The following is a 70,514-nucleotide window of genomic DNA, read 5'->3' on the forward strand; positions in this document are numbered from 1 at the left end:
GATAAAACGGCGTGGTATTCACCTTTGGGAAGTGATGATCTAGCAGAAGATAGTCTCATAAAAGCGATTATTGGCTAAAGTCAGGCTCTGCCAAATTTTAAGTCTAAATCCTTGGAGCTGGTGGTCGTAGGTGTCCTCTTCCATTATAACTAGCTTATCTTGCTCAAGAAGGGTTACTTAAAAGCTAATGATTGAACCCAAGGTGGAATTTTTTACTTTTTCTATTTTTTGTTTACATTTTTATGGATTTAAATCCATCAATTTTTTCTTGGAATTATCAAGGTTGTACGAGTAGTAAATTTCTTCGAGCTTTTCGTGAGTATAGTTTTGAGCATAAACCAGATATTATGTGTCTCTTGGAGCTGAGAGTTAGTGGTAAAAAAAGCTAATTCTATCATTGATAAACTAGAATTTGATTTTCTCATCGCATTGAGTCTGTTGGCTTTTTAGGTGGCATATGGTTTGGTTAGAAGGTTTATATTTCCATTAGTATTATTCATAATCATCCCCAGTTCATGCTTCTTCGTATTCAGGGTAATAATTTTTATAATTCTTTTTTTTTATCTTTGTTGTGTATGGTAATCCTGACGAAGTTAAGAGGAAATCTCTCTGGATTGATTTAATGGATGTTTTGCCTAAAGATCCTTTGCCATGATTAATTTGGGTGATTTTAATGCCATTCTCTCTCCTAAGAATAAAAAAAAAGCGATCGTTCTACAGGTAAGAGGTGCAATTTATTTGGTAAATTTGTTGAATCGTGTAATTTGCAGGATCTCGGTTTCATAGGACTATCTTTTACCTAGCAAATAGGTTATACGCATGAGCGATTAGATAGAGCCCTAACTAATGATGCTTGGATTTCTACCTTCCCGCATACTCTCGTATATCATCTTCCACGTATTAAATCAGATCATAGACCTATTCTTTTAAAAACTAATCCTGAGGTTAGTATTCCGAGAGGGAGACCATTTTGATTTCTTGCAGGATGGATGAAGTACACGAATTTAAAAGATTTGGTTTCTAATAAATGGAGATTATCGGGTAACACGGCTGATTCTTTATCTGAATTTACCTTACATTCAAATATTGGAATAGGTCCGTATATGGCTTTATAGGTACGCGCAAAAGACAACTTTTGAGATCATTTGCGAGTATTCAAAAGGCCATGGATCAATCAACCTCTAGTAGGTTAGTTAACATAGATATGAAGGTTCGAGATGAATTGGAATGTGTGCTTAATCATGAAGAGCTTCTTTGGAGGCAGAATGCTAGATGTGATTGGCTGCGGTTTGGGGATCGTAATACCAAGTTCTTCTACAGCTACACTGCGCAAAGGAGGAAATTTAATCGCATAATGGTCCTACGCATTAGTAATGGGGAGTGGTGTTCGGACTAGTTTATGCTCAGTGATGAGGCCGCAAGGTTCTTTAAGAGATTGTATGGTGAAATTCCAACTTGTATGTCTGAACTTCCTTTAAATATATTTCCTCGCCTTAAGGAGCAAGATATTGACTTTCTCAAAAAGCCAGTGTTGGATGATGAATTTAAGAGGGTCCTTTTCGACATGGCTCCACTAAAAGCTCCAGGTAGTGATGGTTTCCATGCTCATTTCTTTCAAAGTCAGTAGGATTTAGTTGAAAAGGCGATTTGTGAGTGGATTCAGGGAATCTTTGCTGGTAATAGAATTAAGGAGGATCTTAATAACACTCTTATCATGCTTATTTCAAAGAAGAATCAACCGGAGGATTTCAGTCAATTTCAGCCAATCAGTCTTTGCTTGGTTATGTATAAGTTGGTGATGAAAGTGATCGCTAATAGATTTAAAGTGATGTTCCCGGATTTTATATTTTCTGAACAAGCAAGGTTTATTGCTGGTCGAAATATTTCAGATAATGTCATTATTGCGCAGGAAGTTATCCATTCAATGCGTAGTAGGAAAATTGGTAAAAATTGGATGGCAATTATGTTGGACCTGGAGAAAGCTTATGACAGGATCAGCTTGGATTTCATTGATATGTCCCTTGTTGCTGTTGGGATCCCGAGTTACTTAGAAAGGTAATTATGGATGCTATTTCTTCTTCCATTATGCAGATCCTATGGAATGGAATCTTGTCTCAGTCTTTTAAGCCTGTGAGAGGGATCAGACAGGGGTGTCTTTTATCGCATTATCTTTTTTGTTCTTTGTATGGAATGATTAGGACATCTTATTAGCTCAGAGATCACAGCCGGTAGGTGGCATTCTATTCGACTATCTATGTAACAGCCTAATTTTCAGTGGTGTCGGAACAGTGATTCGAGATCACTAAATCCGACAAATGAGTAGGAAATATTATTAATTTAGTTAGTATAAGTTAAATGTGAAGTTAGGAAAAATTTTGAAATAGTGAAATGTACTAAAATATATATATTAAAATAATTAAAATTGAAAACGACGTATCGAGACCTCGGGAATTTTAAATCGAGCGATAAATATTTTTATAAATATTTATGGAGTGTTAATAAGTTAGTATTAAAGTTTCATCAAGAAATTTTAAAGTACTGATAGCTAATTGAACAAAAGGACTAAATTGTATCAAATGCAAAATTGTGGGAAATGATTAAATAGCTTAAATGATAAAAGAAAGAGGGTTTAAAAGGCAAATAAACCCAAGGTCTATTTGGGCTGGACGGCAAGAGCATGAAATCACCAAGAAAATAAGGGGAATTAAGGGAAAAATTAGAAAATTGTAAAATTTACTTAATAAAGCTAGGACTAAAGTGGAATTATCTAGATTTCTCTTTATTTTTCTGCATTCTCATCAGCAAAAATACCATGGAAGAGTTCCCTTAAGCTGGTTTTTCATATTTTTACTGCAAGTAAGTTCAATTCTTGATTATTTCTTGAAATTTTTGTGTTTTTGTGACTTTTACAACTAGGTCCATTGTTGAATTCATTAGTTCTTGATTCTATGAAAGAAATTGAAAGTTTCTATGAATATGTGCTAGAAGTGTATGATGATTTGACATAGAATTAGAGTTTTAAATTGTTTATATACTGATTTTATTGAAAGAATTGAATAGAAAGTGAATGTTTGGGACCTAAATTGTAAAAGAGTTTGAAGTTAGAGTTTTATGTGGAAATTCTGAATTTCAATAGTTATGAAATAACTTATAATGTCTAGGAAAAGTATTAATTGAGAAAATTATCTTAATTGAGGGGTTAATTAAGTAAGGACTGAATTGTATCAATTGTAAAATTTGGGGCAAAATAGAAATCAACATTTTGCACTAAAACTGTTTTGGACAGCAGAAGTAGTCTAACTTTGAAAAATCACCAAAAATTTTAGAAATCTAATTATAGGATGAATAAAATATGAAATTAAAGCTTATTGAGTCTAGTTTCTTATAGAAGAAATGGTGTAAGCAATGGAATTGTAAATCATGAGATATAATAAGTTTTGTGAGACCATGTCAGAATGATTTCGGGTTCCCCTGTTCTGACTTTGGAAAATCATCAAAAATTGGATAAAAATAATTAAGGGATTAAATTTATATGTTTAAAATCCTTAAAGAGTCTATTTTCAATAGAAATAAGCGGGAACATCATCTGAATCTCGTACGATGAGATAATTAATTCTTAGTGAAGAAGGGTCGGAACTGTCAGACAGCAGAACAGGGGCAACTTTAAAGAATAAACTGTACTTATTGGATAAACCAAAAATTCTGAAAATTTTATGGTAATAATATAAGTAAGTCCAGTTTCAAGGAAAATTATCGGATCTTAATTTTTAGTTCTTTAGCTTAAGATATAAATAATTTAGTGACTATGATGCAAATGGACAGTTTTGAATATACATAAGTAAATAGTGAAATTATTGATAATGTTACTTGTTGCATGTTATATAAATTAAGGATGTGAAATGGAGAGGAGGAGGAGGAAAATGTGTATGAATATTCAGCTAGCATGGCTAATTTGTATGTTTTAGGCTCATGGACTAAATTGAATAAAAGTAAAATTTTATGGATAATTTTGTAAAAAAAATGTTAGAAATGACCAATTTGCATGAAATGGATTATTTTATTATTTAAATTACAAAATTGAATGAAATTATTAATTTAGCTTAAGATCGGGGAAAAACATGTTTTAAGGATTAAATTGAAAAGTGTAGAAATTATGGAAAATTCTGACATTTTATAGAATTCATAGGTTGTTATCAATTTTTGTGAGAATAACGGCTGGAAATAAGGATTAAATTGCAATAATTTTATTTTATTTTAACCTAAGGATGAAATCGTCATTAATTAAAAGTTTAGGGGTAAAATAATAATTTTGTTTGGAGCATTAGTTGAATGTATTATAACATGAAATAAATGAAAATGACGATCAAATTTCTTTATAAAGATCCGGATGACTTGAATACGAGACTTGAACGTGGAAAAGAAAAGATATCGGATTAATGAAATATCTGATAAATGAATTGGTAACTCCGGTAATGCTCCGTAACTCTATTCCGGTGACGGATTTGGGTTAGGGGCGTTACATTTATTGGTATCAGAGCTAAGGTTTAGTCGGTTCTCGGACCTAACGTAGCATATGTGAAGTCTAGAAATACATGCCATTATATAACTTGTGATAAGATAATTTAATATCTTCCAGCTCTGATGAGATTTATTTTACTTAAAGATAGAGATACTTTCCCAACCGAGCTAATTACGATAATGTTGAAAGCGATACTCAAATATATGAGCAAAAGTAGATTATGATGAGTCGGAACTCATAAAGGTATGAATAAATGTTATATTTAAATTTATGTGTATAGTAAGTAAAATTTTTAGGTAAGTATCAATATTGAATTAAATTTGTATGGATATATGTGATTGATGTGGAAATAGAATTTTGGATATATGTTATATTTGAAAATTTTATTGATTGGGAATGTGATGAAATTGATATGAATATGTGATTAATTGAAATGTGTATTGATTGGAAACTGGAAAGTGAATTGAATACCCTATTAACTGTACCGGACTGAGTCGGATATAGTTGGCATGCCATAGGATTTTGAGAAGGGATTTGGAGATGAGATTTGGATATGCTGATGTTTATATCCTTCGGATTTATCCGAAGAGGCACTTTGTGCTATTCTGGTGTGTTTTGGATGGATTATATTATTCTGGTGTGTTTGGAAGGATTATATGATACTGGTGTGTTTGGGAGGATTATATGATACTAGTGTGTTTTGGAGGATTATACTGGTGTGTTTTGGTTGGACATTTTGGTGTGTTTGGATGGAATCCGTGTATCCGCCAAAGTCCGAGTCTTGTTAATAGGGGTAAATATGAATATTAAGTGAAATTGAAATGAGAATTGAATTCCTTATTAACTTGTCGGACTAGTCGGATATAATTGGCATGCCATAGGAATGGAAGTGTACGGGATTTGTCGGCTTTACTGATCAGGCACTTTATGTGTCGTATTTCAGGCACCTCGTGTGTCGTTTCAGGCACTTATGTGTCGTATTCTGATCAGGTACTATGTACCGTTTTAGGCACAATGTGCCTTACTGGTGTGTTTGGTTGGATCCGTGTATCCGTCTGAGTCCGAGTTATGTTAATAGGGTTGAGTAAATGAAATGAGAAAATCGAATGAATTTGATCGATTAAACTATTGAAAGTGTGAAAAAGTGGAATTATGAAAAGAAATGTGAATTGTGAATTGAAATAGAGATATGAGATTGAAAGCTTGAACCAAAGGTTCATGAATTGATTAAAGATAATATAGATGATATATGATGCCATTTGATGAAAGACTATTGCCGAGATATGAAATTAAAGCATAATTAACACATATGACTTATATTGTTACATGTTTGATGTCTATTATTTATTATAGTATTTATAATTTGAATTATGGTAATACCACTGAATACAAACATACTCAACGTACGATTGTATTACTATAATTCAAATTATTTATTATTAAATGTTAAATTTAAATTATGTATATGGTAAGAGAAGTATGAGTTAGTGATATTGAGTTATTTGAAATGTGTTTATGATGAGAAGGAACTTAGAAATGTAAGAATAGAAGTTCATGATATGTATGTGACAATGTACGAAATGAGATAATCAAAAGTTGAGAAATGATGAAACGTGAATGAAATGAAAGTTTATATTGTGATAAACTTATCTATGTTTGTGTGGCATTCATATGATATTATGTGTCTGACTTGTTTGGTTAAGTAAATGCTATGAGTAAATTTACTCAAAATTCATGGAATGTATGTTTAAGTACACTAGTTTGAAATGGATAATTGAAAAGTTCGTGTAACATAATCATGTATGTTAATTTGCTTGAAGTGAATTATGTAATTGTGATGATATGATGATGATAAACGCTAAGTTATATGTGTGTATTTATGAGAACTCAGTTAGAGGCTTTACGACCTCACCTTCTTACCAATGTAGTATTTTATAATGAAAATTTACAAAAAAAAATGTTGAATAAGTTCACAAATGTGAAACTAATGAGTACAGTAATGGAATAATTAATAATGCAGACGGAGTTGAAAATAGTTTGACAAGTGAATACAGTTTTGAAAAAAAAAGAGAAGATATCAGATTATTCTAAAGATCATTCAGATTACGTAATGTCACGGTTAAAGAAAAAGTTAACCTCGGCTAGTCGACTTATTCAGATACGATGTCTGAAGTATGTGTTTGCTGAAATTTTTCCCGAATTGGTTTTCGTTAGTGAATGGAATGATGCGGGGTTCATGATGACAGAATTAGTAAAAAAATGATAATTGAGTAGTAAAGATGTCTGTGTGTGATAGTTACAGTTGAAACGAATATGATCATCTTTTCTGGGTATTCTATATATTCTTTTATCCTCAGAGATATGTGTGTGGTTGTTCAGTCTCTGGTGGAGTTCTGATGTTTTGAGAATGCTAGTTAATTATGATGTTAGACGAAAGCCCTATTGGTCTGGTCGGTTTATGATCGTCATTTCTTCATCTTCTTGGAATTCTATTTTAATATGTTGGAAATGAAGTTAATGGTAAAAATTTATGTGAGACTATTCTTATGTTTCTACTGATTATGATTTTGTTTTATACATGCGAGAAATATATTATCTCTATTATGATGGAAGTCCAGAGTCGGTAAGCATTGTTTTTCTTCTGGCTTTCTTTGAGAAATTATTAAGATCTTTATTATCTTCTTGTGAGTTAGATGTACTAGTGATTGCACGAGCGTTACATAATATCTTTGAGTTCATGTTCAGATGTCTATTTGTTAGCAAGTAAGTTGAACATTAAGAACATTTAGGATTATTGAAGTCAATGATAATACTAGTGTGTTATGAGATAGAATGACTATAGATTTCGAATTGGGGTTGTCATTAACATCGGAAAGGAAAATGTTATTTAGTTTATGGTTGTTCATTTGACAAAGAAAGATCTGTATGATCATTTCAGTAGGTACAGAGTTTTCATTTGACAGATCAGCTGAGTATATGAATCCCTGAGAGGGTAATTTAGAATTTTGACAGTATGTTCCAACATTGTGTTCTAGAGTTCAAAGGTGAATGGAAAAAGATATTCGAGGTTAAATCAAATTGTGATTCTCAGAAGTTAGTAAAAGTGTTTTATGAGTGTTGAAAGCAACTTCTTCTGGTAAGATTTTCGGGGACGAAAATCCCTAAAGGGGGAGAGTTGTAACAGCCTAATTTTCAGTGGTGTCGGAACAGTGATTCGAGATCACTAAATCCGACAAATAAGTAGGAAATATTATTAATTTAGTGAGTATAAGTTAAATGTGAAGTTAGGAAAAATTTTGAAATAGTGAAATGTACTAAAATATATATATTAAAATAATTAAAATTGAAAACGAGGTATCGAGACCTCGAGAATTTTAAATCGAGCCATAAATATTTTTATAAATATTTATGGAGTGTTAATAAGTTAGTATTAAAGTTTCGTCAAGAAATTTTAAAGTACTGATAGCTAATTGAACAAAAATGACTAAATTGTATCAAATACAAAATTGTGGGAAATGATTAAATAGCTTAAATGATAAAAGAAAGAGGGTTTAAAAGGCAAATAGACCCAAGGTCTATTTGGGCTGGACGGCAAGAGCATGAAATCACCAAGAAAATAAGGGGAATTAAGGGCAAAATTGGAAAATTGTAAAATTTACTTAATAAAGCTAGGACTAAAGTGGAATTATCTAGATTTCTCTTTATTTTTCTGCATTCTCATCAGCAAAAATACCATGGAAGAGTTACCTTAAGCTGGTTTTTCATATTTTTACTGCAAGTAAGTTCAATTCTTGATTATTTCTTGAAATTTTTGTGTTTTTGTGACTTTTACAACTAGGTCCATTGTTGAATTCATTAGTTCTTGATTCTATGAAAGAAATTGAAAGTTTCTATGAATATGTGTTGGAAGTATATGATGATTTGACATAGAATTAGAGCTTTAAATTGTTTATATGCTGATTTTATTGAAAGAATTGAATAGAAAGTGAATGTTTGGGACCTAAATTGTAAAAGAGTTTGAAGTTAGAGTTTTATGTGGAAATTCTGAATTTCAATAGTTATGAAATAACTTATAATGTCTAGGAAAAGTATTAATTGAGAAAATTATCTTAATTGAGGGGTTAATTGAGCAAGGACTGAATTGTATCAATTGTGAAATTTGGGGCAAAATAGAAATCAACATTTTGCACTAAAACTGTTTTGGACAGCAGCAGTAGTCTAACTTTGAAAAATCACCAAAAATTTTAGAAATCTAATTATAGGATGAATAAAATATGAAATTAAAGCTTATTGAGTCTAGTTTCTTATAGAGGAAATGGTGTAAGCAATGGAATTGTAAATCATGAGATATAATAAGTTTTGTGAGACCATGTTAGAATGATTTCGGGTTCCCCTGTTCTGACTTTGGAAAATCATCAAAAATTGGAGAAAAATAACTAAGGGATTAAATTTATATGTTTAAAATCCTTAAAGAGTCTATTTTCAATAGAAATAAGCGGGAACATCATCCGAATCTCGTACGATGAGATAATTAATTCTTAGTGAAGAAGGGTCGGAACTGTCAGACAGCAGAACAGGGGCAACTTTAAAGAATAAACTGTACTTATTGGCTAAACCAAAACTTATAAAAATTTTATGGTAATAAGATAAGTAAGTCTAGTTTCAAGGAAAATTAGCGGATCTTAATTTTGAGTTCTGTAGCTTAAGATATAAATAATTTAGTGACTATGACGCAAATGGACAGTTTTGAATATACATAAGTAAATAGTGAAATTATTGATAATGTTACTTGTTGCATGTTATATAAATTAAGGATGTGGAATGGAGAGGAGGAGGAGGAAAATATGTATGAATATTCAGCTAGCATGGCTAATTTGTATGTTTTAGGCTCATGGACTAAATTGAATAAAAGTAAAATTTTATGGGTAATTTTGTAAAAAAAATGTTAGAAATGACTAATTTGCATGAAATGGATTATTTTATTATTTAAATCACAAAATTGAATGAAATTATTAATTTAGCTCAAGATCGGGGAAAAACATGTTTTAAGGATTAAATTGAAAAGTGTAGAAATTATGGAAAATTCTGACATTTTATAGAATTCATAGGTTGTTATCAATTTTTGTGAGAATAACGGCTGGAAATAAGGATTAAATTGCAATAATTTTATTTTATTTTAACCTAAGGATGAAATCGTCATTAATTAAAAGTTTAGGGGTAAAATGATAATTTTGTTTAGAGCATTAGTTGAATGTATTATAACATGAAATAAATGAAAACGATGATCAAATTTCTTTATAAAGATCCGGATGACTTGAATACGAGACTTGAACGTGGAAAAGAAAAGATATCGGATTAATGAAATATCTGATAAATGAATCGGTAACTCCAGTAATGCTCCGTAACTCCGGTAATGCTCCGTAACTCTATTCTGGTGACGGATTCTGGTTAGAGGCGTTACAATCTAGATCGAGATCGACCTTATCTCACATTTTTTTTGCTGATGACCTTGTCATTTTTGGTAAAGCAGAGATGGATCAAGCTCTTTTGCTAAAGGAAATCCTTAATTGTTTTTGTGATTTTTCTGGACATAAGATCAACGCAAGGAAGAGCAATATGTATTTCTTTAAAGGTGTTGATACTATCTTAGGCAATCAGATTAGTCAGTTCTTTGGCTTTCAAAAAGTGCTTAATCTAGGAAGTTACTTGGGGGTTCCTCTTCTCCATGATCGGGTTACTAAGAGTACTCTGAATTTTGTCGTTGAAAAAGTGAAGAGTAAACTTCAAAATTGGGAAGCTCGTAAACTTTCCTTTGCAAGAAGTTACGCTCGCTCAATCAGTTCTTCTAACTATTCCTAACTATTTCATGCAGTCCTTGTTAGTTCTGAAAGGGGTGTGTGATGAGATAGAAAGGATTGCAAGGCAGTTTATTTTGGGAGGTGCAGTTGGTCATCCAAAAACAACCTTGGTAGGATGGGAGTCCATTTGTTAGCCTAGATCTTGCGGTGGATTTGGTTTTAGGCATCTTCAAGATTAAAATAATTCTTTTCTTATGAAAATTGGGTTTAATCTTGTCTCTTGTAAGGATGCTTCATGGGTTCGTGTTCTTCGTTCGAAATATAGATGGAAGAGTCAGCTTCTTGATTCTATTCATAGAAGTAATTGCTCTCACCTTTGGTAATCCCTCTCTAAGGTATGGCCCTTTTTTTGTGAGAATCTCATGTGGTCGTTGGTGATGGTTCTACAATTCGTGGCTGGAAAGATACTTGGATCCCTGATGTTGGGCCTCTCTTCTCTTATGTTTCTGCTCATGATAGACTTAATTTGGAGAGTACTCTAAAGGACTGGGTTTTATAGGATGGCTCTTAGAATATTGATATGCTTCGTAATTGGTTGCCTGATGTTATGATAAAGCATATTGTAAGTATTCCTCCTCCTTATACTGCTAGGGGTAAGGATAGAATCATTTGGGCTCGCTCTAGGTCAGGATCTTTTTTCGTTCGAAGTGCTTATTGGGCCTTAAAAGAAAATTCTTGGAGTCCTAAAGATGATATTTGGAAGCACATTTGGAAATATCAAGGTCCTTAGAGAGTTTGTCTTTTCCTTTGGCTTGTGGTCAAATAGAGGTTTCTTAATAATTCGGAACGTGTCAGGAGAGGATTTGGGTAAAATAGTCCGTGTCCTTTATGTGGTCATGATACTGAAGACATTTTGCACGTGCTTCGCGACTATTCGATAGCCAAGGAAGCTTGGATGCTTGTAGTCCCTCCAGAGAAGCAATCCAGGTTCTTTTCTGATCCCTTTCAAATTTGGTTTTCCATTAATCTTTATTGTCATTTTAAGATGCAGGATAAATGAATTACTTGGTCGTGCTTATTTGGGGTAATCGCTTGGAGAATTTGGAAGAACAGGAATCTATTCATCTTCCAAAACATTAATTGGACTGCTTATGATGTTATCAAATTCTCTCTCAGTTGGGCTCAACATTTTAAGCCTTTTCTAATTGGAACTAAGGCAATTTTACCCTCTTTGGAGATTGACCATCACTCTGCAGATAATTGGGTGCATTTATTTTCTGATGGAGCAGTGGCTAGAGCCTTCGGCAATGCCTCAGCAGGTGGCGTGGTTTGTAATAGGGTTGGCAATTGGATTTTGGGCTTCACGCATTACTTGGGCAGATGCTCACCTCTGGATGCAGAACTTTGGGGTATTCTTGATAGAATTCTCATTTTGTTAAATAAGGGATACAAGAGAGTTAAGATTTAGACGAATAATCTTGAAGTGGTCAGGGCCTTATCCATGGAAGAAATAATGGACTCCGGTATTACCTTGCTCAGAAGAATTAAAAGACTTTTACACTCTGAGGGTTAGTGGGAAATTAAGTATGTTCCTAGAGAGTGTAATTTAATTGCAGATCAACTGGCAAAGATTGGTCTTTCTTGGCAGACTTCCCTCCAGATATTTGAAGGACCTCCTAATATGATGGTGATGACTATCCACCAAGATAAAGCTTTTAGAGTCTCTTAAGAGTTTTTAAGTTGTAAGTTTATTTATGTTTTTTCACCAAAAAAAATAAAATATTGTCATACTTTCGGAAAAAAATACTGTCATCTATTATAAGCACAACAATATTAATTATGTATATATATATATGTGTGGAAAACACAAATTCAACGTTCTAAATATTACTATTAATGATAAGTAGGAAGTCGGTTCATGTGTTGCCTCTCTGCAAAAAACACTTTTATTCTAAGCTAGAAGATTACATCAGTTGAATTGACACGTTTAATATATATATATATAAAGGAGTGATTGTGTTCATCTAATATTCTTATAAAATAAAAACATTAATGTGAGTATATTTTTATTATTTTAAATTAATGAAATATTTATTGAGATTTAAATTTAAAACATTAAAATTTTAATATCTCAAATTCATTATTTTAATTAAAATTTTATTTATTTTTAATATTATTTTGTTATAAATATATTTGTTACATGATTTTTTCCATCTAGATAATGAACATACAATTAAGGGTGAATAAAACTTTTTGACTTAAAAAATCAAAAAAATAATTTAATTTTGAATTATTCAATTTTTTCGAGTAAACTCAAATAAGTTTTAGCTTTTCGAAATATTTTACAATTCAAATAACTTGAATAACCCAAATTATTGTAAATGCCCCATTTGGTCTTTGTAAATTTTAGAAATGAGCAAATTGATCATTTTCAACAAAAAATTACAAAAGAATTCAAAAATAATTTTCCAAATTTCAAAATAGTTATAAAAAATCCAAATTTTCATATATTTTAACAATATTATATAAATTTAAAAAATTAAGAATTATAAAAAATCAAAAGAATATATAAAAATGTTCAATTTTTAAAAAAAAATCTAAAATAATAATTTTGAGGACCTAAATAAATTATCACATCCAGCTTATCATATTAAAGCATCTTATTTTCTCTTATTTTAAATGTATATAGGGTTACAAATTTATAAACTCTAACATGAAATTAATTATATTTTAATAAGATTTTAGTTTGACAGATTCAATATTTTTTATTTTAATATGTTTAATTTTTTTTAATTTAACTTGATTGAACTTGAATTTCATTTCACTTAATTAAAATTAAAAAAAAATCAAGTTAAATTAAGATGAAAAATAGTACCATCAAAGTTGATAAACTCAAAATATTTTCACTCCCTGTTAGTAAATTTGAAACATATGTTAAATAATATTTTTATATTTTCCAACAAGCATAAAATTTCTGATTAATACAGTAAAGCCTGTTATTAATATCCAAAAATAAAGTTATAATTATCATCTCCTTCATTCATTTGTAACGTGAAAAAAAGAAAACAATATTTTATATTTACTAAAAAACGAAGACAGAAAACAAAGCCAAGTGGTTTTCGGTAGTTGACACCAAATTCGATAAAATGCCATGATGAATTACTAGATAAAAACATATAAAGCTTAATTTGGCTTATGTAGATGGATTAACGTCTACCGGTCAACATAAACAGTTATTATTGCCACGAGCAATCCTTCATGACTTTGCATTTAAGACCTATAATCTTTCAAAATTAACTAAATAGATTATGTGGTAGTATTATTAACGTGAGCGCATTCTTCATTTTTCTTCATCGCAAGTTTTCCAAGGGGTGATCTCATGTCACGAAGCTGCTTCTCCTTGGAAAGAACTGCTGCTAATCTGTAGATTAATGAAGCAGAAATAAGGCAATATATAGATGACTGTATTTGTGTGTTAAGGCAATAATATAATTACATGTAAGAAACAGTCAAAATGTTAAGTTGTATAGTACCTGATGAGAGCCTCTCCATTGGTTATCTTGCCAGCTGGTTCGAATTGACCATTCTCCAAATTCACTCTGGAAACAGGCTTTTTTAGCAATTCTTCTCCGACTTTCACAAGGTTCTCAAGGTTTTCCTTGGTAGCAATATCCACAGATGATATTTGCTGAGAGAGTGTATCATCCTGCATAATTTTGAGCTTTGGGTCATATATATATATAGATGATTTATGCTAGCTGTTCACCAAGTAAGATTTGAACAACAAATCTAAACCTGAATTCGGAGATAACTGTTTTCAGATTGAAGGGCTTGAAAAACGGTGGCAATATGAAAGTCGACCATGTCACTGCTTGCTTGCATGAAAATATCCACCAAAGGAGTAGAGTGCTCACTGGTCAACCATCCCAAAACTCCCCATTTAGCTGTCATATTAGCATGGTACTTCCCTTCTGATTTGGGTGAACCAGTCCCCAAAGATACAACCAGGAACCGAGCGTAGTCAGTGGGCTTTATTGGAAAAAATTCGGGATTCCCTCGAAGTATTTCTTTAGTCACTTCGTTCATAGCCACTAAAGTCTGAAAGAGCAACAAAATTCAGATTGTCACCAGTAATTCGAATAACGTAAATCTCATCATGTTAAAGTGAAATAAATATACCGGGTTATTAGCAGCAACCCCTCCATCGATAAGGTTGAATTCTTTTGTTTTGCCAGTGGAATCTTGGGTTTGAAAATGATGGGCAGGAAGGTAAGTAGGAGCTGCTGAAGTTGCAATGCAAATATCCGACAGTAAAGCATCGGTGCAAGGATGGCTTTTTACCTACACGATGGAAATTTAATAATAAATTCCAGACAACACTAAAAAATGTATTATACAAAAATGAAACTTTTTCTTGCATTTGTTTCTATTCCATTACAAGTAGTAAATATTATAGTGAACCTCATAGGTGGAGAATATTCTTGGCTGGAGTTGCTTGATGTCAAAAGTTGGGATCACAACGTTAGTCAGGGTCTGGTGCAATTTAGTTTCTCCCAGCTTTTCCCTCACAATATCATGAAGATATTTACCGTCATATTTTGGTCCCATTAGTGATTTGACCACATTTGCAGCTGGTGCAAAAGGAGAACTGTGAAGTAACAAGACAAATCATCTTAATAATTACTTCAGAAATTATTTTTATTAATTATATTCATCTTGAAGAGATTTACAAAATAATGATTTACCTATCTTGGGGAAAGATTTTAGGGCAGTGTTCAAGGTAGAACTCATTGATATCTTTGGCAGCAAAAAGAGGGCGATTCTCTTTTTGGGATCTGGGGTAGTTAGCATGGCAGTGACGAGGCCACCAGTGCTCGTCCCAGAAATAATATCAAAATAATCAGCCAATCTCGCTTGCTCACCGTCCAGCTTCTGTATATAGCCAAAAACCCAAAATTCATAAGAAAAAAGCAACATATATGGATGATAAAAGCTCCAATCTAACCTTAACCAGGGAAGGATTAATGAGAGATTATATATATGCATGAATCCCATTCCCAGCTATAGTAAGCAAGAAATAAAAAAAGCAAGTGATAGGTTAGCTACCTGAAGCTGAGACTCTAAAAAAGCAAGTAGAGTTCCAGGAATAAGCCCTCTGATACCCCCTCCATCAATGCTAAGAAGAGTAATCAAATTCCCATATGTGGGAGGTTGAAGAGGTGATCTCGGGCTATCTGTGAAGAAGTTGAATTTTGTAATAATATGTTTAGGAATTCCTTCCATGGAGGAAGATAAGAAACTTGTTATTAAGGTTTGTGAGAATGAGAAAGGATATGAACAACTGGTACAGCTATAAGTCATCATACTGTGGGGCATGCAAAGGGTTATTTATCGAGGCGTGGTTTGAAACTTTTAACAACGTTACAATAATCCTAATTCAATCACTTATCTTACCTTCCATTCGTAACATATAACAAATTAAAAGTAGACTAGTAGGTTACACAATTTCTAAACCCTTCAAATATCACAATCACAAATTGCAAGTTTTTCTCTTATTTCATTACTTGTGTGGAATATGAAATCTTAGGGTTAAATTTTTAAAAGAAAATACGGATAAGAAGTCATCGAGGATGACTTTTAACTTTCAGACGTCAATCTGCCTATCAAACCATCACAAATTTGCTGATAATATGAGACCAATCAAAATTAAACTAAGAGCAGCAGCTAAGTTGTGAAAGTAAAACCGTGCAAGTTTCTAATAATATATTTAATTATGGATGTAATATTTATCTTAAAATTATTGAAAATTTTTAATCTATTTAAAAAGAAAATAAATTTTAATATTATAAAGAATTTTGATTTGGTGGGCAATTTGATACATAAATTTTGATTTGTTTTAACCATATATATGAAATTTTAATTGTGAGTCGAAAAAATATATATAACTTTAATTATGATTCCATTACGCATCTAAAAAAATAAATACATTAATTTTTTTTATATCGGATAAATATAATTATTTGTATATGTAATATATAAACATAAAATGATGTTATATCAGTGATTGTATTAATAGTTTAAGAAATGCATAAAATCAAAATATATAAAATTGTATATTAAACTAAAGATTTATCTCCCTTAAAAAATTAGAACAGAAATAAATAAAACGTATGTCAATTCCTCAAACTTTTTTGTGGAGTTAAAATTTTCCAATACCAAATAATAATCCATATTTCTTATAATTGTAGCTTCATTAATATCTATTTTTTGTTACTGTATCCTTAGATGCTACAGTATCAGTTTTAAAATCCCATGTTTCTTTGGAATTGGATCTTCGAAAACCAAATTATAAAATTTGGGAAATATTTATAATATTTCTATAAACATTTAAAAAAAATTTAAAATTTAAATTTTTTTATAATTAAAGCAAAAAATAAGTAAATAGTAGCTGAATTGATAAAAATTGTAAAAGTTAAGAAGTTAAAGTTGTAATCATACCTAATTTTTAGTAGAGTTAACCAAAAAAATTAACAAAAAGGCTGATAACGTGTAATTTGAAAAATAAAAGGGCCATTTTTTGAAGAAATAAAAATAAAAGAACTAAATCAAGCGCGAATACATGAGCATAGACCTTGGCCGCTCAAAAATTAAAAAAAAAAGTACTATTCTACCCATATACATAATAAAATTATAAATTAATATTTAGTATAAAATTACACTTTGACTCACAAATAAAAAAAAATTCATATTAAATTCCTCCAAAAATATAAAATCATAAATTAACATATAACAAAATTATAATTTAACAGTTAAAAAAATTATAATTTAATTTTAAACCCCTAAAAAGTTTTTTGAATGTGGTAAGTATAATAACTATCCTTAAAGCTTTAACCTTTTGATATAAATACGTTTGCCAACTTTTAGTCGGGTTGACTTTAATTTATCATGGGGAGGTTACTTATAGTTTATAGGGGTTTGATTTGTTTGATTTATTTAATTATTTTTAATTTTTAGGAGAATGAGAAGGAAGTTATTCAGAAATTGAATTCTTCTAACTTGATTTCAGACATGAATTATTTGTGGCAAATTGAATACAATGTTAGGAAATTAATGACAATATGTACAAATTTGTAAGGAATACAGTATGATAAATTAAAAAAAAGAAAGAAATAATCCATTACAAATTGACTACTGTAATTAATACACCATCAGCCACGCACACTAATTTTTTTTCTAAGAAAAGAAGGCATAACATGCTACATATATATGAATTTCTGAAATAAAATAATAAAATAAATCAAGCCTAATCAGGGGTAGTTAACAGCTAATTAAATTAAATTTCTGAAATTCCCAAGAAATTAAGAAGATGGATCAGTTGTTCTATGCCCTGCAAGCTGGTGGTTTCCAAGTGGTGATGTCATGTCACGAAGCCGTTTTTCCTTAGATAGCACTTGAGCTAATCTGCAAGCCAAAAATAATCCGAATTAGCACCATATATGGATATATAGTAGACTAATAACATAAGGTGGAACTCAAAGAATATGATACATGTTGGATTAACTATATATATATTTATATACCTCATGAGCGCCTCCTCATTTGTACCCTGATTAGAAGGCTCAAATTTACCATTCTCCAAGTTCACCCTGGAAACTGGTTTTTTCAGCAGATTTTCCCCAATTTTTACAAGATTCTCCAAGTTTTCTTTTGTAGCGATATCCACAGATGCCACTGTCCCACTCAATGTATCATCCTGCAAATTGTTTTTGGCTTGAATTAGATCACATATGTATATGCTAGGTTTCTTTTATGTTATATATGACTTAGCAGCTACATTTCCTAATAAAAGAATGAATCTTGATTTCTCTGTCTCTTCAATATATAGATCATATACCTGAATACGGAGATAACTATTTTCAGATTTAAGTGCTTTGAAAACAGTAGCATTGTGAAAGTCCACCATATCACTGCTCGCTTGCATGAAGACATCAATCAGCGGAGTGGAGTGTTCGCAGGTCAACCATCCCAAGAGACCCCATTTTGCGGCCATGTGAGAAGGGTACTTCTCTTCACATTTCTGGGAACCGGTACCCAAGGATAAAACTTGGAAGCGAGCATAGTCGTTTGGCTTTATAGGGAAGAAATCAGGGCTCCCGCGTGTGATCTCTTTGCTCACTTCATTGATGGCTATTAAGGTCTGCAGGAATTAACCCAAATGAACAACATATATATGAAGATTAAGGTTTCTGTGAATTACTTGCGACATCAATTCCATCATTTTAGATAGATATAAATACATACGGGATTATTAGCAGCAACTCCACCATCAATAAGATGGAATTCTTGAACTTTGCCAGTGGAATCCTTGGTCTCAAACTGGTGGGCTGGAAGATAAGTTGGCGCGGCAGACGTTCCTATGCATATATCGGAGAGGAAAGCATTTTTGCAAGGGTTGTTCTTTACCTACAAAATTACATTTATGTTAGGGCAAAAAGACCAAGGCAAAGGAGGAGATTATAATTTAAATATGTAATAATAGGGTATTTGTTGCAGAGTAATAAAACCTCATAGGAGGAGAAGATTTTTGGCTGGAGTTGTTTGATGTCAAACGTGGGGATGACAACATTTGTCAGTGTTTGCTGCAATCGGGTTTCTCCCAACGTCTCTCTGACAATCTTGTGCAGATATTGACCATCATACTTGGGACCAGTTAGTGATTTCACCAAATTTGTAGCTGGGGCAAATGGGGTGCTGTTATATATAACAAAAAGGAGATATCATGTCAGACTCGTCGTATTCATAATATATCATTTATATGATATTTGTTAGTAAGATTTTTGCTTCGGTTTTATTCTCATCTACAAGTCTACAACTGATCATCAGTTAATTACCAATCTTGGGGGAAGATTTTTGGGCAGTGTTCAAGATAGAAATCGTTGATATCTTTGGCAGCGAAAAGGGGGCGATTTCCGTTATTGGGATCTGGGGTTGTCAGCATGGCAGTGACGAGGCCACCCGTACTAGTCCCAGTTATGACATCAAAATAGTCTGCCAGTCTTGCTTCTTCACCATCCAGCTTCTGTAAATAGCAAAATTAAAATGCATATATATTAACATACAAAATGGTAAAAATGTGTCCAATAATGAATGAAAACAAATTTGTAGCAACCTGAAGCTGAGACTCTAAAAAGGCAAGAATAGTTCCGGGGATAAGCCCCCTAATTCCACCTCCATCAACGCTGAGAACAGTGATTAAGTTCCCGTAGCTGGGAGCTTGAAGGGGAGATTTTGGGCTTGCAACTGCAAAATTGTCGTGTGGGATACTTCCCATTATGATGACTGAGATCGAATGTATTCGGGGTTTGAGCAAGAGAACTAGTAGAATCAGATGTCTAAAAGCTTTACTGGTTAATTAGTATGTTTGATGCTCTCTGGAGGAAGGCATGTCATGGGTATTTATACAGTTGAAGGCAGCACTACTTCTCTCTCTCTCTCTCTCTCTCTCTCTCTCTCTCTCATGCATGCTAAATTGAATCATTCAACGATGCCATTAGTCTTCCTGCAAAGCGAAAACGGCTTGCAGTTTCCTGGATAGATCGGCCAAGCTTGGTCGACCGAAATACAATATATGTGTTGCGGAAAGGGTCGATTCGAGAACTCCGATATGACTACAAGTAAATTGACCGGAACGAAAAATAAAGTGAACACAAGGATTTACGTGGTTCGGCTTTAATGCCTACGTCCACGGGCAGAGGCGAAAAGAAATTTCACTATAACAAGATGAAGATTACAAGTGTTTTACACTCAAGACACAACCCGAGAACCTCACAACTCTCAACCCCTATAGAAAACCCGAAAGCTAAAATCCTAGCTTTCAAAGAACAAGCTTTGCTCTCTCTTGGTTTGGGATGATCAATATGGCTAATGAACCTCTCTATTTATAAGAGAGTTCAAGGACATAATTGTCCAAAACTTTGGCAAAGATTTGTGGTTGAAAATGGACACCAACAACCATCCACTAATCCACTACCACCAACAACCCACTACCAACAACAACAATCCACTACCAATTTTAAGCCATTTCTTAACAAATCTCCACCTTGGCTTGAAATTTACCAAGCTGAACATCATAGTGAATTCCTCGAACTGGATCACCTCTTCCAAACGCCTCTCTGGCGCTAATCAATCCCGAATACCTATCAAGTCCAAGCAATGCTTGAACTTATATGCAGGGATCACCTTAGTTAACATATCTGCAGGATTCTTTTCGGTAGCAACCTTGCTGATAACAATGTCACCTTGCGTAACATGTTCCCGAACAAAATGATATCTGACATCAATGTGTTTGGTCCGTTCATGAAACATCTGATTTTTAGTCAGATGTATGGCACTCTGGCTATCGCAAAATACAACAGTGAAATCCTGTTGTAAACCCAAACTGCTTACTAGACCTTTCATCCACAATGCTTCTTTCACTGCTTCTGCTAACGCCATATATTCCGCCTCAGTCGTAGATAAGGCTACGGTAGACTGTAACACAGCTTTCCAACTAATGGCTCCTCCAGAATAAGTGAAAACATAACCCGTCAGAGATCTTCTTTTGTCCAGATCTCCAGCATAATCAGAGTCCACATAGCCCGTGACACTGCTAGTGCAGTCACTCTGATCATATACCAAGCATAAATCTGCAGAACCTCTCAAGTACCTGAGAATCCATTTCACGGCCTGCCAGTGTTCCTTGCCAGGACAACTCATGTATCTGCTGACCACACTAACTGCATGTGAAATGTCTGGACGAGTGCAAACCATTGCATACATCACGCTTCCAACTGCACTCGAGTATGGAATGTGAGACATTTGCTGCTTTTCTTCATCAGATTGTGGTGACAACTCTGCAGAGAGTTTGAAATGTGGTGCCAACGGAGTACTCACAGTTTTCGCTTTATCCATGCCGAAGCGTTGAAGAACCTTTTCAATGTAGTTCTTCTGCGACACACGAAGCTTGCCCGCCTTGCGATCTCTGTGAATATCCATGCCCAAAATTTTCTTGGCAGCACCCAGATCCTTCATCTCGAACTCACCACTCAACTGCGACTTTAACTTGTTGATTTCCGACATGTTTTTGGAAGCAATTAACATGTCATCAACATACAGCAACAAATAAATGTGCGAACCATCTGAGAGCTTCCGATGATAGACACAAGCATCATAGTCACATCTTGTGTAACCATGCTGAATCATGAAGCTATCAAACCGCTTGTACCACTGCCTTGGGGATTGTTTCAATCCATATAAAGACTTCTTTAATAGACAGACATGGTCTTCTTTACCAGGAACTGTAAAACCCTCTGGTTGACGCATGTAGATTGTTTCCTCGAGCTCACCATGCAAGAACGCCGTTTTTACGTCAAGCTGCTCAAGTTCTAGATCAGACTTGGCCACCATGGCAAGTAATACACGAATGGAAGAATGCTTTACGACTGGGGAGAAAACTTCATTGTAGTCAATCCCCTCTTTCTGAGTGAAGCCTTTAGCAACCAATCGTGCCTTGAATCTAGTTGCTTCAACCCCTAGGATGCCTTCCTTTTTCTTGAAGACCCATTTGCAACCAACTATCTTCTGGTTACTTGGCGGCTTAACCAACTCCCAAGTATGGTTCTTGTGAAGAGATTCTATCTCCTCACTCATAGCAATTGCCCACTGTGCCGACTCATCACACGTGACAGCCTCATTATAACTGGAAGGTTCTATACCAATGGACTCCGCCACACTGAGCGCGAAAGACACCAGATTAGCGTAACGCGGATTTGGTTTGATTTGTCTCTTCGTTCTTTCAGTGGCAATGCTATATGGTTTTTCTTGAGGTGACTCATCTTCATCGGAATCTTGCACCTCAACTTGATCATCCTGGACTGAAGTACCTTCCGTAGGAATTGGAGCGTCCACCTGACACTCCACCTGCTTCTCAACACCGTGATCTCCCATTCTATCTGACTCCTCCTTTTCCCGGGAATTTGTGGTGGATCGAAGCATGGATGACTCATCAAAAGTCACATCTCTGCTGATGATGAACTTGGACGAAACCGGATCAGGACACCACAACCTGTATCCTTTCACCCCTTGGCCGTATCCAAGAAATATGCATTTCTTCGCCCTCGGTTTGAGTTTTCCCTCATTTACATGAGCATACGCAGGGCAGCCAAACACTCTTAAACCAGAGTAATCAGCAGGAGAACCAGACCATACTTCCTCAGGAGTCTTCAGCTCAATAGCTGTTGACGGAGATCTGTTAACCAAATAACAAGCAGTATTAACAGCTTCAGCCCAAAATTCTTCACCGAGCCCAGCATTTGATCGCATGCAACGAGCTCGCTCCAAGAGAGTTCTATTCATGCGTTCTGCAACTCCATTTTGTTGTGGTGTTCGACGAACAGTGCGGTGTCTCACTATTCCTTCATTTTTGCAGAACTCATTGAATTCACCTGAGCAAAACTCCAAGCCATTATCCGTCCGGAATCGCTTGATCTTCTTTCCTGTTTGATTTTCGATCAAAGCTTTAAATTGCTTGAAGTTGATGAGAACCTCATACTTGCTCTTCAGAAAATACACCCAAACCTTTCTCGAGTAATCATCGATAAAGGTAAGCAGATATCTGTAACCACCTTTAGAAATTGTCGGAGAAGGCCCCCAAAGGTCAGAATGGAAGTAATCCACTGTGCCTTTTGTCTTGTGAATCCCAGTGCTGAACTTTACCCGAGTCTGCTTACCGAAGACGCAGTGCTCACAGAAATTCAACTTTCCTGTACACTGCCCAGACAATAATCCTCGTTTGCTTAGCACCGATAAGCCTCTCTCGCTCATATGCCCGAGCCGCATATGCCATAACTTCATGGTGTCAGAATCTATATCATCTGATGATGACACTCCCGCAACACCTGTAACCGAGGAACCATCGAGGAAGTAAAGGCCCCGCTCCAAATTACCACGTATCACAGTCAAAGCACCCGAGAATACCTTGAGAACTCCACCTTCAGCAGAGTACCGAAAGCCTTTCTTGTCCAACGTACTCAAAGAGATCAAATTTTTCTTCATTTCTGGAATGTGCCGAACATCAGTTAGAGTTCTAACAATACCGTCAAACATCTTTATACGAACTGTGCCAATCCCCATGACTTGACATGCGTGGTCATTTCCCATTAGTACTGAACCAGAATGCTTCTCGTATGTTGAGAATGCATCTTTCGAAGTACTTATATGAAATGTAGCTCCCGTATCAAGAATCCATCTCCCACCAGCGTAAGAGTCGGATACTGCAAGAACGATCTCGGCATCACTTGAAGAATCTGCATCAGCTACATTCGCACGATCATTTTGTTGCTCCTGTGATTCTGATTTCTCCTTCCTTTTCGGACAATCTACCTTCATGTGCCCGTACTTCTTACAGTAGTAGCACTGTATTCTCTTCTTGGACTGCGATCTAGGATGGCTTTTACTTGAACTTCCACCCTTTGCCTTGGATCTTCCTCGAGCAACCAAGCCTTCGCCTTCATTGTTTTCGACCACCTTACCAGTGATTTTCTTCCTCAACTCACTGGAACTTAAGGCATTTTTCACCTCCTCTAGAGTCAGGTCATCACGACCGTACATCATTGTATCAACAAAATTCTCATACGAGGGAGGCAAAGAACACAAAACAATTATTGCTTGGTCCTCATCATCGATTTTGTTATCGATATTATTCAAATCCATGATAATGGAATTGAATTTATCCAGGTGCTGGGAAACAGGTGTACCTTCCTCCATCTTCAGGGCATAGAGTCTTTGCTTGAGGTAGAGCCGGTTCGTCAATGACTTCGTCATGTACTTGCTCTCTAACCGGAGCCACAAACCGGACGCGGTTTTCTCATCCGCTACTTCTCGTAGCACTTCATCTCCTAGACATAGCAGAATAGCACTATGTGCTCTTTCTAGCATGTCATCCTTTTGCTCTTCCGAAAGCGTGCTTGGTAATTTATCTTTACCAGACAATGCTTTTAGCAATCCTTGTTGAACCAGCACTGCCCGCATCTTGATGCGCCATAAACTGAAACTATTTTTCCCGGTAAATTTCTCGACATCATACTTAGTCGATGAAACACTTGTAGCCATAATTTGGAACCTTTGAATGAATGATAATATTTTCTTCCTGATGTGAAAGATCAGACAAAGCTGCAGTCACAGGGCAATTCAGAAAATATTATCACTCCTTCAACTACGCTCTGGTACCAATTTGTTGCTGAAAGGGTCGATTCGAGAACTCCGATATGACTACAAGTAAATTGACCGGAACAAAAAATAAAGTGAACACAAGGATTTACGTGGTTCGGCTTTAATGCCTACGTCCACGGGCAGAGGCGAAAAGAAATTTCACTATAACAAGATGAAGATTACAAGTGTTTTACACTCAAGACACAACCCGAGAACCTCACAACTCTCAACCCCTATAGAAAACCCGAAAGCTAAAATCCTAGCTTTCAAAGAACAAGCTTTGCTCTCTCTTGGTTTGGGATGATCAATATGGCTAATGAACCTCTCTATTTATAAGAGAGTTCAAGGACATAATTGTCCAAAACTTTGGCAAAGATTTGTGGTTGAAAATGGACACCAACAACCATCCACTAATCCACTACCACCAACAACCCACTACCAACAACAACAATCCACTACCAATTTTAAGCCATTTCTTAACAATATGTTATTTCCTAATAGAAAATAATCCCAACTTCAAGGAAACCCATAGGGTTTGAAATAGTGAGCAAATGTACTTTTCTAAACTTGTTTTGTTTTTTTGCCTAAGTCGTCGTATTACTTTTCCATTTGAAACTTCAACACGTGAGAGTGGACCTACTTATGCAACAGTAATTCTTCCCTTCAAGCAGCACCTGTACGGCTGTCGCCATCCACGAGAATTAGTAAACAATTATTGAGGAATTATTCAAGCCAGAAACTTTTAGGAAGGAGATTAAAGTCCTCAATGTTGGCTACACCTTTCAAAGGCAACTTTCGTACGTCAGTAGCCAATGATTAGTACTGTCGCTGGTGTGATAATACTGAAGAGTATATACGTTGTTGCTGTAACCGTAGCAACCTTGTGTTGCATGCGCTGAAAATTTGCAACAATACTGATACGAAGATTTCAACTTATTTTTATCAATGTTCTTGTTTTGTACTTTTAAAAGCCATGAATACTTTCAAATTAACTCGTAGATCTCCACAATTACAGCGTCAAACGCTTGTGGAAAATGGGAAACTTCGAAGCAATTAATTTCACTAAAAAATTGTGATTCATACGGGGCTAAAGCTTTCTTTGTCATCTAAATCATTTTTACTTCTTTTAAATTAGAAGAGTAGTAGGAGAAAGGTCTGCAAGTTTGGAGGGGTAGGGTAGACCCAAATTAGGAGGCAAGTTTGAAGGGTGGAAGGACATGACGGTAGTAGCAACTTCCTCAACCCTGTTTTTCGTAAAACTAACATTGTTTTACATTTTTATCACTTCTTTATAATTAATATTTTATCAATATATTCCAACTTTTCATAATTTTTTTATAGATGTTTGATAATATAAATTAAAAGAAGATTTTTTGATAAATAAAATGTTGGAAATAATAAATAAATAAGAGCTATCTATCACTTAATCGAGAACATTTATAATTAATTTAATTTTATTTATTTTTATGCTATATTATCGTACAAAAATTTTATGTTTAAAATTTGAATTTAGATAAAGCGTAGAATGAAAAAATCTAATTATATTTAGTAATTAAATTTAAGTAATATATCAAATAATTTCAAAATTTAAACTGGATATTTAAATATTCAACATTTACACTCAATTTTTTAGTTTATCAAGCAATACCTTAGTTAGAATTTTTTTAAAAAAAAATATTCTTTTTTACAAAGTAAGTTATATTATTAAATGGGGTATTATTGTCATTTTATATTCATATAAATTAATAAAAAAAATACACATAATGAGATTTGCCGATTGAGTTTTAGCTTGATTGGCAACAGTATTGTTACTAATGTAGAAAAACATGAGTTCAATTTTGTTGAAACACATTATTCTCTTATTTAAATATTATGGAAGGCATCCACCAACACCCGCATTAGCTCAAGCCAAATAGACCAGGAACCAAGTCTTAACGTTAACTTTAACGTCCGATAAATGGATATTACCATTGGTTTAGCGAAAAAAGGCTAAAAATTTTCCTCTCTTGACTTTGTTGCTCTCATTATTATTTTAACATTTAACATTTTCTTTTTGTAAAACATTTTCCACCCAACATATGCAGCGTGCTGCACTTCATTAACCACTTTATTAGATAAAAATGGTGGCTATATTACGTATGCAGATACTGTCATCTTTATCGGTTCTATTTCAAGCACAGCAATATTAATTATGTCATTACATATGTAGAAATGACAAATTCAACGTTGTAATATTACTAATAATGATAGAAGTAGGAGTTGGTTCACGTTTGCCTCTGCAAAAACACTTTCATTTAGGCAAGAAGATCAAACGAGTTGAAAATGACACATTTAATTAATAAGTAAATCACGGATTAATATTTTGATATGATTATAAATATATAATGACACACTTCATTTTCGACTTATGTAATGACTTGATAAAGGCGGGTCTTGGTATGGGATTAACCGTCTACCGTCAACTTAGATCATCATCATTAACTACTAGCAATTCTACGTGACTTTGCATTGAAGACCACCTACGTTTAAAACTAACTAAATTAGGTCATTGTGTTATTAATCTGAGCGCATCCTTTATTCTCCTTCATCGCAAAGTTTCCAAGAGGTGATCTCATGTCTCGAAGCCGCTTCTCCATGGAAAGAACTTCTGCTAATCTGTGGATTAATAATCTGTAGATTATTATTATGTGTGAAGGAAGAAAAACAAAACCTACATGAAACAGGCAACGAAAAAGTTGTGTATACCTGATGAGAGCGTCCTCATTTGTTACCGTGCCAGCTGGTTCGAATTGACCATTCTCCAAATTCACTCTGGAAACAGGTTTTTTTAGCAATTCTTGTCCGACTTTCACAAGATTCTCAAGGTTTTCCTTGGTAGCAATATCCAAAGTTGACATTTGCTGAGAGAGTGTATCATCCTGCATGATTTTGACCCTTGAGTCATACATACATACATATTTTTAAGAGACAATTTTCTGTTAATATCACCAAGTATGATTTGAACAAAAATCTAAACCTGAATTCGGAGATAACTATCTTCAGAATGAAGGGCTTGAAAAAATCCGGCAATGTGAAAGTCCACCATGTCATTGCTTGCTTGCATGAAAATATCCACCAATGGAGTAGAGTGCTCACTGGTCAACCATCCCAAAACTCCCCATTTGGCTGCTCGATTAGCATGGTACTTCTCTTCTGATTTGGGTGAACCAGTCCCCAAAGATACAACCAGGAACCGAGTGTAGTCAGTGGGCTTTATTGGAAAAAAATGGGGATTCCCTCGAAGGATTTCTTTGCTCACTTCGTTTATAGCAACTAAAGTCTGAAAGAGCAACAAAATTCAGATTTTCACAAGAATAATTCGAATAACGCAAATCCCATCATGTTAAAGTAAATTAGCTATTGATGTGTGCAGTACCGGGTTATTAGCAGCAACCCCTCCATCGATAAGATTGAATTCTTTTCTAATTTTACCAGTGGAATCTTGGGTTTCAAAATGATGGGCAGGAAGGTAAGTTGGCGCTGCTGATGTTGCGATGCAAATATCCGACAGTAAAACATCTGTGCAAGGATCGGTCTTTACCTGCATGATGGCAATTTAATAATAATTCCAAACAACACTAGAAAATGTAGTAGAAAAAATGAAAATTATTTCCTTGTTTTCTTCCATTATAAGTAGTAAATAATGAACCTCGTAGGTGGAGAATATTTTTGGCTGGAGCTGCTTAATGTCAAAAGTTGGGATCACAACGTTCGTCAGGGTTTGGTGCAACCTAGTTTCTCCCAGCATTTCCCTCACAAGGTCATGAAGATATTTACCGTCATATTTTGGTCCCATTAGTGATTTGACCACATTTGCAGCTGGTGCAAAAGGAGAACTGTGAAGTAACAAGACAAATCATCTTAATAATTACTTCAGAAATTATTTTTATTAATTATATTCATCTTGAAGAGATTTACAAAATAATGATTTACCTATCTTGGGGAAAGATTTTAGGGCAGTGTTCAAGGTAGAACTCATTGATATCTTTGGCAGCAAAAAGAGGGCGATTCTCTTGTTTGGGATCTGGGGTAGTTAGCATGGCAGTGACGAGGCCACCAGTGCTCGTCCCAGCAATAATATCAAAATAATCAGCCAATCTCGCTTGCTCACCATCCAGCTTCTGTATATAGCCAAAAACCCAAAATTCATAAGAAGAAAGCAACATATATGGATGATAAAAGCTCCAATCTAACCTTAACCAGGGAAGGATTAATGAGAGATTATATATATGCATGAATCCCATTCCCAGCTATAGTAAGCAAGAATAAAAAATGCAAGTGATAGGTTAGCTACCTGAAGCTGAGACTCTAAAAATGCAAGTATAGTTCCAGGAATAAGCCCTCTGATACCCCCTCCATCAATGCTAAGAATAGTAATCAAATTCCCATATGTGGGAGGTTGACAAGGTGATCTCGGGCTATCCGTGAAGAAGTTGAATTTTGGAATAATATGTTTAGGAATTCCTTCCATGGAGGAAGGTGAGAGACTTGTAATTAAGGGTTGTGAGATTGAGAAAGGATATGAACAAGTGGTATAGCTAAGTTAACATACTGCGAGACATGCAAGTAATTGGGGGGGGGGGGGGAAGGTATTTATTGAGGCCGAGTTTGGAACTTGCAACTACGTTATGTTAATCCGAATTCAATTTCTGATCTTACCTTCCATTCGTACTAGATTTTCTCTGTGAGTATGGTAATGGTTAGAGATTCAAACCCTAATCCAATCAAATATCCCAATCACAAGTGTAAGTAATTTCTCTCTTATTTTATTCAAGCAAACTTGTCGAAAGATAGAAAAATTAGATTTAATTAAAAAAAAAGGATTTGGAAATCATCGAGGTTGACTATAACTTTCAGACGTCAATATGCCTATCAACCATTACAAATTTGCTGATAATATCTGGCAAATCAAAATTAAGAGGCAGCAAAATTGTAAAGCTGCACAAGCTTTTAATTACATATTTAATTATGCTAGTAATATTTCTTATAATTGTTTCTTAAAAAATTATTTTTAATAACTTCTTTAATTTGGAAGTGAGTGTGACATAATACTTGGCCTCTACTCAAAGCCCCAGTTCACCAATCGATAGTAAATAATTCTAATTCTAGATGAAATTAACTAGCAAAACTACTTACATATATTGTACATTTGCTTGTTTTCAAACGTTAAAAATCAAACCGATGGATCGTTTTTCATTGGTTTTCCTGCTATTGCAGTGAAAATTTTCTTCTTTTTATCAAAATTATCAAAGCATTTACGATGGAGACATAACATAATTTAATGGTTTGGTTATTCTTGTTCTAGTACCTTTTGTAGTAAGAATTTTTACATATTTTTAAGAAACTCTTAAATTTTATCGCGATGTTATTGAAATTTGATATCTATAATTGAGTTATGTATCGAACCTTAATTTGATTAATCATATCAATTCTAATTTAATAAAAAATATTATATTTTTTAAGTATTTATATTCAATTTTAGTCTTAAGATAATAATTAAATAGGTTTGAACTTGAATTAAGATCACCAAGTCTAAACTTGAATTAAGAGATAACTATATTCAGAATGAAGGGCAATGTACAAATCGACCATGTCATTGCTTGCTTGCATGAAAATATCCACCAATGGAGTAGAGTGCTCACTGGTCAACCATCCTAAAACTCCCCATTTAGCTGCTAGATTGGCATGATTTGTTAACACTTTTTGGCAGGAATTTTTAAGAGATCGAAAACTAGTCTCAAATTATCCATTAATTATCATCGTAAGACTGACGAGTAGACTAAAGTGGTAAAACATGTATTTGGAAGATTATTTGGAATGCACATGAAGATAGAGACACTACAAGAAGTAATTTTTTTAGTGACAATAAAAAATTTCGTTTTTTTGTGGTTGTATACCACATCCTAGGACTAAACCAAACATATAACAGTATATATGAAGCCTTGTATGGTCAAGATCCACCCTTGCATTGTCTCTATTTGGGTGGAGCTTCTATGGTAGTAATTGTGGATATCGGCTTATACTTAAGGGAAGCAACTATGAAGAAGTTAAAATTTTATCTTCAAAGAGCCCGAGATCCAATGGAATCTATGGCTGACAAGAAAAATGAAAGAGAGTTTGATGTGGGGGATATGGTGCATTTGAAATTGCAACCTTGTAAGCAACAATCTGTGAACAGTAGTTAGGAGCTTGCAACCAAATTCATCGAGACCTATCCTGTGGTGGCTAAGGTAGAAAAGGTTGAATAAAAGTACAGTTTTGAGCGAGGTCAAAGGTACACTCTACCTCCCTTGTTTTGCAGTTGAAGAAACAAATGAGGAATATTAGTGGGTACTGATGGCGCTATGGTGAAAGAGGTAGGTGGAGTATTGAAAAGAAGAATAGGTAAAAGTGGCAATAGGGCTTTGATTGAGGTGTTGCACTCCTTGATTTGCAGTAGAGATTTCCTACATTTTTATCCTTGAGGACAAGGATCATGTACAGCAGGGGTATTGTTGTAAGCAAACATAAAATGAAAATATATTTGTATTAAAGAAGGAGTTGTATGAATATGTTATTCCACCTTATTTTTATTACTTTTATTACTTTTCACTTCCAATAAGATAATAACAAATCAGATTTTTTTTCCTAAAAAAATTCAAATATAACTAAAAATGCTAAAAGTAGAAAAAATTAGAGGATCTTTTTTAATTGATTGTTTTATCACATTGTAATATTTTACATCGTTGAATGCGTCCATGCGAAAACAATTAGATGATGACAAATTTATCAAAGATTGGAATTCATTATTTCTATTCAAGAGTGTATGAATAGTTCCGTGATTTTGGCTAAACGATTGTTGAATCCTTGCGTTGGAATAAATGGAATAAAACAGATTTTTATTGGTACGATCTGACCTATTATTAGAAATCAATTCTGAACCTGATGGATTATTTCTTTTTCTGATATAAAAAATATGAGATTTCACTAAGTCGATTATTAGGAAATCTCGAATCAGACCATTTGTCCTTACTTCAACAAAGGAAGCACAGACCTCTTCGGCGAAAGAACTTTTGTTGTCTTGGTCCCAACTCAACACTAAACAAGTCCGAACTAGTTGAATACTTGTGTTAGAAATTCTCCGAGTCGGTTTGCCATTTCCATAAAGGATATAATTGACAGCTCGAAGTTGCATATTATTTTTTTCCTGAAATGGATCCTGGGGGAAGAGCGTTGCTAAATTTAGACCGTCCGGTATTTCATATGGGGTTACAGGTCGAACCAAAACAAAATACCTTTTCTTGGTAGGTGATTTATCATTCTCTTATTAAAAAGGGATAAAGATGACGTGAAATTATAATTTCATACAATATTTTCTCATTTATATCAATAGTAATTAAATAATAATGATACAACACAGTTTTGAACCTTATGATAATAATCCAAACATTGTCGTTCTATCAGACATAACAAAATATTGAAATTGGTTAACTCATCCGTTATAAAAAACTCTTTCTTTAATCTTTCTCTCCTCTCTTATTGACCTAATTATTTATTTACGGTACCTTAAACCTAACTATTTTATATTTTAGTAATTTATACATTATAGTTGACAAAGTCTATTTATACAAATAAATTAACAAACTTTTGATTGGTCTAAAACTTTTTTATTATCGAAATCCAATATATATCACCATCTCATTTTCTAGTTTTCACACTCAAAACCAAATTTACTGTTTGGTCTTTCTTCAAAACCTCCCTTCACACCCTTAATTAATAATAAACAATTCCAATTCTAGACGTTATTAAACTTGCAAAACTGTATTACATATACAGTACGTTTCCTTGTTCTCATACGTTAAATAAATCAATTCGATGGCAATAGAAATTTTCTTTCTTTTTTTCTTCAAGCCTTTATGATAGAGCTGTAATGGGGTTTTTTTGGCCATATAATGTAATGGTTTAATTACTTGGTTTTGCATACCAATCTTGTTATTTTGGCACCAATAAAGAAAGAACTTACCAACAGGTATATTTATAAATTGTATTATTTGCTCAATTTAGTCAGTTGGATTCAATTAATTTGAGCTTAAATTAGATTTTGGTTTCCTTACTTGAATTCAATTCAATTTATTTGAGCTTGACATATATTTTTAATAGTTTTAAGGTTTTTAAATTTGAATTAATGATTTGGATTAAAAAAATAATTAAACATGTTTAAAAATAAAACATAAAAAAAATTTGGTTGAATTAATTTTTTAATTTGTTTATATTAGTTTGTGGATTAACTACCCCAACCTCTTGTTTCAAATCATCTCAATTGATTTTCATTCTAATTTATCCGATTGATCAATCTAGTCCCGAACCCTATGATCTTAAACAGATCAATTTCGAATGTTATTTAAATAATAAAAGTAAATCCGATCATTATAAAAAAAATTTAATTATTTTAACGCTTTAAATAGTAAAAGGGTGAAATTTGATTCATAAAACAAAGCGACTAATATTAGGCTGAGTGGGCAATCAATCTTGGCCCAAACAACAAAGAGAAGGCTGTCCCATTCAAATTCAATTCTTTAGACTAGAGCAGCCAAATGGGCTGGCTCGAATCCAGCTTACTTTGAATTTGAAATTTTTTTTGTTTAAAATTTTTCGGATTTAAATTTTCAAATCTGGGATCAAATCAAGTTGGATGAGCTTTGAAGAATTTAAATAATTTTAAAATTTTATAAGTTATAAATATTTTAATTTTTCATTTCATACAACGCAATTCAAATTTATCTTATAAATGGCGTAAATTGTATACATTCGTTAACTTTATTTTATATAAAATAATTAAAGTATTTATTATATGTAAAATTTATTATTTTATGATATTACATGAATTAATGAAACTATTTTTTATTGTTAATTATTATATTATATTATATTGACAATTGAATAACTTTTAATTTTTCTTATTAAATTTATAAACCTAATACTCATATTCTAGAATATTTCTTCCAAAACCCAAATATATTATACTAAGTTCAAAACCCAAATAATATACTCATTATTACCCAAACTCAAAATAAACTAATTATAACCAGAATCTCAAGTACAAAATAAAATGAAATTAAACTTAATACCTAAATACAATTCTGATTTTAAATCTAATTTTAAAAAATAATATTTTATTAAGGTATTAATTTTTTAATAATACTCTATGAATTGCTAGTTATAATTATAAACATGTATTTTAATATGACAAATTACACATAACTATTGATGTTATATCTTTTATTATAATCAATAATGTAATAATGATTATTATATTAATACTTATAAACTATATTATTTCGTTATATAATATTATATCACATACTATAATAATTGAGTAGTGCATATATATTCATTCTTATCATATATTATTGTTTATTGTTATATTGGTTGAAATATGTTTTAAGTCCCTATACTTTTTGTACATTTGATAGTTAGCCATCCTATTATATTACATAATGTTATATCATATCATATAATATATAATACATTAATAGTTTATACATATGCATCAATGATTAAACATTATAATATCATATAGTATTATACATTTTATTATGATTTATAATATAATAATAGTTATACATAATAGTAGTACATTATATATTATTATATTATTATATTGGTTGAAATATGCTTTTAAGTCCCTATACTTTTCGTACATTTGAAAGTTAGCTCTCTTATTATATTACATAATGCTATATCATACCATGTGGTATATAATATATTAATAGTTTATATATGCATCAATGATTAAACATATAATATCATGTAATACTATATATTTTATTATAATTTATAATATAATAATAGTTATATATAATAGTAGTACATTATATATAAATTATTATACATTATTGTTTATTATTATTCTAATTGAAATATGCTCCAAGTCCTTATACTTTTCGTACATCTAAAAGTTAACCCTTCTACTATATTATATATTGCTATATCATATAGCATATAACATATTAATAATTTTGTATATGCATCAATGATTGAACATTAAAATATTATGTAATTTTCTATCTTTTATTATAATCTATAATATAATAATATTAATATATAATAGTAGTATACATTATTTATTACATATTATTGTTTATTATTATAGTGGTTGAAATTTGCTTTAAGTTTCTATGCTTTCATGCATTTGGAAGTTAGCCTTCCTACTATATTATATAATGCTATATCATATCACATATTAATATTTTATATATATGTATATATATGTATAAATGATTAACATTATAATATCATGTAATACCATATTTTTTATTATAATCTATATTATATTAATAGTTATATATAATAGTAGTCCATTATATATTACTTATTGTTGTATATTATTGTTTATTGTTACAATAGTTAAAATATGTTTTAAGTCTTTATATTTTTCATACATTTGAAAGTTAACCCTATTACTATATTATATAATATTATATCATATCATAAAATATATTAATGGTTTATATATATATATATGTATCGATAATTAAACATTACAATATCATGTAATATTATATCTTTTACTATAATCTATATTATAATAATAGTTATATACATGTTAATATTTTTAGTGATAGTTATATATTATATTATATTATTAATTACATGCATTATATTATTATTTTATGTATTAGTAATATACAAATTTACTATATCGGTTTACGGTGAAGTTAGGTGATTGGTTTCGGTAATAATGATATAGTATATTATCATATTATCATTAAAATTTAATTTTATAGATGGTAATAATTATTAATTATTTATATTTATTACACATATATAACTATAATATTAATTTTTTTATATTAAATTAATACTTTTAAAAAATTATTTCACTTTATAAATTAACATAAAAATTTGTTATTAATTACTTTTCTTATTAATAAATTTTTAATATAAATATGCAATGCTTAATTTATTTTTAAAAAATAAAAAATTATCATTTATTTTTATTTTAAGTAATATTATAAAATTATATTAATTATTAATATTTATTATGATAATTTATAAAGTAGATTTTTTTCGAATTTTGAATTAAATTTATCTTAAACTCGGACTAAATTTACTTTAAACTCGAATCATTAAAATGTTAGACCGACATGAATGAACCGTTGACGTCGAACACATTTTATAAAGTAATATCTTGCTTTTCAAGTCGGCCCAAGGGAGGGCCTGGAATTGGCTCTATTTCAACAGGTATCAAAGAATTACAATATATAGTTGTGTATATAGAAGAAAGAAGCAAATTTTGCAACTTTTATATTCAAAGAAAACAGCTTTGGCCAAAAAAGATACACAAATATCCAAAGAAAACAGCAATATTTTGAAAGACAAAGTCGGGATTTTCAAGGCTGGCGAGTCCACCTGATTTATATTCAATTGACTAAATGGTAACTAAATGTGCAGTTTAACAATTTGATGCATTTCTTAATTTTGTGGCAGTTGTTCCACGTGGTGCTTTCATGTCACGAAGCCGCTTCTCCTTGGATAGCACTTTAGCCATTCTGAAGGTAAAGATAATGCATAAGATTAGCATCAAAATCAGATAATATATATGATGCAGAATTCGAAAATTATAGCAGTAAATACCTTACGAGAGCCTCTTCATTTGTTCCCTGGTTACAGGGCTCAAATTTACCAGTCTCCAAGTTCACCCTTGAAACTGGTTTTTTCAATAAATCTTCCCCAACTTTCACAATATTCTCCAAGTTTTCTTTAGTAGAAATATCCACAGATGCAAGTGGACCCTCTAGTGTATCGTCCTGCTTTTGTTCTTAAATCATGAGTTAAATCTAGTTTTTCCGAGTCAAAACATGTAAAGGGATTTTATATTATGTATATAACTATATATACCTGGATTAGTTTTTCCGAGTCAAAACATGTAAACGGATTATATATTATGTATATAACTATATATACCTGGATACGGAGATAACTATTTTCAGATTGAAAGGCTTGGAAAACAGCGGCAAGGTGATATTCAGCCATGTCGCTGCTTGCTTGGGTGAAAACATCGACCAATGGAGAAGAGTTTTCACTACTCAACCATCCCAAAATTCCCCATTTGGCAGCGTTCTCTGAATCAAACTTCCCTTCCGATTTGGCTGAACCAGTGCCCAAAGATATAACCACGAACTTAGAATAGTCTGTTGGTTTTATTGGAAAGTATTTAGGGGCTCTGCGAACGATTTGTTTGGTCATTTCGCTTACAGCAACTAAAGCCTGCAAGGATTAGTAAACATGCATGTTATTGATTTCATTTAGTTATAGGATTACTTGAAATCCAAATCTCATTTCATAAAAGAGACGAATAAAAATATACTATCCAAATAGTAGTGAGTACCGGATCGTTTGCAGCGACAGCACCATCAATGAGATGGAATTCTTTCGCTACACCATTAGAATCTTCGGTCTTAAAATAGTGAGCTGGTAGGTAAGTTGGAGCTGCGGAGGTTCCAATGCATATATCCGAGAGCAAAGCATCTTTCCAAGGGTTAATCTTCAGCTAATTATGAAGGACCAGAGATTAGAGAAACAACTCAGTAATGAACCTTAGCATTTCTTACTCTCCCTTCATTTCAGACTACAAATAAGCTAAATGTACCTCATAGGTGGAGAAGATTTTTGGCTGGAGTTGCTTGATGTCAAAAGTTGGGATCACAACGTTGGTCAGTGTCTGGCTCAATCTTGCATCTCCCAACTTTTCTCTTACGAGCTTATGCAGATATTTACCATCATATTTCGGCCCTGCCATAGTTTTCATCAAACTTGCAGCAGCTGCAAATGGCGACCTGACATTACCAACGAAAACAATCACGTAAATACATTAAATGAGAAAATACTAATTTAATTGCAATTTTGCTTCTATATAGCCTCTAAATGATTATTACGTGTCTTGGGGGAAAATTTTAGGACAGTGTTCAAGATAAAAGTCCTTTATATCTTTTGCAGCAAAAAGAGGACGATTCTTCTCGTTCGGGGCTGTGATCATGGCAGTCACAAGGCCGCCGGTACTAGTCCCAGCAATGATATCAAAATAGTCAGCAAGTCTCGCCTCCTCACCATCCAGTTTCTGTAAATAACCAAACGTAAAACAAATAACTATTACAATCAACCAGTCCTTTTTTTTTTTTTGATAAAACAATATCAACAAGTCCTATAAATAGATAAAAAGGGTCAAAAATGCATTTATCTACATAGCTAGCCAGCTACACTGTCTCTAGTAAAAAGAAATGGCAAATCAACAGCAGTTTCTCACTATGAAATGCATGCGTACCTACATGCAGTAATGTTCATATAAATTTGCCACTTTAGAAGTTCAAATAGGAACATGGCTCATCTTATCAAAAACCAAATATGGAAGAATTAAAGCATATATTTTGTACCTGAAGTTGAGCCTCAAGAAAAGCAAGTATGGTTCCTGGTATGATTCCTCTAATCCCACCTCCATCAATGCTAAGGATGGTGATTATTTCACCGTAGGTGGGAAGTTGATGTTTCATTTAGTCAAGGGAGAAAGAGGAGCTTGTATTGTTTCTTTGATGGCCTTAACTAAAATATATATATATATATATAGAGAGAGAGAGAGAGAGCAATGAGGTGATAATATGATATATGTTCTGTTTGTTTTCTATACTCTTTGAGGAATGCAAGAGCTGCTATTTATAGCCTTGAGATCGTTGCTCAAGTTTGACATATTCCATTTTCATTGGCATTTTTATGATTTTCTATTTCAGTTTATGTCAGATATAGGTAGATGTTTCCAGAGGGGACTGTTACGGTGGCTTAGTGGCCTTGTACCCAAAAAATTTTGCGAAATTTTAATTTTTTAAAATTTTCATTATACCTTTTAATTTTTTTAATATTTTAATTAAATTCTCTTAAAATTTTTAAAAAATATTTTTAATCTCACAAATTTTAATTAAACCTTAAATTGTAAAAAAATATTATTAAACTTTTAATTTTTTTAGTATTATATCAGTCTCTCAATATTTGATCTCTAGATCCGTCACTAATAAATTTTCTGATAAAATTGATCCTTATTTCTCTTCAAGTACTTATATAAGATTAATTGAGTTAATGATTATGTACCCTTTTAAAATTAAGGTTTAACTCCTTTTTTAATAACTTTGTCCAAAGAAAACAAATTAAGTTTATAAAAAATGTTTGCGGAAACAGATTGGATACATATCATTGAATTAGAAGGATATGCCAAACAATATATTTTCAAGAATAATTAGGAACTAGTAGATTCCTCATGAATAAAATTGACTTTAGAAATTTGGATAAACAAAGGTAAAATAATCCCAAAAAAATGTAAATTAACTAAAAAGAAAAGAAGAAGAAGATGTCGTCAAAGTTTACTATAATTTTGGATATCAGACTTGCAGATCTGAAATCATCATGTAATAATGTTAGGAATGTGGCTAACCTAAACTGCAAAATTCTTCTAATTATATAATGACTAGTAGGGTTCATTTTTGACATTTTCAAGATATTAGGCATAACAATAAAATGAGGTTTAAGTTCTTTAAAAGTTGAAGAAATTTTCTTTGAAATCCCTTAAAAGTTGATAAAAAAAATTTTAGGTCCTTAAAAATTAAAAAAATAAAAGCAACATTTTACACCTCTTTCAACCTTGAAACCTAAGCGACCGCATCTACATATTTTCTTTAGTACAACCAACTTTGCCACCCTCTCTTATAGTATTTTATTATTACAATATTAGTAAAACTAATTTTTATGTTTTATTTTTACTTTCTATAATTATGTATTACACTATTTACTAAATTATTTTTTTATAACAATCTTTTGTATTAAATCTATGCTTAAGTGAAATAAGTAAGATATAATTTCAATTACATAAAAAAATTATGAATGAAAATAATATTAATAAATATAATTACATGTAAATTATATTAAAAATATTATTCAATCTCAAAAATTAATATATTATAATTATTTAATTAAAAAATTAAAAGAAAGACAAATATGTGTATAACAGTTATCTTAGCGGACAACTAGATTAATATAGACGGCTCAAAGTTGATTGTAATCCAAAGTATAAAAGAATATATTTCATAAATGTTGTTATTTGAGTTTGAATTTATTGTTCTAATGTAGAAAAAAGTTTGGCCAACTTGATTTTAATTTGAAGCCAAAATTTGATAAATTATTTTCCGCTAGAAAACGATGGCGGATAATGGATATATTATTGAAAGTTTATTTCTCTTATGCAGACTTTTGTCTAAAGGGTACTATAGACAATAAATTAATCAAATAAGTTTAGAAAAAAAAAAGTTTGGCAAAAAAGAAAAGATATACATATATACATTTTGGAACCTAAACTTGATTTATTGTATCAAATTAGTAATTAACTTTTTGTTTTTGTTAAATTAGGTACTCAAACTCGGGTTCAAGATTTAATTTGGTACTTAAATTTTTTTTATCCTATTAATTACTCGAACTTGACATTTTGGTTCAAATTGGAACATGAACTTGACTCCTTAATTTAAATTGGTTTACACAAGTCATTTATCGTAAATATTAATTCGGATAAAAAAAATAAGTTTAGATAACAATTTGAATCAATAAGCCAAATATAGGTATCTAATTGGACAAAGAGAATAATGTATTAATTAAACTTTGAAGCCAAGTTGAAGTATTTAATTCAACAAACATAATTAAATACCAAAATATATATTTATAAAAAAAGAATATGAAGATAAAACAAAATATTGGTCAATTAGATATGTTTCAGAAATCAAACAAGCTTCAATATTGGTCAATTCGGCACGTATACTTTTTTCTTTTTGGGTCAATTTTTACTTATATTTTTGTGTTAATATATAGAACTTCCAAGAAAGTGAGTCTTCGTTTTGAATTTTTTTTATAAAAGGATATATTTAGCAAACCTTTGTTTACTATTAAGTCATCTTCAAATTTCAATAGGAACAAATTTTATTGTTTTTTTTTTTTTGTGAAATAATAGAAGAAAGAAAATCATGTGTTGATAGTTATGGTTAGGCAGGGTGGCTGTGATTGAGTTCGGTCGAGCCAAACATTAAAAACAAATAAGCCCATTAAGCACAAACTATATATTTATACATTTAAGTTCATTGGACCATCAAATATTTCCAGACCAGATATCATGTCTTAGGCCCTTTAAGTTATGTAGACCGGACTGGACCGAAATAGTTTGTTCTACATATGAAAAATATGTCAAGCCTTCACACCCCACCAAGGTTTCATTTGTCTTGCTACCAAAGAAAAGTCTTCTGAAAACTCTGATCGATAATGTCAGGATTGGACCGTTTGCAAAGGATGTTCGCCGGTGCTGGCGGCGCTTTGGGTCATCCGCCTCCGGATTCCCCGACCCTTGATTCTTCGGAGCAGGTCTATATCTCCTCTCTCGCCCTCCTCAAAATGCTCAAGCATGGTATTTTTCCCTCACCCTCTCATTTGCTTATATGAAATTCTTTATCTTTTATTATTTTTATTTTTATTTACTTCACTACTAGGGTTTCGCCTTTGTTTAAAAAATCACACTGCTTTGATTTTGCGGTTTAGGGTTTTCTTTATTAAATCATAAATGCTATTTTTCTGATTCATCTACTTATCTATGAGAACCGTAAGCTATTTCGCTCTATTTTAGGGCTTAAGAGTTTAACTTTTGCAGTGGAATGCTGTAATTGTGTTTCTTTGTTTGGTTGATTTGAACATTTTATAGGAAGAGCTGGAGTTCCCATGGAAGTTATGGGTTTGATGTTGGGAGAGTTTGTTGATGAGTACACTGTGCGTGTCGTGGATGTCTTCGCAATGCCACAGAGTGGTACCGGTGTTAGTGTCGAAGCTGTGGATCATGTTTTCCAAACGAATATGCTTGACATGCTCAAACAAACTGGAAGGTTTTATCTACTCTAGTATCTAGTTTTATTCATATCAACTTATAACTGTTTTTGGCCAGTATTAACTTTGCAAGGTTGCTTTGTACTCCTTTATCACTTGTTTCTCTTGTTTGACTGCTGATCTTTATGCTTGTTGTTGCAGGCCAGAGATGGTTGTGGGTTGGTACCATTCACATCCAGGATTCGGCTGCTGGCTTTCTGGTGTCGACATAAACACACAGCAGGTCGCAATTAGCCTTTTTTGCATAGTGCTCCACCATACACATGTTTGTTGACTAGCTATGGTGTAGAAGATTTTCTTGTCTGTCGTAGGCTTTAATGACTCCAGTTAGTGTTAATTCTTAGTATACAACTCTGTTCTTAATGTATCATTTCGGACACTGCATTATATTTACTGCAATTCATGGCTTTGTAACCCCCGTCTCTGTCACCCCCTTCCCAGAAATATATGTAAAATGTGTCAAAGATATTTGAGTATATAAGAGTTGATAAATATTGTAATGGCTCGAATTATCAATGTAGGTTATTAAATATTATACTAGTGCATATTCAAGGCCAAATAAGCTTTGGTACTTGCTTTCTTCCTATCCTATGTCATTTGGCTTATTTTTTCCGTTTCAATCTTTTCAAGTGAAGACCATTTCAATGGTTATATTGTTTTTTGTTACTGTTGTGTCAGTGAAAGGTGGCCTATCTGTTTCTAACATCTGCCACCGCTTGCAGAGTTTTGAAGCTTTGAATCAAAGGGCTGTAGCAGTGGTGGTCGACCCAATTCAGAGTGTTAAGGGGAAGGTGGTGATTGATGCATTCCGTTTGATCAATCCACAAACCATGATGCTTGGCCAAGAACCACGTCAGACAACTTCCAATCTAGGGCATCTTAATAAGCCATCTATCCAAGTCAGTGCTGAAAGAATACTGTGTGAGTTTTTCCTAATGGCTGCTTTGTTATGGGAGCTGATCTCATCTTATTGTGTTTCACTGCCAGGCCTTGATCCATGGACTAAATAGACACTACTACTCTATAGCCATTAACTACAGAAAGAATGAACTTGAGGAAAAGATGCTATTGAATCTTCATAAAAAGAAGTGGACAGATGGACTGACACTTCGGTGTTTTGATACCCATTCGAAAACCAATGAACAGACTGTTCAGGTGAGTGAAGGTTTTTGCAGACGTTATCACCTTAGTATATGATGTTGAACCGTTGGTTGCATAATTGTAAGATAATATATGAATTTATGTTGTCCCTCATTGATATGAGGTACTTAAAGGTCATTGACTTGGAAGGGAAGGAAAAACCCTTAATAAGTGTGTTGAAATTCCCTTGCAAGTGGCAATGAGTTCTCCAAATTAAAGAAGTTCCATTTAGAATGTTTGGTCAAAAGGTCAAATATGATCTCCAAATAATGAATTTCTTGTTATAACGAAAATAGTCTTCCATAATGATGATGGCTTGTTTTGACTCGTGCAGGAAATGCTGAATTTAGCTATAAAATACAACAAGGCAGTGCAGGAGGAAGATGAATTACCCCCTGAGAAGCTAGCAATAGCAAATGTTGGGAGACAAGATGCCAAGAAGCACTTAGAGGAACACGTCTCAAACTTGATGTCCTCAAACATAGTTCAGACTTTGGGAACTATGCTTGACACTGTCGTGTTCTAGACTCTTTGCATCTGTATTTCCTTCTTTAATTTAATGAATTGCATCTATATTGATATCATATATTGTTGGTCAAGTGCACTGTTCAGGCATTGTTGTGAAGATTCAAAGCGACTATCATGTTGATTCATTAAATTTTTTTTGCTTTCTTCTCTCTCACCCTCCCTCACTCAGTGTATGTGTTGAGATTTCATTAGCATTTTAGCATATGGTTAATGTGTTTATGCCTATATTCAGTGTTTTGTGTTGAGACACATCATTTGGAAGGCCCATATGTAAAAAGGTATCTCATAAAAGAACCTTAAAAAAAATGTCGATAAAAAGAAACTGAAGGGCAATCTTAACAAGTGCCTATTTCCCGAATAGCGATCGAATTATGGTCGTGAGCTCATCATCACGACGGGGTTGCGCAGCAATGGCCACTATCAATGGTCCAGGATCCTTAATGCCAACTAAATAAAATTCTACAAAAATCTTCAGAAAAGTGCATCAATTAATACCAAAAGAAAAAACAGGGTAAAAAGGTCCACATGATGGGCATAGTAGGTAGATGTCAATCAAATTTTTTAACTTGGTTTTTCAACAAAGCACATGGCTTTCACATTTTAAAGAAAGAAGCCAAACGTTGGATCAAGCTCTTGGCCTTGGCACAATCAGGACGAAAAATATGGAACACATGATCCTCGCCTTCTGTCTCCATAAACTCTGCCTTTCCCTTCCACCCAGATTTCACCAATCTATCATAATACAACCTCCCTCTTTCCTTTAGTATATCCTTCTCTGCAACAATAACAAGGATTCTATCACATGCCAAGTTTGCAAGATCAGAGGATCCATCTACAAACGGATTGATTAGCGGATCATCGCACCCTTTATCAGAGGGACAAACATACAACCACCACTTATCCACTAATTCTTTCCTGAACTGATCAGTAACCTCCGATCCAATCGGGTTGGTTCCCCAAAAGTAAGGATGGATCATACCAATACCAACGATCTTCAGCTTGTAACTCAAATTCGATTCCTTAATTCGTAAAGCCAAATGATGTGCAATATTGGCACCAGAACTATCACCAGTCAAAAACACCTCGTCTAACTCAACATAATCCTTGATCCAAGCCTCATGGTTGCCATTTTCCTCCTTATGGGAAGCCACCCACTGGAGTGCAGCCCATGAATCTTCATATGCAGTCGGAAGAGGATGCTCCGGGACTAACCTGTAGTCAACTGAAAGAGCTATGATGTTAGCCTCAGCAACGAGCTTGTTGAGGCTGGTATGGTACTCCAGAGAAGCAGGCGATGCTGCACAAAAGGCTCCGCCATGAAAATAAACTACAAGGGGCAGCTTTTGAGGTTCAGTAACCAAGTTGGGGCGGTAAATCCTAGCTGAGACGCCCGTTTTGGGTAGGATGAGGATGTCCTTTGATAAAACGTTGGTTTCAGGGTCAAGTCCAGGGGGAACTACTTCGACGCCGGCGAGTCTCTCGAGGGTTCCATCTTTGTATACTTTAAGGAAAGGAAACAAATCAAGAGCAACTTCTGAAGTGATAGAACTCATGTCTTTTGTATGTCGGACAGGGAGAGATTGAGAGAGGGGGATACAGTAAAGAGAAAAACTAAGTAAGCAGCGTGTGAGATCTTACGCAGACCAAAATTGCTTAAATAGAGGAAATGTTTTAAATAGAACAGAGGCGGGCGGGCCGCCATGACTTTTTAACAATGACGTAAAAAATTTGCTTAATACACAAATTAACCCCTAAATTATACCTTTTTTATTATCTTAGTATCTAAACTTTTGTTTTTGTCACAAATAGTACCTAAACTATTTTTTTCTCAAGTTAGTATATCCGTTAGTAAGTCTATTTTCAAAAAAATGCTTAACACGCAAATTGGTACGTAAATTATGTTTTCTTTTTTTATTTTGGTACTTAAACATATTTTTTTTGTCACGAGTGATACTTAAACTATTCTTCTATTACCTATTTTACACCAAAATGTTATATATATTAAAAGAGTTCCAGTCAATAATATTCTACCACATCAAAAAAACTTAAAAAATATATTTTAAATTCTTTTATTCCCATTTTTTTTTCTTTTGCATAATTTCTTTCTTTCTTTTTCTATTTTTTTCTAATTTTTCTTTTTTTCCTTCCTTTTTATTGTCTAGTAATCACAGCAGTGCTTGAAACTCGCCCTCCTAAGGTCAATACATTGGTGATTAAATTTGTTTTCAAACTTCACCGCCTGCTTGCTCGACCTGATGCTGATAGGATAAAAAAAATTTATTTCATCAATTAAAATCGATGTTTTCATATCCAGATCGAATCAGCTGGTTGGAATAGGAATCAATCAAAGTAGCAGTTTGAAGATAGGTATTGAATCGATACAGACTGATTGAACCAATTTTCTCTATTTTTAAATATTTTTTTATAAAATTTTTAATAATTGATTTGATCAAATTGAACGAATTGATCAAACGGAGAACTAGTAGTTTATATTTTTTTAAATAAACTTAATTGTTTAGTTGACTATTGAACGGACAAAAGTACCAATTTAAGAGAAAAAAAAGTAGTTCATGTATAGCTTATGATCAAAAAAATGTTTGGGTATCAAAATTAAAAAGAAAAAACATAGTTAAGTTACCAATTTATTTGTTAAGCTTTTAAATAGACTTAACGGCTTAAACGAAGGTACTAACTTAAAAAATATAATTTAAGTACCACTTTTAGCAAAATAAAAATTTAATTATTAAAATAGAAAAAAAAATTAAATAGCAACATATGGGTTAAACCTAAAAAATTTTGACTTACTGCCCCGTTCAAAGTGGGACTGCAGATGTTATACGCCATTTCATTTTTTACCATTAATAAAAGGATTAATTATTTAATTCCACCCTAAGTCTCAAACAATACCCTACATTTTAAATTCAAATTCAATCCTTAAAAGTATTAATCCATCAATTTATCTATTAATTTGGGTGCGAGCTTAGTCATTAGCTTGAAGGCTAAGTGCCAATTAAAACCGAACATGTAGCATATTTAACTTTTAAAACATGTAGATTAAATTAGAAATATTATTGTGTGAGTAATTTAGATTTGACTAGAAATATTGGAGGATTAAATTAATTTTGTGTTTAGATCTGGTCCATACATAATATCAATATTATACATAATTATATAAATTTGATTTGGTTTGAAATGGATCTCAAATTTTGATTCAGTTAGACCTATATTTATAAATAGTTAACCCAATCATACTTCAGGTGCACATATATTATTTTTTATTTTAAAAAACGTAATTATTTTTTTATTATATAGTAATTATATAAATATTTTATTATCACGGTATACATTTTCTTTTATTAAATTCTTTAACATAAACAACTTAACAACATTTTTTAAATATTTAAATTATAATAAATATATTTATTTTTCATAGACTTATCGTCATAACCAATGAACAGGCCGTTGAGGTGCTTCAAGGCCATTGGCTTGGAAGGGAGCAATGAATTCTCCTGTTAAAACAAGTGGCATTTAAAATGTTTGCTCTACAAGTTCAAATGTGAAACTCCATATAACAAAGTTCTTGATACAATGTAAATTGTCTTCCATAAGGCAAATTAATGATGGCTGATAGTGCAGGGAATGCTGATTTCAGGTGCACATATATTATTTTTTATTTTAAAAAACGTAATTATTTTTTTTTTCTAGAGGAGGAAGATGAATTACTCCCTGAGAAGCTGGCAATTGCACCTAGAGGAACCATCAACTTGCATAATAAAAACTTTTCTGACTTCTTCTCTCCTTCCTCTGTGCTTGTTTAAGTTTGCTGGAACTTGCATTTTGGCTTTTTTTAGTGCATTTTAGCTTGTTTTATTTGTTTATCTAGAAAAATTCTTTCCTTAGAAAACAAGGAAAGACAAAAGTGTAACCATGGCCATGGCCCATATAGGAGGAAACGACACGTTCAGAAAAGTGCATCAGTTAAGACAAATTGTATAATGGAAAGGAAATACAAACAGATGCAGGGCATGTTGACAATAGGTTATATCTCAATCTCACCCTTCTTTTTTTAGTTTACTTACTAACCAAGCACCTCGCTTTCACATTTCCATTGAAAAGGAAGCTTCCCTTGGTTGAAGAAAGAAGCCAAACGTTTGATCAAGCGGTTGGCGTTGTCGCAATCAGGATTAAAGATATGGAACACATGATCCTCACCTTCCGTCTCCATAATCTCTGCCTTACCTTTCCACCCTGATTTCACCAATTTATCATAATACAACCACCCTCTACCCTTTAGTATATCCTTCTCTGCAACAATTATAAGGATTCTATCACATGCCAAGCCTGCAAGATCAGCACTCTCACCATCCACAAACGGATTGATAAGCGGATCATCGCACCCTTTGTCGGTGGGACAAACGTATAACCACCACTTATCCACTAATTCTTTCCTGGACCGATCATTAAGCTCCGGTCCTATCGGGCTCGCTCCCCAAAAGTAAGGATGGATCATACCGATACCAAGAATCTTCAGCTTTTGACCCAAATTCGATTCCTTGATTCGTAAAGCCAAGTGATGTGCAATATTGCCCCCAGCACTATCACCAGCCAAAAACACCTGTTCGAACTCAACATAGTCCTTGATCCAAGCTTCTTGGTTGCCATCTTCATCCTTGTGAGAAGCAATCCACTGAAGTGCAGCCCATGAATCTTCATATGCAGTAGGAAGAGGATGCTCCGGGACCAACCTATAGTCAACTGAAAGAGCAATGATGTTAGCCTCAGCAACGAGCTTGTTGAGGCTGGTATGGTAGGGCGGAAAAGCTGGAGATGCTACACAGAAGGCTCCACCATGAAAATAAACTACAAGGGGAAGCTTTCGATCTTCACTAATCAAGTTGGGGACGTAAATCCTAGCTGAGACGCCGGTTTCGGGGATGATGACGATGTCTTTTGATAAGACGTTGGTTTCAGGGTCAAGACCCGGGGGAACTACTTCGACTCCGGCGATTCTCTCGAGCGTTCCATTTTTGTATACTTTAAGATAGGGAAACAAATCAAGAGAAACCTCCGAGGCGTTAGATTCCATGTCTTTTGTGTCTCGGAGAGATTGAGAAGGGGGGTAAACTGTGAAGAGAAAAACTAAGCAAACTGTGTAATTTTACGCAGACAAAGGAAGAAAATGGCTTTAAAATGAAGACATGCTCTGAACAAAAACAGAGCGACAGAGAGCTATTGACTTTTTGACAAAGACAAAAAATACGTGGCTTATTATTCTGTTCAAAGACAGATTACGGATGTTGCCCACCATTTAATTTTATAACATTTTTAAAAAACCACCAGCAACCAGCCAACCACTAGCAAGTCTAATTAAAAAGGGTGGCATTGTCTTCAAGACTTGTATAAAAATATATAATTTTTTTGGTAAATATAATTAGAAAACATAATTTTGAATATATCAATATTTATTTTTTCATTTCATATATAATATTTAAAGATTATATCTACAGTTAATATAATAACGTAGGTTGTGAGCTAAACTACACATTACGTTATTATATTTTGACTTAAAAGAATCAATTAATTATCGCACTAAATTCACCAATTTAGATTTTATCGTTAAGCTAAAAAAAGCCATTAAACCTTTAACTCTTTGATTACGTTATCCATAAAAAGCAATAGATGGATAAATTTGATAACGACGTGATAGTTTTTAGTTTAATTTTATATTTTTTCATAAAAATAGAATAAAAAATTATATAAAAATTATTAATATAAATTTATAAATATTATTTTTTTAAAATCATGATACTTATAAATATTATAAAAGTTTATCAGAATTCTAATAAATTATATATTTTTTATAAAATTCATAAATAGTATAATAAATTCTAATAAATTATAAAAATAGAAATTATAAGAAAAAATTCATTCAAACTCTTAAAATCATAACGAATACATAACATCAAACCAATCATTAAATAATGAAAATAATCGTCAGATCGTTAGGGTCATTTTTATATTGGATAAAATATTCTTGATCTTCAACAAATAAAATGATAATTGTAGAACCCTCTCCTCTTTGTTGATAAATTACTATTTTTTTTAATTTTATCTCAAAATTTTTAAGTATGGTACAGTAGTAGTCTAGATATTAAAAAGTTAAACTTTGTTTCCTAAGTATTAAATGATATAAAACATTTTTGGTATAAAACATTTTTGGTATGGTTAGAGACTATCAAACCAAAAGTTCATTATCTAACAGTTGTCCCAAAAGTTCATTATCTAACAGTTGTCAAAATTAGAATATGTCAGCGTGAAATGTTCTGACCAAAGTTTCCAAAACTAGATCAATGGTCAAATTGGTTAAGTCACTAATTCAACTTGTTCGTCCAATTTAACTAAATAAATTATTAAAAATAAAAAAATTAGTTCAACCACTTCGTACAATTGGCCAAAATCAGTTCCTAGATCAATCAATCTAATGACTTTCTTTGAATCGATACCCTTGTCGATTCTTGGTCCAATTGGTTCGGTCTAATTAAAACTACATAGATTCTAATGATTATTCTCATTATCCAACGGTTAGTCTAATGTCATGTGCTGTTTTTATCTTTGAGGTTTAATTTCCAAAATAAGGAACCAACAAATGAATTTTTATATATTTTTTTTATATTTTATTAAAATTTATATTTTTAATAATTTATTAGAACTTATTATGATTTTTTATAAGTTTTATAATTATTGATAATTTTATAATTTTATAATTTATATTTTATTTGAATTTTTATATTTTTATGATATTTATTATTTTTATAATATTTACAAATTTTATAAGTTCATAGAAAGTTTTAAATATTTTTAACATGTTTTATTTTTTTATAATTAATTAGAATTTTTATAATATTTATAAGTTTTTATGAATTTTTATTAGTTTTATAATTTTTTATAATATTATAAGTTTATATAATTTTGTAATATTTTATTTTTTTATGATTCTAATGATTTTTATGGGAAAAATATAATATTAAATTAAAAGTAATCACGTGCTGTTATTTGATTAATCCATTAATTAATTTTAACATGATTAAAGATAAAAATAATTAAAAAATTAATTGCTTTTTTAAATGGCATGCTCAATTGAGGTAGAATTAATGCAAAAACTCAATTTATGTGAATTTAGCATAAAACTCGATTTTTTTTTCGTATTCTTTTAAGACCTATAGAAATTTTGATTAAAACTGAATTAACCGACTGAATTGAACTAATTCTGTTAATCGATCGGTTAATCGATCTAATTTAGTCGAAAGTCGGTTAATAATTTTTAAAAAATTTGATTATCGGTTAATTCGCTTAATTCGGTTCAAAATTGAGTAATTAAGTGAATTAAAAAGATATATTACCAATTCAGTTAATTTAGTTAATTTCAGTTAATTTTAATTTGGTTAATTCAGTTAAATGAACATTAACAATTTATTTTTTGATATGTTTTATACTTGTTTTAACAAAAAATCAAAAACATAAAAATTTTAACTAATTCAATTAACAGACGGAATTAACCAAAATAATTCGATTAATTTATTTTGAAAAAAAATTCAACTCAACTAAAGATTTAAAAAGTTTAATTAATTCAATTAATACTAATTAAATTTGATTAACCAATCGATTAAGGGATTGATAGCCCTTCAAATAAACCTTAATTTCTTTTATATTGGCGTTCTAGATTCCACTGTCTACTTCTCACATCTCGGGGGGGTTTTATTACTTTCGCAAATGAATCATGTGCCACTAATATTTCGTGGCGAGCTAATGTATTCACCGTTAGTTCTTGCAATTTGTTAACGAGCCAACCCAAAATCTGTGGCACGTAATTCATAATGGTCTGACCACTAATTGGGCTTATTAAAATAATCATGAAATTTTAATAATTTCATTATAATTACAATTTTTTATAAAATACAAGTTTAAATCCATATATTCATTTCTTATCACACAAATAAATTTATAGATAAAATTTTAATTTTTTTTACATAAATTAACTCACTTCAATTAATTACTTTATTGCTTGAGTTGAATTATAAATTTTAGCTTAAATGAAATGATGTTATTATTTCAAGCTTTTATAAAAAATAATACAAAAAAATAATTAAATATAAAAATGATATGAAAAACAGATTAATTACAAAAACGGGTTAAAAGCTACCGAATTTATCTGATTAATTGGTAGTACCATCTTCACTTTTTGCAAATTATCAGTAACCAAGGTTGTGGAAATAAAAAAAAAAAGTGATGTAAAGTGATGCTATCGAGTAGCCAGGCGATACCAATTTAAAATTTTTTAAAAATTGACCATTGTGAAAAAAAAGATATTTTTTAATGAGTGTTTACAGTTGGCAACATCAATATCCTATATATAATCCTCCCCCCAATCAAAGAACAAATTTTGAGTGTTTATGGTTTCAAACAAATAAAACGATAGAGGAAAAAAATGGATGTTAGAAATTAGAATTGAATATCAACGATATTTGTTTCTCATTTGAGAAATCAAGGTTTTTATTTTTAGTTTACCTTAAAAAACAAATTGATAAGGTTAGTTTGTAGTTATTTTTATATTTTTTATTTATTTTAGTATTATGTATGATTATGTGAGTATATATTGATAATTAATAGTATGAGATATAAGCTATATTGTTTGATAAAAACTCTTTTTTGTTGATTTAAAATGGTATGAATTGTTTTAATAAGAACTAATATTTTTTTTAATTTAATTTACAGATTTAGTATCGAAAATGAATAACCAATTTTTCGTATACTTTCATTTTGATGGGATAATTTTACAAATAACAATTGGTTGTATGTTTGAATTGTGCCATCAAATAAGAATGATGTTCAACAAAAGTGTAAAACTCGATGAAATGAAACAAAAGATTAGTGCGAAAGTTGCTTGACGTTGTAGGAAGAGAATGTCCAAACTATTTTACAAATTTCTAATTTCGACAAATTCGTGCAAATATAAGGAGATGGAACTTGTAGAGGATGATGACATGGAGATTATGATCACACTGGATTGCTCGCCTGAGAACATTAAACTTGTTGAGTTGTTCATGGAGTTGGTGGATGTTGAGCCCGTTCAAAATGTCACTCCATTAAATCAACAATATGAAGTTGAAGACCCATATACAAAGGTTCCGAAAGCCTCTGTTGATAGGTGGTCTTCTGTACACAGGTTTGGCTTTGATATGAATGTTGGGTGGGTAGAATTGTGTGATTATGGAATGACATCAACATGGGGCGGCAATCCACAAAATGCTCTAATTGTGTATAACAACCTTAATCTAGGTCTCATTTACAAATACATTCATTGGTGATTGGTATCGATGCAGATGATGAGGAAGGCCTTGATAATGATAGTGGTTTTAATGACCAAGGTGAAGATTTTAGTGACCTTGATATTGATGAGGTCCCGGACGATATAGATAAGGAAGGCACATACGATGATGATATTGTATATGCCCCTTTGCTCGAGAACCCAGCTCAAAGCATTGTTATACGAAATGATCCTTCAATCTACATGTTGAGCGTAGATCTTACTGCTGCACATGCATTTGAGCTCCTTAAATATCCAGATATAATACCTTCTCATAGATTGGTGTCAGATTCTAAATCATAAGAGTTGACTATAGGTTAATAATTCGCAAACAAGGAGAATGTGTATTTATCATCAATAAGTATAGCATGAAAGTGTCAGTGGACTACAAAGTCATTGTTTTAAACCGACATTATATATTGGGGAGTGTTGGAGGTCTACAAAAGGTTGCAAATGGAGAGTACGAGCTGCATTGATGCAGAAGTTGCAACCTTAAGAGATTCAAAAAGTGTTTTTTTGAAAATTTATACAGGTGCTGCCAATATGTCAGGTGACATCACTATTTTTTTTTAAATCCATGATTGGCTGATGATTTGCAAAAAGTGAGGATAATGCCGCCAACTAATTAGGCGACATCAATGTATTTTGTAGCTTTCAACCTATTTTTATAATTAATTTGTTTCCCATACCATTTTTGTACTTAATTATTTTTATAAAAAACTATTTTTTTAGAGATACTGAATGATGTTATTATTTCACCTTTTATAACTTCTATTTGTTGTTATATCATTAATTTTGTAGGTATAGGAGGATTTACCCGCTCCTTTAAACTCTTTAAAATAGATTAATTTTTAAAGTCAATAACAATTATTATGGTGTATTTACAACTTATGTTGATTTAATAATGATAATATGAACCTCATGTGTTGGTTTGATGAGTACTAACTTAAGAGTAACATGAGTTTGAGTCACACTAATCACGTTATTATTAGAGTTTTATTTTACTTTTGTAATTAAAAAAGAAAAAAGAAAAGTAAAAATAATGGACACCAATTCTCACTTTCGTACTATTTAAAAAATTGTAAATGTGATATAATTACAAACAAACCACGTGTGCATATATATAGAGAGAGAGAGAGAGAATAATAAGAATATGAAAATGCCTTATTTCGTCACAGTTATTGTTTTGTAGAAAAGATGAAGGTGAAAATGAAGTTGTTGAGAGCCTTTTGCTTTCATTTTATTGTTAATTTGTATATCCAAAACATGATAACTTATGTAATTAACCTGAAAACCAATTCTCATCCATTTATTTTTTTTAACTTATAATTTAATCCATGATAAATGGAGTGATGGTAGAAAGTGACAACTTCTTTATAAATTACCACTTAATTAACCTTTCAAGTCTTAGAAGCCTAATTTAATTAACCCATTTTGAGTAAACTTGGATTGGAACGCACGTCGCCTTTGACTAATCAAAATATGTAGCCTTGTAAGATATTGGCGAAAAAGAAGAAATCAACTAAAACTTGGATTTGACTTTCCCTTGCTTAGAAGATTGGCGTCGATCTCCTGATAAAAAATTATTAGAACTAATTTAAGTAACCGACGCCCCCACTCACGAGATACCGAATCTGTGTTTATCTTTTTCTAATTTAAATAAATGGCAACGGCACCGTGAAATATAAACTAGGGAAAAGTTTTACTAGTGTTAGAATTGGAGATATGTTTCCGACACGTCAATTCTCAAGCCACAACTTTGCAGTATGCATCTATTTGGATCGACGTGGACTTAAACGTAAAGCAACAAAATAATCCAAAAATTGGTGAGAGAAAATCAACGACAGAATTAGAAACAATTTTTCTTTTTGAAAAAGGGAGAGTCGTTCTCCTACGCTCGGCCGCATCACATTTCTGTGCGTCTCAACTGACCAAGACTTGATTTTTGAAAAACAAAAAATAAACATGTATCCAATTAGTAACTGACACGAGGGAATCGATGTGTATTATTGTCATCTTAAAATGTAGAGAAGCAACTCATTAGTGGAAGCTGACGATTACAGGAATTGGGTGATAAGAACGATCGCAGGAAATCCGATATATTTTCGTTCATGCTTCATAGCTCCCTTTGGTTGTCCATCCCCTATAAAATGCTGAAAATAAGAATAAATAATAATAAAAATCAGACTTGCATTATTGATTTATTCCTTTTTTCGTCCATGGATTGAATCATTTTCTCTGCAATCTCTCTCTCTCTCTCTCTCTCTCTCTTTTGAAGCGTACGGACTAAAAATAAAGCTCAATTGTTGTTCGGAAATTCGATAGAGCAAGGGAGAATGTGGGGATTTGGGGGGAGATATTATTGGGGGAGAAAGGAAAGGGTGGAAAGAAGGAGAGCGGGAGGAGGAGGGATAATTTTAGTATTTGCTTGGATGTCGAGTCAAGAGAAGCCCTTGAAGAACTATGTTCAGCTTTACGCTTCTTTGGGTTGGGATTCATTGGTTTGTCATTCAGAGTTCCTAAACATGTATGGGTCTTCAGCTAAATTCGGCTTTGGATTCCCTTTTTTATTTAACTATTAGTAGTTGCTCGATGCTTTTGACTTGCTGTACCACTTGATTTCCAGTGCTGTGAAATTGTTCTTTCTTGGTGGCGTGGAATTAGAATCATTGACCCTTGCTTTTAAATGCTTCATCTTGAATTTCTTTGATTGTTTTATATTTCTGATTATAAAGGAATATGTTATGCAAATGTTAAATGAAGTTAAGTCTTTGATTGATAATTTTGGACTGAAATTCGATGTGCACCTGCTCAAGGCTGACTGAATTTGGAGTTGGATTTTGATGTTTGTAATCTGTGTAGGTTCTTCCCCGAGAAGGCTGCAACTCTAGCACATGATCTTCTTAAGGAACTTGTTGAGGTAATTCAATTCATTCAATCAGTGTCTTACAAAGGGAAAGCTTCATTTCATATGGTTTCCTCTGAAGTCTGGACACAATCTGTCTAAAGTGTTTCAAGATGGAAAGATTAGTTTCCTGCCAATGCTTTCAATCTTCACTTTTTCAGTAACCCTGTATTCTGAAATTTTATGCTTTAGTGCATTGAGTGGGTTTTCTCTTTTGGGTTGCATGCAGGAGCTAAAGATTAGGCCATGCCCTGTGGTCTTTTCATCTTTTTCTGGTGGCCCTAAGGCCTGCATGTACAAGGTTCTTCAGGTCATACTTTGAAAACTCCATTTGTTTTTAACCTTATATGTGAAAATACTTGTTTCCATTTGTTTCTGTGGTGATATAGCTTTATGATTTCTTTGCTGCAGATGATTGTGGGATCCTGTGAAGTGGAAGTAAATCCAGTATGTTATCTTTCGACAACTTTTAAATCATGCTATTGTATTCATTCTTTCCCGTTTTCTTTTGATTGCTGAATAGATTAAAATTGGTTTTATTGTTAAGAGAAATATTACCACATCAATCCTGAAAATCATTGTCTCTCTTTTCCATATGACATAAAAATAAACCAATTGTTGGTATAATGGCATTTCGGAAAAGATGCTTTCCTAGAGTAATAATCAATATGGTTTATGAACATTGCTACGGACATTTAAGTTCTACTGGTCTAGTAAATCTTCTTTGACTTCCGATGAAGGATGACCTCCAACTGGTGAAGGAGTGCTTTTCAGGCCATATTTTTGATTCCAGTCCAGTGGATTTTACCAGTGATTTGGGTGCTCGATTTGTTGTTCACCCAACAGTTCTCAGAATGTCTCATCCTCCAAGAATAGCATCATGGATAGCAAATGGCATTGCTTCTGGACTTGATGCTCTCTTCCTCAGCAGGTTTGAATCCCATCGTGCTGAGTATTGGCAGACTCTATATGCTTCTATTGTAAGTGTACTATAAATTTTATTAGTCAACTTATTACTTCCATTTTTCTTATATTTATTGTTTACTCATTACCATTCTTTTGCAGAGGATGGGGGCACCATATCTCATATTATGCTCGGAAACTGACGATCTTGCTCCTTATCAAATCATCCACAATTTCGCTCAAAGAATACAACAACTTGGGGGTGACGTAAAACTTGTTAAGTTTAATGGTTCTCCTCATGTAGGTCTGTTTCTAAACTTATGAGAAACTGCTTATATTAGAACATGATCATACTATATATAAAGTGTTAATCAGGGTTCGGCAACACAGCAGAAACATATTGGGCCTGTGTGTGTGTGTTGGGGGGGGGGAATTATAATTGATAGTCATGCATTCATCTTCAAGCATCCATCACATGGGTCCGGACCCATGTTGTTTGCATGCATAAGAATAGGTTTGTAAATTTATTTCTTAAACATAAGCCTAGCTGACGCATCAGTGGAGAAAAATGAAAGAAGGATATCAAAAAGAGAAGGAGAAGATGTACAGAATAGAGAAATTTCTTGTAACTGTTTCTAGTTGGTCAAAGCTTCTTGATTTGAAATAACTAGGTAGTTGGTGGTGAAATTATCATAGATCACTTATATAACTTTAACAAATCTAGATATATAATATGTGGTGGAGTCCATCAAATATATAGAATTGATAAAATGAATTCCTAAAATATAATAATTTCATTTGCAGCAGTAGATTTAGCTTCTTGTTTTTGAATACAAGCTGAAAGCTTATTCAGACAATAGCATTGGCATTCAACTTGTGTCAATTAATGGTCTTTACAGGTCATTATCGGGATTATCCAGTTGATTACAGGGCTGCTGTGACTGAGCTTCTTGGTAAGGCATCTGCCTTATATTTTGGAAGAATTCAACAACTTGAGGGTGAACAAGTGGGATCAGCTGAGGCACATGATGAGATCTCTGAGCCAATCTCCAATATCGGCAAAACAGCTTTAAGCCCAAACCTGAGTTTTCAGGGAACTCCTCTGATGCAAAGTGATCATTTCCTCTTGCCTAGTTCAATAGAATACTATGAAGGTAGAGATTTTGGGTCTGTGCAAGATGAACAAAAGGAAAGCCTAATCCGTTTGCCTCAACCCTCGAGCATTGATGTCAATGGGGTTCTTGGTCAAATACTTTTTGATGTCTGTGTCCCCAAGGATGTCGAAGGTTGGGATATGAAGTCATCAGATTCCTCGAGCCGACACCCTTATACTTCTTCTCTGTGGCGGAATTCCCATTTCAATCCAATCAAATGCATTCGTCGGTCCAGACTATAGCATATCTTGCTGACTACTTTCAGCAGAGGCTTGTTCCTGAATTTGCGGAACCCGTAATCTTACCGGCATGAGAATTAAATGGAGCCCAACCCATAGCAAAATGGGACCGCCAAAGGTACAAGAAGGGGCAATGTGAATGGATGGCGAGATGTGATATATAATTCTGTTTCGTAGGCCACTAATGATTACTTGCCATGATTTGAGCTGATAAGACCTCTGTTCCAACATAAACAATAAACAGTCACTTTACTATTCATGCTCTAAATTTGATGTGGAGTTTCTTAGAATCACCATCATAATGAAAATAAAACGTTATTGCGCTAATACTTGACTTCTAAATTGCAAGATCATGAACCCAGATTACCAGGGTAGAAATTCTCTGTTTCACGTGAAAAAGGAAAAAGCTTATTTGTATAGCATAGTAGGGAAGGCAAAAGGTATTTAGTTTCCCATTTAATATTATTTGTATTTATCATTTCTTAACCCTCCAAAGAGATCTATATCAGTAGTTGATATCGTAGATTTGGAGTCTGTTTATTTCTCGATATTCATGTATTTTTCCGTTATATAGATTTTGACATTTATGAATTTATATTGTAATTGTGTTTATTTATATCATACTTGACTTATTTTCTATGTCCAAAATTATAAGACCATAAATAAACCTATAAACCTCCTTTACACATTGTAAATTATGTAACGTCTCGAAATGTTTGGGATCATAATTTGTGCCTTAGGCGAAATGAATTCTTGAGAACAAGCATCGTATTAAACGTGATATGGGAAATCATCGAGAATTCAAGGACTAATTTATGAAGGAAAGTAAATTAGCGTGTAATGTAAGGGAGAAAAGAAGTGAATTAAATAGGATTTATGAAGGACCAATAGAGAAGTTTGGTTTGGCCAAGGACTTGTCAAGTAAAATTTCCATGGCATTAGAAAGCTGGTGGAGATGGGACTAATGAAGGCCATAGATTAGCATTATGTTGAGTGGGAATAATTGTCAACCGTGGGATCAATCTTTAGTGTAGAGACTTCATTAAATTAAAACTCTAACCATTCTCTCTCTCCTATCGACCTTAGAATAAGAACAAAAAAAGAATATTCGTCTTCTTCCTCACGGCTTAAGCCAAGAAAAAGAGAGAATTTCAATGGTTTTCACCTTATTGCCATGAGTATTATCTTCGAAGTGGAGAAAGTCTTAAAAATTTTTAGTTAAATTGAAAGCATAGAAACAAAGTAGAGAGTGAGCCCATTCCTTGGTGAAGGAAAGGTGAAGCTTGTGCTTGAATATAGGTTTCGGTCAAGCTTGTGAGTGAAGGGCCAAGCACTAAAGGCAAGACCAAAGTGCCGGATGAGTGAAGCTTAAGCAAGATTAGAAAGCTTTGGCAATTTCGGTTTGTGCTCTACAAGCTTGAATTTATATTATGTTAGGCTTAATTGTTTAGGAGATTTAGTTGTTATAATTTATACTCATAGATGTTAATCTAATTGAAAGAGGTGAAGCATGTCAATGGTAGATTATTAAGCTTCAAATGTTTGAAGAGTGAGGACACAAAGATAGCAATATTGTTTGATTTATTATCTTTTACAAAACAAAAATATTTCTTGAAAATAATCATTGTTTGAGAATAATTATGTTTGTAATATCTGTATTTAGAACAATTCTCATTTAGTGTAGTTGAGAACAACTAAAGGTTGGAATAACTTTTATTTAGAATAATGACATTTCAAGAATAGTTATATTTGAAACAATCATTGCTTGAAACAATTTTTATTTAAATCAGTTTTTTATTCCAGAAGAATCATTATTCAAAACAAATTCTTCTAAGAAAAATATCACTGTAAAATAACTATTATTCAAAACAACCTTTATATTTAGAACAATTAATTGAGAGTAACTCGTGTTTGGAATAAGTTAGAATATTTTTTATTCAAGAACAACCATCTATCTTGTGTTTCAAGAGATTTTTGAAAAAGATGTTTCACATTGTTTCACTGAAGTAAAAGAATTGGAACTAACCCCGAAATATGATAGAATCGTTGAGTTATCTTCACTCTTAATATATACAGAAGAGCTTGGTTTGACAGATCAAATATGAATGTAATTGAAAGGTTTTCTTCACTATTCAGTATTACCATCACCAACAAAACTCTTCATAATGCTAATTATATATATATTATAATCTACGATAAAATTAGTTACACATTTAGGTTTAAGTTTACATATCACTAATATAAAAATATACATTATAATAAAATAGTTATATATGAGGTTACATATTATTAATAGTCTACCTTAATTATATAATGTTAATTGTATGTATTACAATCTACCTTTAAATAGTTATATATTTAAGATTTATGTTGCAAATCATTAATGAAAGAATGCACATTATAATATTATAATTGTATTAAAATATTATGCATTTATAATTTACTTATATATAACAATTGACATATTATATGTTATTAAATGTATATGTATATTATTTTTATAATATAGTATGTACTAAATAAAATTATGTCACGTTATAAAATAAATTCATATTATAATATTATTTTAATTATATAAACATTAATTAATTATTTGGTTAAAGTAGTTTAGTCGAGTTGATCAAATATAAAGGGGATAAACGCAAATTTAGAAATTCTAATGATCCAAGTTTATGAATACATATGATTTAAGATAAGCTATATGAGATTTTAGAGAATAAGATATCAAATAATATATATTTTTATTAAAAATTATTGTATTTAATTTTAGAAAATATTTTTATATATTGTTTATACATTTGTGAAAATTATAATCAATATTTAAAGCATAACTTTATATATAAGAGCCTTGACTTCAAACCTTGTTGGAAGTAAATATTTGGGGGTAAACTATAAAAATAGTCACTTTTGTTTGCCTCATGTTACATTTTAGTCATTTATGTTTGAAATGTTACGTTTTAGTCACTTATGTTATTATTTTGTTACGAAGTGATCACTCTTCCGTTAAGTTCTGTTATCTCCCTAACGGTAATCCTACATGGCAGTCCAACTAGGTATTACTGAATCTGCTAATACGTACTTCATCCGGATGAAGTATGTATTAGCAGATTCACTAATATGATTATATATATATTTATGCATGTATCACATTACAAAAACAAAATTTTAAACACTTATACCTAATAAAACATGTATGTCATTACAATAATAGTTATTTTCCAAATAACATATTGTTTTATAATTTTATTTCTTATTTAATATTTTAATTTAATTTTAATAATTCATACTTTATCCGGATGAAGTATGTATTAGCAGATTCAGTAATATCTAGTTGGACTGCTACGTAGGATTACTGTTAGAGAGATAATAGAACTTAACGGAAGAGTGATCACTTCGTAACAAAATAATAATATAAGTGACTAAAACGTAACATTTCAAACATAAGTAACTAAAATGTAACATGAGGCAAATAAAAGTGACTATTTTTATAGTTTACCTAATATTTAGATTCAGATAATGGATATATGAATGGGTGCATCTGCATCCGCATCTGTAATATTTGAATCTGCACAATTTAGATAAGATATATGCAAATATCCAAATTTGATAATCGGTAAGGATATGACAATTTCTTGTCCTTTCCCAAGTGATCGACACCACTCTGAATTTTGTGAAATTGAGGTTGATTGTGGTGATTTTGGAAAAAAACCATACATAAACCCAAATCGCTACCAACAATAGCGATGCCTTCTCCAAATAACCTACACCGCTCTATTTTATGTGAAATCAAGTTTGACGGTAGTGATTTGGGCACTAAACACCATATGTTAGCCCAAATCACTATCAATAGCACCGATTTGATGGCAGTCTCATAACAATGCCTTTATTTCATTATAATATTATTTAATTAAATAATTTGGATTTCATATTTTTCCTTTAGCTAGTCCATTTTCACTTCCTTATTATTTAAGTAAAATAATATTATTTTTATATCATCTTGTTGAAAATGTCAAATTTTAGTATTTTAAAGGTTAAAAGATTTTTTTAGTTTCTTTCAGTTTTAAAATTGAGCAAATTAGTTCTTTTAAAAAAAATTAGAGTAATTTAATTCCTGTTAAGATTAAATTTATCCTTAATTGCTCACTTTCAAAATTGATAGGATTAAATTGCTATAAATTTTTTGAGAAGGACCAATTTGCTTAATATCAAAATTAAGAGGGACTGGAGAGATTATTTCACCTATTTTAAAAGCTTATAAAAGGGTTGTATCAGAAAAGAATCGTTGTTGACATTTGACTTGAAAACCAGAAAAGAATATGAAGATACTGCTAACTGGCGCATCGGGTTATCTAGGTGGAAGGCTGTGCCACGCTCTGGTAAACCGCGGCTACACCGTCCGAGCCTTGGTCCGGCGCACCAGCGACCTCTCTGGCCTTCCTTCATCTTTACCCACCAATGGAGCTTCTCCGGAACTCGCGTACGGCGACGTCATCGACTACCCATCCCTCCTGGATGCCTGCTCCGACTGCGACATCATCTTCCACACCGCTGCCCTCGTCGAACCCTGGCTTCCAGATCACTCTAGATTCTTCTCCGTAAGCTCAATCGAATTTCACTTCCCACTTAATAACTCCTTTTTAACTTATGTACTGACATCTCGTCATCAAATTGTTCAATGAAAGGTCAACGTTGGTGGTCTGAAGAACCTGTTGCAAGCAGCTAAGGAGACGAAGACGATTAATAAGATCATTTACACGTCTTCGTTCTTCGCTGTTGGTCCTACCGATGGATATATCGCCGATGAGAATCAAGTAAAAAAGAAACAGTTAATCACCCAGATTAAAAGATTCAATAAGGGAAAGGCATTTTGTTACTGATTTTGTAAATACTGATTGGCAGATTCACCCGGAGAAAGTTTTCTGCACGGAGTACGAGAAATCAAAGGCCGCCGCTGATAAGGTTGCTTTGCAAGCTATAGCTGAGGGGATGCCAATTATTCCGGTTTATCCAGGTGTAATTTATGGCCCTGGCAAGCTTACCACAGGCAATGTTGTTGCTCAGTTAGTAAGAATTTCTTTCAATTTCTGTATATTTTGTTTTACAGCTTGCGTTAATACTAAGATTGAATCGTACTTTTTTTTTCTAGTTAATTGAGCGGTTTAATTGGCGATTACCTGGTTACATAGGCCGTGGAAATGATAAGTTTTCTTTTAGTCATGTTGATGATGTAGTAGAGGGCCATATTGCAGCCATGGAGAAGGGTGGAATAGGGGATAGATATTTACTTACGGGAGAAAATGTATCATTCATGCATGTTTTTGATATAGCTGCCATTATCACTGGAACTGCTAGGCCTAAATTCAACATTCCTTTAGGCTTGATTGAAGTTTATGGATGGATTTCTGTTCTTTTTGCCCGAATTACAGGAAAGCTTCCTCTCATTAGTCCCCCGGTATGATCTGCTCTATGGCTTCCATTCATCAATACACTTGCATTTAAACCTGTTCAAATCTGAAATGTTTCCTACAATCTTCTTAATATTTCACAAGAACCCTTTATTCCATTTTTTAGCAGACTGTGCATGTCTTAAGACATCAATGGGCTTATACTTGTGACAAGGCTAAAATGGAGTTGGATTATAGACCTAGAAGCTTGAAAGACGGGCTTGAAGAAATGCTCCCCTGGTTGAAGAGCTTGGGTGTGATAAAATACTAATTACTAATATGAATTATGAAGATGTACTAAACTTGATCTCATTCTTAAGGCCATTGAGAAGTATTCGCTTAAATGCTGAGAGGAACCTATGTTGTTTATTCTGTTTCATGCTTGTTCAACTCCTGTTTGTAGCTTTAGCTGGTGATGGCAGTAATAAGAAACTGGTTGGCTTGTTTCTTTGTGTTCAATGTTGATGAATAAGGATAACTGTTGTACAATGATTATGATTCAGGAATTCATAATGAAATACTTGAAGTTCATTTGTATCAAACACCAATTCAGTTTTGAAAATGAGTTTTCCAGTTCAACTCAGTGTTTATATTGTGTATTTATGCCACTATTTGATGGTTCTCAAATATGTTTAATCCAGTGAAACCAGATTATCATTTCAAGCTTGGGAATATAGTTTGGTGAAATAGTTTTTAATCACTTCGCCCTTCTGCCAGACAAAGGTGATCGTACGGGGAATGCTGCCGAAAACAAGAAAAGAATGGGAGCTGTCGATCTACCGCAGCTTTCTCAAACTCTTCTTCTCTTCGATCTCTCTGCATTTTCTTCACCAATTTTACACTTTGTACTAAGCTGAAGCTTACTGGTGAAGAACAATTGTTTAGGAGGTTGGGTCGTGTCGCTAACAAACCCCCCCCTGTTTACAATTAAGTGGGTGATTTTGTTGCTTCTGTTTAATGGTTCTAATTGAAGTTAAAAAAATGCTTTCAGCAAATGTAGGATATCTAACCATAAGAATTTGTCAAATGAAGTTGACTCTTCAATCTCATGTTACTGGTGGATTTTGGCTGGTTTGTTATCAATTTAATCCATGTTTATTTCCTCTATAAGTGATAACTAGATAGCAGGACTATAGATTTATAATGGTTCATGACTTCCATGTAAATGCATGTTTTTAGAAAAAAGTTTGGACTTTAAGCCCTCCTCTACTTGCAACTATTTGTGAACAAAATTGGATTTTGAAAACAGCAAGGGCCTTTTTTTTTCTTGTATAAAGAAGGCTGCAGGTTGGATGTTTGAAGCTTGAACTCTAGATTGCTAGATGTTAGTCTGTCAACTCTTAATTATATGAATTAAGTAAGACAAGTCCAGGTTAAGTAAACAAGTTTCGCTCACTTGTTTAGTTACTTATATGAAGAAGAAATGAGAGTACAAATAGTAATCTCAGTATTGTTAGAAAACAGAACAGAACAAAACTAAACAAAACAGCTTAGAGAACGTACATAGCCTAGAGGTATCAAGAATTGGTAGATTGTATTTGTCTGCTATTTTTCTCTTTCTCTTTTGTGAAGTACTTCCATGTCCAATGCTAGAATGGCGACATCCATTCTTGTGTAAAATTTTTCATTGAGTTATCAATTATGGCTTACAGAGTGTAAATTTCAATAATCTCATTGCTGATCCATTGTTTAAAACTGATCTCCGGCAAAGAATGTAATAAAAATCTTCTGTTAGTCCAGGAAATCATGCAGCATTGGTTGGAAACTAGAATGTAAGGGTAGCAGTCAGCTGATTAGGTTTGTGAAAACCACATAGGATTTTACATTAATCATTGCTGCTGTTGATAATATCTGCACGTTTTCACCAGGGAAAAAAATGTCTAGTTGGTTTTATAATTAGAATGATCAAGAGTTGAACTTCTCACATATGATTTAGGTTTCATATAAAGCTCCTCAAATGGTCTTAAATAAAGAAACAAGAAAGGACAGTGAAAAAGGAAGAGTAAAATATGGTTTGTTTAACAATTTGCATTTATAGTAATAAACTATCCCTTTCTGTTACCCCATACCATATCTATTTTTCTCTCTCAAGTCTCTTACACCCTACCTTGTAATCCTCCAAATATATAACAAACTTTAAAAAAATAATATATTCATATAAAATATAAATATATATCAATCATTCATTTTCAAATCTAAATAATATAACCCACAACATAAACAAGGACAGTATTTGTTCTATATTTGTAAGCCCACCTTCTGACTACGTGCTGCATGAACTTCTCTATGGAATTATTGCAGTGAGAAAAATCGAATATTAATATGTATGCATTGAAGTTTTTCAAGGCGTTATGCTCTTTTTTCTTTTGAAGTTTAGGTTTACATTATAGGTGTTACAAATATCCCGAACAAAGTGGCAAGCTGTAAGTTTAGGGAGCCATAGGAGCAAAAGTCAGTTTAGGTAATCATTTTCGATATATACCAATCCTGCTAAAGTTAGATAATCATTGATATTTCTTATTCTCTTCAACTTTTATTAATTCTATGCCTAGGTAATCAAGAAAAATTCAACAATTGTTATCAAAATAGCGTATATATGTGCAATAGAATATTGTCTTGGTAAAGACAACCCATTTTGGAATCCATATCTTTTTTTTTTCCTTGTAACTTGCAGAACGTGCAATTTGTTGTTTACTTTATTAATCTTGAGGCAATTGGGACCTACAATGAGACATTCATTCATCTTGTCCATCACTCTATTGACATTTCAAGTATAGCACATGGCTGCGTACTAATAATTCTAAGTGACGACACCCAAAAACTCTTATCAAGCTATATTTATCATTTTCATGCGCCTTAAACTGGCCTATTTCAAACTTTCCATTTTAGACATCCACTAATTAAGCTTGTTTAGCAAGAGATATACACAGTAGGTCATGTATGGATAAGGCTTGACAGACAAGTGATAGCTGGAGCTAGAGTGTCTGAGGTAGACTCCCCTCTTGTTTTTACATTGACTTCAATTCCCTCGCAAATTGATAACGTTACCAATTCTTGTATACCGGTTGAACTTCCATACATAAAATATATAAGATTTGAAATTCTTCTTTAAGACCATGTCTTCACATCGATGAGTACTCGGTGACACATCCTTAGTGCCTTTCTAATTCACCTTGATACCAATAAATATTTATATATACTAGTACCAGCAACAATCCTATTATTATTTCTTTATAGCTAATTAACATTGGATTCATTTGTTGAGTTTGACTTACTGTCCGCTGTTGTTTTATAATTTCCAATTTGCAGTTAAACAGGTTGAAAGGAGCAGCCATAATTTTGGGTTTAAAGGTTTGTCAAAGCATACCATGTGGTCGAGAAAATGCTGGACTCACTTAAACCTCAAGACCTGCAAAAGATGTATAGAAGCGCTATTGGTGCGGCCCCCTCATCAGATGTCACGTCAGTCCTGAGCCTTCTGTTCCAGCTTGCTATGTAAATAAATAAAACATGCCATTGCTCTGCTTGTCTTAATCTTAGCCTACCCACGACTGCAACTGCCAATCCAAGACGTCGTTGTTAATGTCACATTAGGTTGAGTTGAAGTTAGTGACTGACACAAGAGCTATTTTAAATAAATTGAGTTGGATCTATTTAACATAAGAAAATAAATTATACATGTAAAAGGGATGGGGACAAGGTTTGTCTAGGAAATAAATCGGACCTAATATGAACAGAAAAGTTGGAATCAACAAAATAATAGGATTCCTAACATTTTTTTTAATCCTTTTGACCTTAAATTTTTTTAAAAATTGATTTTGGATTTTAACCTTCATTTTTTTGTATTTTTTAACTTACTAAGTACGCGTTAACAGACATGTTGCTATATTAGTATAGTTAAAATTTTAACAAATTAATCAATTTTTTTCCAAAAAAATAATTTAAATTGATTTTAAACGATAAAAATTAAAAAGATAATAAAAAGTAATTAGGATCATAGTGATAAAAAAGATAAACATACGAGATGAAATTAGAAAAAGAAAAAAGAAAATGTAAGGGTGCATGTAGAGTTTGTTAGTGTTTTATATTAAGAAATTCTAACATAATTGAAGGTGGAATTATGGTATATTGATCTCTTTTAGATAGGTTTTTATAAAAATTGCATCATTAATATCAATTTATTAATATATGACTCTAATTTCTTTTATACATGGGTACTAAATAAATGAGGTTTTATAAAAATAGTATAGATATTTCTTTCCTTCTGCATCCTCCACCCGTTTCGCCGTTTTGTAAGGAGCTGCAAAATTGACATATTGACTTCGTCCCTTCGTGAAATCTACCTTAATACACCTACGCGTCGTTTTGTTTAACCGTCTGCCAACCCTCTCTAGCTCGGCGGCTTCTTTTAAAAACAGGAAACAAAAAAAAAAAAAAAAGGGAATGGGTAAACGTGTGGCCCACGAATATATCTCGTTGTGGGCCAAAGTCCAGAAAAATTATATTTTCTTATATATCTTTTGATTCTTATCCGACGGTTCAAAAATACCCCGCAGCCCGTGGCTAGGAGCATAAATTTAACACGACACAAAGCCTTAAAAACGGCTCCGTTTCAGCCACGTCAGATATTAGAAAAAATGGAAAAAAAAGGGGAAAATTAATCAAGAAGGAAAGCCGCTTCAATTCCGCATCGTTAAAGGGAGCGTTGTTCTTTTTTTTTCTCCTGCTGTTTTCATTTCTCTCTCTCGCTCGCTCGCTCGCTCCAAAGAGTTGGTTTTTTTCCAATCGACAAAGAATGGAAAATTTGAAGGACGCCGGGATCCGTGTTTCTCGGTCGCAGCGACGAATGCAATTCGCTACGTCTTCTTCATATTCTCTTCGCGCCTAATCTCCCTCCGTCCTCTGCTATCCACGGATTTCTCTTCATCTTCATTCCCTTCTCTTCACACTGTAATTTTATTTTTCCCTTTTATATATATTTTCCATCTTCTTATCTGCATTTCTCTTTTACGAATCGAGATTCCTTCTCTTTTTTTTTCTTTTGCGGATAACAGATTTATAGAATCTTTTTATAATGTGTTTTTTTTGTCTACATTGACTCTCTCTCTCTCTCTCTCTCTCTCTCTCGTTTTTGATGTAAAATCTGATCGTTTAAATTTTATGTTAATTATATTTTCTGTTGTTTTGTTGAAGATCTCGATTTTTATCCCATTCATTGCTGTGTGTATATGTAAAAGATGATCATTGATCGATTCATTTTTCTTTTGTTCCTTTGTGATGAGATTTGATCATTGAAGCCTTCATTGTGTGCCTTTCAGGCTTTTATAATGGAATTCATGGAGAATTAGAGGCATTGCATTAGGAGGACGACTTTTAGCTACTGGTGTGGTTTTTGGATTTGGAAATATTTTAACAATGTCCTCGAAAGGTGAACATCAAACAGTGCCGCTGTCGGTTTTACTAAAACGAGAATCGGAAAGCGAAAAGATCGAAAATCCAGAGATTTTACACGGACAAGCGAGCCAGAGCAAGAAAGGTGAAGACTTTACGTTGCTTAAAACTGAATGCCAAAGAGCAATGGGAGATGGCGTCGCCACATTCTCAGTTTTCGGGGTATGAATTTTCCGTCTCTTATACTAGCTATTTAAACGGTAACCGCATTCTAAATGCTGGAGCAAAATCGCCAAACTTTACCATAAAACCTTTTTATTTGCGTCACTAGTATATCAATGTTTAAAAGTTTTGGTTTGTTAGGTATTTTGGTGTTATAATCTGTACAATTTATTTTGTTCTGCGAAATCTTTTTGCTTTAGGAAATCCTTGGGAAGAAGCTTTTTAAAGTGATGCAGCCTCGATCTTCTTTATTTTTCTACTTTTTCTCTTTATATAGGTTGGCTTGCTAAATCCTTTCGTTTCTTATAGCTCTTTGACGGACACAACGGGTCTGCTGCTGCTATTTACACTAAAGAGAATCTCCTTAATAATGTCCTAAGTGCTATTCCTGCGGATCTTAATAGAGATGAATGGGTTGCTGCGCTGCCGAGGGCTCTGGTTGCAGGCTTTGTCAAAACAGATAAAGATTTTCAAGCGAAAGGTATGAGTTGTTTTCTTTGCGTAAACATATCCGAGTATATGTTTTATGGGATAACCTTTGGACAAAAAGGGTGTAGTTTGCCAGACAAAATTTTAATTTTATTAGATTTGTACACTTACTTCAGGAGTGGTTGATATTATCACGCAAATTATATCCTATTTCACTACTAACAATTTAATTTTCTCCCTATCATTTTATTATTATTTTTGGTGCTGCTTTATCATTAAGATTCTCCATGGAGAAGACTGTGTTTATATAGAGGAAGAGTTGCAGTTTGGAAGTTTTACTGATTACTTAGGATGTAATGGGGCGACTGTTTGGTTATGTGTGCTATATTATGTATGCTTGCTCTTGTATGAAAAAAAATGCAGAAAACAGATTTGTAGAAGTTTATTTATAGATCAGCTTGTCCCATATTTGTATGATCTTATTACAGTAGATCTTTAATTTATGACTATTTTCCCTCTACTTAGTTAAGATGATTTTACTTAAGTATGTAATTTCTTTCACCCATTGAGTGGGAGAAGAGCAACATGTTATCAAGCAGTTTTTCTTCCTTTTAATTTTTAAAATTTGGTTGATAGCTTCTTGTGTTTTCTCTTGCATGTTTAGTAATTTATATGCATTTTATGTTTTTCTTTCCAGCAAAAACATCGGGAACTACTGTGACCTTTGTGATAATAGATGGATGGGTTGTAACAGTTGCATCTGTTGGTGATTCCCGTTGTATATTTGAATCGGGTGAAAGTGGAATATATTACTTGTCAGCTGATCATAGGCTTGAATGCAATGAAGAGGAGTAAGTTATCAACATAGTGTTTACCGGATTTTAGAAGTTTCCCCTACATACCGATATCATAGTTTCTGTTTTCATCTTATTAGGAGGGAGCGGATCACTTCAAGTGGTGGTGAGGTTGGTCGGTTAAATACTGGTGGTGGTACACAGGTATCTCCTCTTCCATTACAATTATGCATCTTGATGTTTTTGAGTGTTGTAATAACAATCTTGCTAGATTCTTATCCATTTATTTCCATCAGTGAAACTTAACACCCTCAATATATAAATTCGGGTAAATGATTGTGCTAACAAATACTTGGAAATACAATGTAGAAGCTAGTTTCAGACTTCAGTTGGCTTCATTGAAAAATTGTACCAAAAGAACTTATGTGATAATTGATGTGAATTAGAGGATTCCTTAGTAAAA

At 32.6% G+C, this 70,514-nt stretch overlaps 9 protein-coding genes and 1 pseudogene across 10 annotated transcripts in view; 4 read left to right on the plus strand and 6 right to left on the minus strand.

Moving 5' to 3' along the window:
* Nucleotides 1-13,415: 13,415 nt before the first annotated feature.
* LOC107958101 (patatin-like protein 2) lies at nucleotides 13,416-15,640 on the minus strand. Its single transcript, NM_001327670.1, is given in 8 exon segments — nucleotides 13,416-13,738; nucleotides 13,851-14,023; nucleotides 14,113-14,415; nucleotides 14,497-14,658; nucleotides 14,779-14,965; nucleotides 15,063-15,142; nucleotides 15,145-15,249; nucleotides 15,424-15,640. Coding segments are annotated over 8 exon segments (1,302 nt in total). The 5' UTR covers nucleotides 15,601-15,640; the 3' UTR covers nucleotides 13,416-13,623.
* A 2,035-nt stretch (nucleotides 15,641-17,675) lies between these two features.
* Nucleotides 17,676-19,648, minus strand: LOC107958102 (patatin-like protein 2; annotated as a pseudogene).
* Nucleotides 19,649-26,865: 7,217 nt separating this feature from the next.
* On the minus strand, nucleotides 26,866-29,207 carry LOC107958104 (patatin-like protein 2). Its single transcript, XM_016893777.2, has 7 exons — nucleotides 28,898-29,207; nucleotides 28,537-28,724; nucleotides 28,253-28,439; nucleotides 27,980-28,144; nucleotides 27,581-27,883; nucleotides 27,310-27,482; nucleotides 26,866-27,219 (listed from the first exon to the last, which is right to left on the minus strand). Exons 1-7 carry the CDS (start codon nucleotides 29,072-29,074, stop codon nucleotides 27,105-27,107), a joined length of 1,308 nt encoding a protein of 435 aa, XP_016749266.1. The 5' UTR covers nucleotides 29,075-29,207; the 3' UTR covers nucleotides 26,866-27,104.
* Nucleotides 29,208-35,859: 6,652 nt separating this feature from the next.
* Nucleotides 35,860-38,246, minus strand: LOC107961291 (patatin-like protein 2). The gene is made up of 7 exons (XM_016897461.2): nucleotides 38,016-38,246; nucleotides 37,521-37,702; nucleotides 37,235-37,421; nucleotides 36,974-37,135; nucleotides 36,550-36,852; nucleotides 36,220-36,392; nucleotides 35,860-36,134 (listed from the first exon to the last, which is right to left on the minus strand). Exons 1-7 carry the CDS (start codon nucleotides 38,130-38,132, stop codon nucleotides 36,038-36,040), a joined length of 1,221 nt encoding a protein of 406 aa, XP_016752950.2. The 5' UTR covers nucleotides 38,133-38,246; the 3' UTR covers nucleotides 35,860-36,037.
* Nucleotides 38,247-40,814: 2,568 nt separating this feature from the next.
* Nucleotides 40,815-43,360, plus strand: LOC107958106 (26S proteasome non-ATPase regulatory subunit 14 homolog). Its single transcript, XM_016893779.2, has 6 exons — nucleotides 40,815-41,068; nucleotides 41,360-41,537; nucleotides 41,680-41,761; nucleotides 42,261-42,437; nucleotides 42,526-42,693; nucleotides 43,013-43,360. Exons 1-6 carry the CDS (start codon nucleotides 40,927-40,929, stop codon nucleotides 43,202-43,204), a joined length of 939 nt encoding a protein of 312 aa, XP_016749268.2. The 5' UTR covers nucleotides 40,815-40,926; the 3' UTR covers nucleotides 43,205-43,360.
* A 316-nt stretch (nucleotides 43,361-43,676) lies between these two features.
* Nucleotides 43,677-44,993, minus strand: LOC107958105 (probable carboxylesterase 2). The gene has a single exon (XM_016893778.2). The coding sequence runs from the start codon at nucleotides 44,757-44,759 to the stop codon at nucleotides 43,800-43,802; it is 960 nt and encodes a 319-aa protein (XP_016749267.2). The 5' UTR covers nucleotides 44,760-44,993; the 3' UTR covers nucleotides 43,677-43,799.
* Nucleotides 44,994-47,166: 2,173 nt separating this feature from the next.
* On the minus strand, nucleotides 47,167-48,565 carry LOC107958107 (probable carboxylesterase 2). Its single transcript, XM_016893781.2, has one exon. It carries the CDS (start codon nucleotides 48,290-48,292, stop codon nucleotides 47,285-47,287), a length of 1,008 nt encoding a protein of 335 aa, XP_016749270.1. The 5' UTR covers nucleotides 48,293-48,565; the 3' UTR covers nucleotides 47,167-47,284.
* Nucleotides 48,566-54,746: 6,181 nt separating this feature from the next.
* On the plus strand, nucleotides 54,747-58,098 carry LOC107958108 (uncharacterized). Its single transcript, XM_016893782.2, has 7 exons — nucleotides 54,747-55,097; nucleotides 55,433-55,490; nucleotides 55,705-55,785; nucleotides 55,887-55,922; nucleotides 56,216-56,455; nucleotides 56,541-56,682; nucleotides 57,278-58,098. Exons 1-7 carry the CDS (start codon nucleotides 54,907-54,909, stop codon nucleotides 57,772-57,774), a joined length of 1,245 nt encoding a protein of 414 aa, XP_016749271.2. The 5' UTR covers nucleotides 54,747-54,906; the 3' UTR covers nucleotides 57,775-58,098.
* A 3,940-nt stretch (nucleotides 58,099-62,038) lies between these two features.
* LOC107958109 (putative dihydroflavonol 4-reductase) lies at nucleotides 62,039-63,746 on the plus strand. 2 transcript variants are annotated; one of them, XM_016893784.2, is made up of 5 exons: nucleotides 62,039-62,366; nucleotides 62,454-62,582; nucleotides 62,671-62,835; nucleotides 62,918-63,223; nucleotides 63,346-63,746. In XM_016893784.2, the coding sequence occupies exons 1-5, from the start codon at nucleotides 62,088-62,090 to the stop codon at nucleotides 63,484-63,486; spliced, it is 1,020 nt and encodes a 339-aa protein (XP_016749273.1). In that variant the 5' UTR covers nucleotides 62,039-62,087; the 3' UTR covers nucleotides 63,487-63,746. The 2 variants fall into 2 exon arrangements, with proteins under 2 accessions (XP_016749273.1, XP_016749272.1); XM_016893783.2 differs by having other exon boundaries at nucleotides 62,048-62,366; nucleotides 63,343-63,746.
* Nucleotides 63,747-67,893: 4,147 nt separating this feature from the next.
* LOC107958110 (probable protein phosphatase 2C 12) overlaps nucleotides 67,894-70,514 on the plus strand; it is a 5,281-nt gene continuing 2,660 nt past the window's right edge. Inside the window, exons 1-5 of the mRNA XM_016893785.2 lie at nucleotides 67,894-68,165; nucleotides 68,534-68,828; nucleotides 69,138-69,309; nucleotides 69,955-70,108; nucleotides 70,192-70,255. Coding sequence (XP_016749274.1) covers nucleotides 68,631-68,828; nucleotides 69,138-69,309; nucleotides 69,955-70,108; nucleotides 70,192-70,255 — 588 coding nt within the window. The 5' untranslated portion in view covers nucleotides 67,894-68,165; nucleotides 68,534-68,630. The remainder of the gene's footprint in view (nucleotides 68,166-68,533; nucleotides 68,829-69,137; nucleotides 69,310-69,954; nucleotides 70,109-70,191; nucleotides 70,256-70,514) is intronic.

The sequence above is a fragment of the Gossypium hirsutum genome, chromosome A05 (assembly GCF_007990345.1).
Source record: "Gossypium hirsutum isolate 1008001.06 chromosome A05, Gossypium_hirsutum_v2.1, whole genome shotgun sequence".
NCBI lineage: Eukaryota > Viridiplantae > Streptophyta > Magnoliopsida > Malvales > Malvaceae > Gossypium > Gossypium hirsutum.

What these genes read in the sequence shown, in the direction of transcription:
- LOC107958104 (XM_016893777.2), bottom strand. Translation starts at nt 29,074, where the DNA reads ATGGAAGGAATTCCTAAACATATTATTCCAAAATTCAACTTCTTCACG. An exon ending in GGGTTGCTGCTAATAACCCG is followed by an intron (nt 27,884 to 27,979) that starts GTACTGCACACA and finishes TTGCTCTTTCAG; the next exon opens with ACTTTAGTTGCTATAAACGA. An exon ending in ATAGTTATCTCCGAATTCAG is followed by an intron (nt 27,483 to 27,580) that starts GTTTAGATTTTT and finishes AAAATCATGCAG; the next exon opens with GATGATACACTCTCTCAGCA.
- LOC107961291 (XM_016897461.2), bottom strand. Translation starts at nt 38,132, where the DNA reads ATGAAACATCAACTTCCCACCTACGGTGAAATAATCACCATCCTTAGC. An exon ending in TTCTTGAGGCTCAACTTCAG is followed by an intron (nt 37,703 to 38,015) that starts GTACAAAATATA and finishes GGTTATTTACAG; the next exon opens with AAACTGGATGGTGAGGAGGC. An exon ending in AAATCTTCTCCACCTATGAG is followed by an intron (nt 37,136 to 37,234) that starts GTACATTTAGCT and finishes CTTCATAATTAG; the next exon opens with CTGAAGATTAACCCTTGGAA.
- LOC107958106 (XM_016893779.2), top strand. Translation starts at nt 40,927, where the DNA reads ATGTCAGGATTGGACCGTTTGCAAAGGATGTTCGCCGGTGCTGGCGGC. An exon ending in ATGCTCAAACAAACTGGAAG is followed by an intron (nt 41,538 to 41,679) that starts GTTTTATCTACT and finishes TTGTTGTTGCAG; the next exon opens with GCCAGAGATGGTTGTGGGTT. An exon ending in TCGACATAAACACACAGCAG is followed by an intron (nt 41,762 to 42,260) that starts GTCGCAATTAGC and finishes CACCGCTTGCAG; the next exon opens with AGTTTTGAAGCTTTGAATCA.
- LOC107958105 (XM_016893778.2), bottom strand. Translation starts at nt 44,759, where the DNA reads ATGAGTTCTATCACTTCAGAAGTTGCTCTTGATTTGTTTCCTTTCCTT.
- LOC107958107 (XM_016893781.2), bottom strand. Translation starts at nt 48,292, where the DNA reads ATGGAATCTAACGCCTCGGAGGTTTCTCTTGATTTGTTTCCCTATCTT.
- LOC107958108 (XM_016893782.2), top strand. Translation starts at nt 54,907, where the DNA reads ATGTGGGGATTTGGGGGGAGATATTATTGGGGGAGAAAGGAAAGGGTG. An exon ending in TTCTTAAGGAACTTGTTGAG is followed by an intron (nt 55,491 to 55,704) that starts GTAATTCAATTC and finishes GGTTGCATGCAG; the next exon opens with GAGCTAAAGATTAGGCCATG. An exon ending in GCATGTACAAGGTTCTTCAG is followed by an intron (nt 55,786 to 55,886) that starts GTCATACTTTGA and finishes TCTTTGCTGCAG; the next exon opens with ATGATTGTGGGATCCTGTGA.
- LOC107958109 (XM_016893783.2), top strand. Translation starts at nt 62,088, where the DNA reads ATGAAGATACTGCTAACTGGCGCATCGGGTTATCTAGGTGGAAGGCTG. An exon ending in ATCACTCTAGATTCTTCTCC is followed by an intron (nt 62,367 to 62,453) that starts GTAAGCTCAATC and finishes GTTCAATGAAAG; the next exon opens with GTCAACGTTGGTGGTCTGAA. An exon ending in GCAATGTTGTTGCTCAGTTA is followed by an intron (nt 62,836 to 62,917) that starts GTAAGAATTTCT and finishes TTTTTTTTCTAG; the next exon opens with TTAATTGAGCGGTTTAATTG.